A 71,565-nucleotide genomic window follows, 5' to 3' on the forward strand; every position below is an offset into this window, starting at 1 on the left:
TTGTGACATTGATTTCTAGAATAAGATACAAACAATCATATAGGAAACTTAGTGGATTGATAGCCTCATAGCTATCAGCGGTTTTTTACCTTATTCCTGGGTTTTCCGCGTCAACACTTCTCTGTGTCGTGTCTCTTTTTGTCTTCCCTTATTTGATTATCGCTTAGTTAGTGTCGACCTAAGCCAAAGATCGCCCCTAGACGAAATTTGGCATAAACAGTGACAACGCTTGATAACCACACATATCCTGTCAACTAAATGTAGACGTTCAACTGATGGCTTCTGATTTTAGCACGGCACCATGATGACTTGCAGGTGACTTCAGATAGTATACAGACACAGTCAAGTTAGGGATGTCAACGGGCCGGGGCGGATGTAGGTCCCTTTATTGGGCCCATCCCCACCTAGAATTCATCCTCATCCCCGCCCCAACACAAACTAAAATCCATTCCCGCCACGCCACACCACCTGCCTGGGTATCCATCCGTCTCACCCCCGCCCGATACCTGCGCCAATACACACCCCTACTTTTTCTTATTTAACAAACATTTGCCATATATACTAAGTACTGAAAAAATTAACTTTAGAAAAAATACTTTAAGACTAAAAGTACCATATATAATCGGAAAAAAAGTACCCGCCATAATAAATAAAAAATCCAAATAAAAAACTTAAATGGTCAACTAAAGTCCTATTATCACCTACAAATCTACAAACAAATAAATCCACACCTGCCCTATCACCCAATCACCCATGGCGGGTATGAAGCGGGGCAAGCGGGGATTGAGCGGAGCGGATGGGGATGGGGCGGGGCGGGTTCAACACAAAATCCATACTCGCCCAATCACCCATGATGGACACGATTTTTATACCCATCCCTGCCTCATCACCGGCCAAACCTACCCCATCCTCACAAAACCCGCCCCACTAACATCCCTAATTCAAGTATAAATGTGACATAAGGTATCAAGTCTTTCACATACTATGAGGGGGTCGAAAAAGCACGAGGCTAATGCGTGACCTCGTCCCTCGTGGGTGTGACGATTCTTTTTATTCAATCAAGTGTAATTGGATTTCCTGTGAGTTTACACCCAATTAACTAGTAATATAGGAGTCGCCATTCAGTTTTTAACGACAATGAGAAAAACTGACAAAACCCGGTTATCGTGACATAAAGGGAGTGCAATTATGTTTGACCACGGCGGCCGTAGGTTCCCTTGTGATCCCTGGTGGTGGGGATCGCTCAACGTACACCCGCAGGGTAGAGATTGAGGGTTCGGGGGACTGTAACTACCGAGAGGAGTACTCGCTCTTTGATAACTCGAGAGGCAGGATATCCTTACTAGCTCAGCATAAATAATTGAAGGGACATGCGTTAACTATTAAACTAATCTGAGTTGATTTTAGCAATATGCAACATATAATACTAGATCGATCGCGATTATCTGATTTAAATAGCATTAAGGGACCTAGCATGATAATCCGATTTCCCAAAAATATTATATTTGTTAGGCGTGGTAGAACAATCAGATTTAGTTAGTTTAACAGTTCATAAAAAGGGCGAGGAAAGCAATTAAATCATCGAAAAGGGACACATTACGACGCACCCTTGAGAGGTGCGTCACGGTTCTCAGAAAACTAACCACTTTGACTTTGCTATTTCTCCTTTTTATTTAACGAATCTCAAATTATGGGACAGGATACGTTCTGTTCGATTTATGGATCGATTGCGACAGAACGCGTGAACAATTTCGCAGCGTGAGGCTTAGGCTAGGGGTCGGAGTCAATACTCAGGATATGAATTGTGTGTTGTTATTTCACGTCGAACTTGGGCTATATTTATAGAAAAGAGTTTGTGGAAAGATAGAATTGCAGAGCTCTAATCCACAAAGAATTAGGAAAAAACACGTACCCAGGTAATTCCAGCGCCCAGGCCTGGGCGCCGAAGATTTCGGCGCCCAGAGCCAGGCGTTGAAAATAGGGTCTGGGCTGTTTTCTTAGTCAGATTCGGATTCCTGAAATCCATAGTGTTTGAGACTTAATCGAGACTTTTAGTGCGTATCAATTTCATGATGGAATGCGTCTGGGCCCGTTACGAACTCTAGGCTCGTTAGGATTTTAATTAATACGTAACTCTTATTTCCGAATCATATTAGGAATAGGATTCTCGCAGTTTTCTATCTCATTTAGGATTTATGTTGGAGTGCAACACCTAATTCTGACAGGTTTCTATCTTTTATGACTTGCCACTTTTAGAAGCTACCCTTTACGGCAGTTACTATTTTTAGCATGTTTCCATAAATAGCAGGTTTCTATAAATAGCAGGTTCCGGGTGAAACGAGAAGGGTGATTGAGATTCGTTATTTTATAGGAGATGCGTTGTCAAGTGGAGATTTATGTTTTCATCATCGAACCTTCCCTTTCGGGAATGGGGACAAAAGTAGGTGTCTACAGTTAGCCCCCACTTTGACTGAGTCTTTGAGTAAGACGATGGTCAAAGTATTAGACGGAGTGCGTCACACAAGCCATGGAGACCTGTTTTTGCGAGGGTCTCACGAGCCCCGAGTGATAACATTTGACTTAAGGGTCATCACTTTGAAGTGTCGACATATCCCTCACGTGTCATTGGGATTTGTCAACTGATAGTATAGAAACTTCCTCACTTTGTCATTGGAAGGATCTAAAGGTGCGTAGAAACTCCCTCACTTTGTCATTGGGAGTAGCTACAGATGTTTTCGAAATCAAAGCTGTAAAGTGTAATTGGGCCTGGCCAAGCCCAATCACGAGGTAAAAATGTTTTTAAAGATTCTCATTTTTAGGGTTAGCTAAACGAGAAAACCCCCTTGTTTTTATGGGACGTAAAACGAAGGAAAATCTAGCACATCGTTCTTTTTTGGAAAAAACGGAAAACCAATACTTAAATTTTTGGAAAAAAGGAAAAACTACTCACATCGCTCTTTTTTGGAAAAAACGGAAAACCAAAAGCTACTCACATCGTTTTTGGAAAAAACGGAAAACCAAAGGCTACTCACATCGTTTTTGGGAAAAACGGAAAACCAAAGGCTACTCACATCGTTTTTGGGAAAAACGGAAAACCAAAGAAAGTTATTGCTGCAGCGACTAAGGACCTGCGCGGTTAGTGACGCAGACCCCGAAGGCTAAAGATGGCGAGCCTGTCCGCTAAGGGTGGACACCCCGTCCGATAGAAGTGGACGAATCTGTTTTGAAATTTGTTTGGGTTTATTTTTTGAAAATAAGGACCTACGTGGTTTGCGCCGTAGACCCCGCCGGCTGAAGATGGCGAGCCTATTTCATTTTGTTTTTGAAGATTCTATTTTTCGAAAACTGAGGACCTGCGCGGCTAGTGACGCAGACCCCGCCCGCTGCGGGTGGGCGAGCCCTGTCCGCTGAGGGTGGACGCCCCTGAACTCGTTTTTCAATTTGGGACTCGCGTGGTTCGTGACGCGATCCTGCCCACTAAGGTGGGCAAGTTTCCTACTTTTTTCATCGTGATTTCTTTTTGAGAATGTCTTTTATTCATTCTTGCAAGAGCGAATTCTTTCGAGGGATGCTCGGATTTAGTTGTAACCTGAACGTGGGTTGACAACGGGTTTAGACAGACCTTTGTCTTGCGACCGTCTGCTTTCGTGGTTTTGAGCTAGTCTTTACGGCTCGATTTTTGCCACTACTTGGTCTTTGATCAGAGGACCATGCACAAGTGTCAATGACGACCTTTCTCTGAGGTCCAACCTGTTTTTTTTTTTGAGATATCCAAACATGAGATGGTGTATGGCGTAGTCCGGGAATGTGATTTTGATTGTGCGCTACTTGTTGGAGTATATTTTTTCGCGAGCCCCCAAGCACTGGGGCTCGTCGGTCGTTTTTCGTATCTTGTAATCATGTTTGGGGTCATGCTCGTATGTGCGAGCGACCTTTTATAGTAGTGTGCTACTTTAGCGAAGCCGTGGAGTGCGACTTCAGTTTTCAGGCGACATCCGCTTTTAGCTTGGCCCGGATTAATCCTTTGACAGACAAACATTTTTTATTTGGGAAACCAACGACTTAACGACACACATTTTTGGTGTTTCGAAGAATGACCATGATATTTATTTTGATTTGAAAAGTGTACATAAGCATTTTCTGAGACAAGTCTAAGTTTCGACCAAGTTTTAATGCTTATTTTTGCTTATTTGGGAGCTAAAGGTGCTTTTGGGCTTGATCCTACTTGCAATAGGGCCTCGTGTTTAGCAACACGGTTTTAAGTCCTTTCCTGTTCCGCGTTTTGTGAAGTCTGGGCCTTGGGCTGCATTTCCGGCGCCCAAGGCTAGGCGTTAAACATTTCGGCGCCCAGCCATGGGCGCTGGAAGTCTTTTCCTGGTGATATTTGACTTTCGGATTTCCTAACACGTTTCCGAATGGGATCAGGATGTCACTGGGTGCGTTCAGCTATATATAGGGGCTAGATACGTCCCTATTTTCCACCACTCTCAATTTCTTTCTCTCTTTTTTGCTGTGTTTTAATTACTCATTGCTTTTGCCATGTCGATCCCTACTTTCTCACTCCAACGGACTGTTAGGCGTTGGCTACGGGCCCTTACTCCTACAGAAAAGGCTTTGTTAAAAGAATACCACTTAGAGGCACTTTTAGGCTTACAATAAATTAACATTGATTATAACTTTCTGCATGCTGCCCTAAGCTTTTGGGACTCCGATCATCATGTTTTTGCCCTTCGGGGCAACGAAATATGTCCTTTGCCGGATGAATTTGCTGCGATCCTTGGTTATCCTACTAATGCTACTCCTGTTACCCCTGGCACTATTGAAGAGGGTAAAACAACCATAGTGGATTTCCTAGGGCTAGATGATAACATGTTTGCTCAAATTGTTGTAGGTGACAAGGTTAACTTGGCAAAACTTGTAAAACATCACTTTAGGCCTAGTAAGAATATGACCGAACAGAAATTGAATATTCGAGCCCTTGTGTTTTGCTTGTTGAATCACTATTTGCTGTCGAATAACAATGGCGCGTTCGGTGACATAAGGTTGATCCCCTTGATTAGCCAGATGGAAAGCTGCTATTCTATTATGCCGTTGGTTGTTGCCGAGACTTTGCTGAGTGCGGATGAGCTGAAGAAGGATGCCAAATCTGAACATTTTAAGGGGAGCCCCCTATTACTGCAGGTAATCGATTTTTCCTTGCGCCCGTATACACGTTTTTTTTTGCGTACACAATGAGTTTCATCGCCCAGGGCTGGGCGCTGGAATTTTCGGCGCCTGGTCCTGGGCGTTGAAACTGCGCACCAGGAACCGTTTTCTTTTATTATTTTTTGATCGTGCCCGCTTTTTGCAGATTTGGCTCGTGGAACGGCTTAGACTTTTGGAAGCTCCTGCAGATCCTAAACATTATCGCCCTATAGCCTTGGGTAACCGAAAATACTTGCACCAAGGCCAGGACGAGGCCGAATGGACCTTCTTTTTTACTTATGGCATTTGTTCTATTAAGTGGGTGGTACCATGGTGGGGTTTGACTACTATGACAAGGGGTTCTGATGTATCGATTTATGTTTCTTTGTTGGGGCTATCTCGTCCCATTTATATTTTCCCTTACCGAGTCATGCGTCAATATGGTTTAAGGCAGACTATCCCTTTTTCTGATACGGTACCACCTAAGGTAGCGGCCTTTTCACAAGCACGGGTTCTAGCGTGGGCTAAGTATTATGATGGTCTCCCGCGTTGGGCCGTAGCTACAAATGGCTTTGTGGGTCTTTCTGAAAACTACAAGTTGTGGATGAGCTCCGATGATAAAGATGTGAGGACCGAGGCTCGAAATGGGGAGCCGGCTGAGCTTTTGATACCTCGTATTCGTGTTAAGTATGAGGGTCCTGATTCTGCCAAACCTCGTACCTATAGTATTAAGACTGTGAAAGCTCGTCCTGATCGAAAGCGAAAGGAAGTTCCTCCCCGTTCCAGTTTCATGCCTAAAAAGATGCCTAACATGAAGGGGCCTGCTGTTGTTAAAAGAAATGCAAGCTCTCGCGGAGATCGTCGCCGGAACAATGTATGCGTTAGGAAGGCTCAGCCGCCTGTAGAAACAGTGGCTAGTCTAGTTGATGATAATAATCCGTCTCCCACCATTGTCTGTGCCCTTGAGGCTGAGCGGGCTATAACTGAGAATGTTTCTGAAGCCTTGGCATCTTTGGAAGTTAGTGTCCAGAAGCCGGTTCTTATGGAGATTGATATTGGGGCAGCGCAGAAGACTGCGGGGGTGGATCCTGCGAACATTGCCCTCTACAAGACTTTATTTGATGATCCGGAAGAACTAGAATAGTGTAGTTCTTGCTAGGGTGTAAGTGCCCTTTATTTATTTGAGTTGTGTTTGTTTTTATTCTTAGCACTTTGTTTTCTTTCTTATTATTTTTTCAATAAAGGCGTATTTTTATTTTTCATTTTCATTTATTTTTGTTTCTCCTCTTTTTTATGTTTTTATATGTCTAACACTTTTTGCACAAAGAATATGTGTTTTTTTTATTGGACCGAATCCTTGGTAAGGATTGCCTACGTATCTTGTCAGAATCAGGTCGCGCGTAGTTCTAGCTTTAGAATAAGTTCTAGTATGCCGGATTTCGGTAGATATGCCCTGAGGTGGAAGCGTATTACTTAATCGGTCAAATGAGTGAAGTATTATCATTATTTTCATCTGCCGTTTTTTTCCATAAGTCGCGTAAAAATGAAATTCGACTAATTTGTATGGCTATATTTTTGGTAAGCATATTTGGATACGTACTGTACCCCCCAAGTGTTCGTTATTTTTCCGTTGTGTGCGGATAAAATGAAGAGCACTTCTGAAAAGAAAATTTTTGGCAGGCAGAGAGTTTCAACGCCCAGGCTGGGGCGTTGGAAATTTCGGCGCCCAGCCCTGGGCGCTGAAAATGATTTCTGGCGGTCGTTTTTGACGCTTTGCTTCACATGTTCTTGCATTTATTTCTTTTTTGTGCCTTGATTTTTGCTCGTATTTAAAGTCAACTTTGAGGCTATTTTGTAGGCTTTTTTGACTGTTAGCGTGAAATGCATTTTTGTCCGGATTAATTTTTTCTATTCGTGACTCGAAACAATTTTGAAAATGGAGTTAGGGTGCGGAAGTTATGAAGATCTTTGTGTAGGCTTTTGAGGTGGGTTGAGGTGCGTGTCGTTTTTGAAGGATTGGTGGGGGTTATATTTTATTAATTCCCCTTTTAAGCAACATTTGCTTTCGTTTTGGATTTTGATTTCCTTTGACTTCACTGGTTGACTTTTATGTTTTGGGGATGGTGCGGTTTATTTTGTGGGTTTCGGGAATTGGTTCCCATGACACTATTTCAAAACCGAGTGGGCTTTGTTTGTTGGGCCTAGAGTGGGCCGCCTCTTTATTTTTGTATTTTGCAAGTACATTTGGTGCTTATTTAGTGTTAGAATAAAATTTTTAGGAGAAATATTACGCCTTTATTGATTCGGAAAGTAAGGAAAACACACTGAAATAAAACTGGCCTATATTCTAAGGGGCCTTAGGACCATCTAAAGTCTCTATTATTTTTTTCTACCAATCTAAAGAACTACTAGGCGCTTTTTACTAATGGTGCTCTATGTGGCTCAAGCCTGGGGTTTAGTCTCATAAAACTTCGGTCCTTCACCGATACTCGTCTTGAATTCTATTCCTTTTGCATTGACCCACTGATATGTCTTCACCCATCCGTTCTCGATCTCTTCTAGTGTTGATGCAGGAGAGATTAACCGGGTTGGATCGAAACCTTCATCTTGTGAAGCTAGGGTAGTCATCACAGTCTTGTCCTCCATAGGCCTCGATTCGTTAAACAATGTCCATAGAGCCTGGTTGTCCAATATTTCAGCTGTATTAGTCTTGGTGAGGTGGGGTGCCTCATCCAAAGGGTAGCAGTCATGGAAAATTTCAAATCCGGGTTTTAGCAAGCCATCCTGAACGAAGGGTTCAGGGAAATCGCAGCATGGGTGTTCTTCTCCTTCCCGAACGAACATCCCGTTAAGGGTTCTTTGATACGAGGGAAGGAGGGTGGTTTGTTTGGCTTTGTTAAGGCGTAGCCCAGACAGGCGGTCAGCAATATCTTCCTCCGTTGGTTCATAGCCTAAGCCAAAGGGAGTAGATTTGTTGGGTAAAGGATGGAATGTGCATTCCTTCTTCCTTATGCCCAGTGGGGTTCCTGGGAAATAACCTTGAGCTAGCAGCATTCTAGGGATGACCCGGGATGCATGCGGGTCTAGGAATGCTGGATCATAGTCTTCAATGAACTGGATTGCTTCTTCCATTTGAAACCCATAAAGGTCGTCTGCAGTTTCGGCCGTTCCAACCATAGTACAACTGATGTCGAGAGGAGGGGCGCGGATTCCTAGTATTACCCCGTTATGGTTAAGTTTAACCATTTGGTGCAGGGTAGAAGCCACACCTCCTAAGTCATGGAGCCAAGGTCGCCCCAATAGGAGGTTGAAAGTGGGCTTGATGTCGATTATTTGAAACTCCGTGGTGCGTGCCACAGGCCCGGTTTGTATGGTAAGGTTGATTTTTCCCAACACAGGCCTTCGGGAGTTATCATAGGCTCGTACCCCTTGTGTGGAGGTTTGGAAGTCATCGCTTCCTAGTCCCAAGCAATAGGCGGTTCGCAACGGGCAAACGTTAACCGCCGAACCGTTATCTACGAGCGCTAGGGGGATGTTTTGCCCTTTGCATCCAACTACTAGATAGAGGGCTTTGTTATGGGCACCCCCCTTCCTGGGTAAATCTTTGTCAGTGAAAACTATGGCCTTTTCTCCAACATCTCTCGTGACGTGGTTAACCAATGAGTCAGGTGTGATATCTGTAGGCACTGAGATGAGGTCAAGTGAGCGAATAAGCTTTTCGCGATGTTCTTTTGAGGTACACATGAGATCCCAGATGGTAATTTCGGCCTTGGTTCTTTTCAATTGTTTCAAAAGAGGATTTTCAATGACTTCTGCGACGGTGGTGTGCCGTCCATTCTCAGGAGCTTGCCTGACTGGGATATCGTCCATAGGAGGTGGGCGAATGTCAGGCTGGTATATTCTTCCTGATCTGGTGAGGTTGTCGACTTCGGGTTCTTGAGTGGTGGTGTCGATGAGAGCATACCCGGGCCAAGTTTCAGTAAAGAGGTCCTGGCCCGACACTTGAGATAGGTAGATATCTTCAGCATCATCATCCCACACACCACACACTTCTCTCTCGATTCGATCCATAAGGACCACAGCGAGTGGTGCACCTTGAGGTGTAATGTACACCGTAGGGTCGAAGTTTTCATTTTCTGGTTGGTCGAGAGAGATGTGACAAGAGCCGAGTGGGCTCTTGTTGTTGTTGGGTTTGCCAACATTAGGGAGGGGTATCACTTCATCCTCTATCATGTCCTGGATGGTATTCTTTAGGTTCCAGCAGTTTTCAGTGTCATGCCCATTTCCTTGATGGAATTTGCAGTAAGTACCTTCGACCCAATATTTGCTTTTAACAGGAGGATCACGGGTGGGGCCTATTGGTCTCAACTTTCCTTGATTGGTTAATCTTTCAAAGGCTTGTACCAAAGTCGACCCGAGTGGGGCAAACTTTCGGTCTCGGACCCATCTTTCAGGGCTTCTTCGGGCGGGAATCTCTTCTACAGCATGGACTTCTTGGGCTTGGGATGTGTTACCCCGATTATAGGCGTTGTTTTTATATGTGGGTTTGCTTTGTATGGTTTTGGCGAGGTCGTCCACGATCTTTATTCCCACATCATAAACTCTTTTGAAAGTGTCAAGTCCCAGGTACCTAAGGTGTTGTCTGTAAGCCGGGTCCAGGTTGTCAATGAATTTTTGGACCAATTCTGTTTCGGGAGGCCTATTGATTAGCTGGGCTGCCTGGTCCCTCCATCTAGCAAAGTAGGTTGTGAAACCCTCATTTTTCTTTTGGAAGAGAACTTCCAGCTCGCGCATGGTGACTTGGAAATCCATGTTCGATGAGTACTGCTTGATGAAGACATTGACAAAGTCTTCCCAAGTGGGGAAGAGCTTAGGGTCCTGGTGATGGTACCATTTGAGTGGCACAGGTTCCAAGGACAAAGGAAAGGCAGGTAAATACATGGACTTGTCCACGCCTTTCAAGTTCATGGCATTCACAAAGCTCAGTAGATGATCACGGGGATTGTCCGTGGCCTTGAACTTTGGTAAGTCAGATGAACTGAACTTTTCTGGTAGTTTGCCAGGAAAAGGTTCAGGATCGAGGGAGAAGTATTTGCTCCCCATGGTTTTCTGTAGGACCATTTTTTCAATCCTCTTCTCGTTATCGAGGTCATTTTTGGCTTGTGCAGCCGCTAAAGCTTCATTTTCCATTTTCAATTGGCCCATAAGTTGGGTCATTTGGACCATCTGGTCTCGCAAATCTTCGATGGACATGTTTGAAGGTGCGAATCGAGGTTGGGGAAGCGGAGATCCTTGAAATGAGGGATGACGGACGGAGCTTGGAGTCACTAAACCTGATGTTGGCGGTGTATCTTCGAGACGCACTAACCGTTGATTCCCCGATCGGCACCAAGTGGCAGGACCAGTCCTAGGCATAAGATAAGCTAAAGTTTAGGTTCCCAAAGTTTCAAGCATTACTTAGTCTAGACTTCGACTCTCTCTATTGGTTTTTTTTTCTCTTTCTTTTATTGGTACACTTTTTGGTTTTTTTGGTCATTCTTTGAATTTTCGAAACACTTGCCCGTGTGACATTCATAGTTATTAGCGTGTTCGGTTTTGGTGCCGAACATTGTCGCCGTAGGAGGCCGATCAACGACACAAAGAGTTATTTGTTATTTGTTTATTTTGAGTCGCCTTCGTAGCAATTCCTTTTTTACGAACGTTTTTTGGTGCTACGTGTTTTTTCTTTTGCGCGGGCACCGAGGTTGCTGCGCCTGACCAGAAGGCCAAGCAGCAACTTCGGCGCCCAGCGTCGGGCGTGAGAAATTCTGGCGCCCAGCCAGGGGCGTTGAAAATGCGTCCCTGGCTGATTCTCGTTTTCTGTTTGCGTCTACTTTTGTTTATGCGACTTCGATTTGCGTGCTTGCCTAATAACGTCATTTACGCGTTGTGCAGCGTTTGTGGGATTCGTTACAGGCCATCCCGAGCGTCGCTTGTTTTTGTGGCGATCATTCGGGTTTGCGGAACACGTATTTCGGTATAACTCTTTGGCAAATTAGTCTATGAATGTTTGGGCAATTTTTAAGGTCGTTGGTTTTCTAGGATAGTTTGTCACACACAATCACATATTTCGCTACACATAACTAACATTCATCATGAGGCGATAATAACATGTCACGTAGTTTATGATAGGCTTCTATGGGTAGTTATTTGCGCCTGGCTTGGTACCGCTTCTATCGTAGATCCAACACATGCCCCGGTCGAGGTAGTGTCTTCAACAGACGAATTTCGCTCAAGAGGCCAACCCGCAAGTGCAAGCCAAGGGGGAATGCAGGCGAGAGGGACCTAATGAGCGAGCGATTGGGTTCGGGATAGGTGTACTACCTGCACAAGTACCGAGTGGGAAACATGCGCGGCGTATGCACCCCCCTATTGGCGAAAAAAGGTATCCTTAGTCCCAACTCCCGAGGGAGCCGAGATTCGTTATGCTGTTCTGCCCGTTCACATTAATACGCTGATTTTCAGGTCGTCCCAACTTGATGGAGAAATAAACGCGGGGTAGGATCGTTTCACCCTTCGGCTATTTTGATTACCTACAAGCACGAGTATTTCCTTCACTATCCCCAGCGGAGTCGCCACTGTGAGGGGGTCGAAAAAGCACGAGGCTATGCGTGACCTCGTCCCTCGTGGGTGTGACGATTCTTTTTATTCAATCAAGTGTAATTGGATTTCCTGTGAGTTTACACCCAATTGACTAGTAATATAGGAGTCGCCATTCAGTTTTTAACGACAATGAGAAAAACTGACAAAACCCGGTTATCGTGACATAAAGGGAGTGCAATTATGTTTGACCACGACGGCCGTAGGTTCCCTTGTGATCCCTGGTGGTGGGGATCGCTCAACGTACACCCGCAGGGTAGAGATTGAGGGTTCGGGGGACTGTAACTACCGAGAGGAGTACTCTCTCTTCGATAACTCCAGAGGCAGGATATCCTTACTAGCTCAGCATAAATAATTGAAGGGACATGCGTTAACTATTAAACTAATCTGAGTTGATTTTAGCAATATGCAACATATAATACTAGATCGATCGCGATTATCTGATTTAAATAGCATTAAGGGACCTAGCATGATAATCCGGTTTCCCAAAAATATTATATTTGTTAGGCGTGGTAGAACAATCAGATTTAGTTAGTTTAACACTTCATAAAAAGGGCGAGGAAAGCAATTAAATCATCGAAAAGGGACACATTACGACGCACCCTTGAGAGATGCGTCACGGTTCTCAGAAAACTAACCACTTTGACTTTGTTATTTCTCCTTTTTATTTAACGAATCTCAAATTATGGGACAGGATACGTTCTGTTCGATTTATGGATCGATTGCGACAGAACGCGTGACCAATTTCGCAGCGTGAGGCTTAGGCTAGGGGTCGGAGTCAATACTCAGGATATGAATTGTGTGTTGTTATTTCACGTCGAACTTGGGCTATATTTATAGAAAAGAGTTTGTGGAAAGATAGAATTGCAGAGCTCTAATCCACAAAGAATTAGGAAAAAACACGTACCCAGGTTATTCCAGCGCCCAGGCCTGTGCGCCGAAGATTTCGGCGCCCAGGCCTGTGCGCCGAAGATTTCGGCGCCCAGAGTCAGGCGTTGAAAATAGGGTCTGGACTGTTTTCTTAGTCAGATTCGGATTCCTGAAATCCGTAGTGTTTGAGACTTAATCGACTCTTTTAGTGCGTATCAATTTCATGACGGAATGCGTCTGGGCCCGTTACGAACTCTAGGCTCGTTAAGATTTTAATTAATACGTAACTCTTATTTCCGAATCATATTAGGAATAGGATTCTCGCAGTTTTCTATCTCATTTAGGATTTATGTTGGAGTGCAACACCTAATTCTGACAGGTTTCTATCTTTTATGACTTGCCACTTTTAGAAGCTACCCTTTACGGCAGTTACTATTTTTAGCAGGTTTCCATAAATAGCAGGTTTCTATAAATAGCAGGTTTCGGGTGAAACGAGAAGGGTGATTGAGATTCGTTATTTTATAGGAGATGCGTTGTCAAGTGGAGATTTATGTTTTCATCATCGAACCTTCCCTTTCGGGAATGGGGACAAAAGTAGGTGTCTACGCATACATTTGTACACCACAGGTATCAAGTCACTTCAGATATAGTTCTGACCATTGGAGATATAGTTTTCGAAGGAAGATCAGCGAAAATTCGACCATTAAACAGAACTATTGATTAATGCAACTGATTGTTTGGAAGCAGATTAATAAATAAAAAAAACGACGACAAAACTATCACTTAAAAAATTTAGGAAAACAAGAACCAGATTGAAGCAGTAAAGATAAACCAAGATCTGGGACAAATGAAGAGTAACAAATACAAAGAAAAAGGTAGAAAATCTAAAGTTGAAGATTGAACTACTTTGTTTACTTAATCCCCTTCTGTCTTGTACGGTGGAGAAATATTTTCCAAGATATTATATATATACATATAAAGCCTCCTCTTTCTTGACTCTTTTGACCAGTTCCAACCATGGTGTAAAAACTAGCCCGAGTTAACTCGTATCGCCCGAGTTAACAAGGTTTTGGAGGCTGGCGATATGAGATATCCCGAGTTTTAAAGGTGTTTTTGAAAACGGCGAGATCTCGGCCGGTTCAACCGATCCGAACAAATTTTGTCCGCATTAAACGTTATAAACCTCACATCTACTCGGTTTTCAGCCGAATTCCCCATGTTTTCGACAAAAAGAAAGGGAAAAAGGAAAGAAATGGAGAAACTCCATTGAAATAGGGTAGAGGAAAGAGAAAGTAGACAAAGAAATTCATTTTAATTATGTCACGTGTACGGTTTAGGGGAGGGGGACTAGGGTAGGTAGTGAATGGGGCTGACATGGGGCTTCTTTTTAAATTTCAAATTCCTACGCGACAACCGCGACACGGTCCGCGACTAACGCATCATTTCCATTACCGAGACTCCGCGACCGATCCCGCGACCATGACACCGCATTTTTTATCTATGGTTCCAACTTATAAGTTATACCTATAACCACTCTTCTTGTTCTTGTGTGTCATATCTTTCTCATCTCTAAAGTCTCAACATCCATCTTTACAATTGCGATCCCTGAAGATTCTGTTGTTAGTTCTAGCTTGCTAGGCCACTCTGGTTTTAAACTAGGGCTTTGTTAAGATATGTTAAGATATTAGATATTATTCTGTGAATATTCTGTAGAGTCCTAACTATGGTAAGTTACCTAATGTGTACCTAGGGTTTAGGTAACTGAGTTGTACCATATATACGTGTGTTATTAATGAGAATGATACGAGATTACACAATATTTGACATGGTATCATGAGCCTAGGTTAAAAACCCTAGATTTTTTTTTTCCGCAAGAAATTTGAGAGAGTGTAGCCGAGTATTGAGAACAGCGACTTTCTTCGCTTGTTGAGTATTGAGATCAGGAGTTAACAATTCCTTAAGTATCACCATGAGTTCCGATGAGGAGGCACCACCAAAGGTCATCGCCGCCGCCGTCGACCTAGACTACTATCTCGGGTCAGGCGACGGCCCCGGTATTGTTATGACCCCTGTGAAACTAAGAGGAGCATCGAACTACGATGAATGGGCCAAAGCCGTTCGTCGCTCGATGATTTCAAAATTCAAATTTGGATTTCTTGACGGTTCTGTGAAGGAACCCATTATGGACGAGACGAAGATGAAACATTGGATTGCGGTCAATTCGATGGTGGTGTCTTGGATCACAAACACCATTGACGAGAGTTTGCGTTCGAATCTGGAGGACTTTGATATTGCTCACGAGTTGTGGAGTCATTTGAGGACGCGGTACTGCGTCGTGTCGGGCACCAGGGTCTGCCATATTAAGATGGCTCTGAGTGGTTGCAAGCAGGGCACGTCTGAGGGCGTCATGGAGTACTATGACCGCTTGTCGAAGGTATGGAAGGAGTACGTACAGTATGCACGAGTTCCCAGGTGTGTATGTGCGGGTTGTACGTGTAATATAGCGAAGCAGGTGGGGGACATTCACGATGAAGATCGTCTGCACTATTTCCTAATTGGCCTGGATGATTACTATGAAGCCATTCGTGCACAACTGTTAGCACGATCGCCGTTGCCAGGACTCGACGAGGCGTACCAGACGGTTATGAATACCGAGACCATGCGCGCCAAGGCTGCGAGAGGTCCGGAGAGTGTCATGGCGTTCAAGGTCGAGACTAAGGCTCGGTCGAGGTCGGGAGATGTCAGTGGCAGATTTTGTGGTCATTGCAATCGTGAGGGTCATGAGGAAGAAACTTGTTATCAGCTGATTGGATTTCCTGAATGGTGGGATGAGAAGAAACGAGGTGGACGAGGGCCTGGTCGAGGAGGCAGGACGTCGATTAGAGGAGGCAGAGTAGCTCGTGGGGCAGCGTCGTCGACCAGTGGTGTCGCTCGTGCCAATGCCGTGAGCAATGCCACAGGAGGGGCGACAACCACTGTGACGAGTGGAGACGGATCGCAGGGTGCAGTGACGACAACCAATCATGAGCTTGTTGGGGTGACGAAGGAGCAAGTCCAGCAAATAGTTGACATCTTGTCACGACCTTCAAACAAGTTGCAAGGTAATCTTGATTTACGATGGATTGTTGACAGTGGGGCATCACGTCATGTGACGGGTGATATTTCAATCCTGAGAAATATCAAGACATCAAGAAATCAACAGGTTGTGTTGCCGAACGGTCAACCTGCAAATTCAAACCAATATGGTTCGGTGGTCTTGGAGGATGGTTTCGTGCTTGATAATGTTCTATTTGTGCCAAAATTGAACTGCAATTTAATTTCTGTAACTCAATTAAGTGACGAATTACATTGTGCTGCTCAATTTACTAACAAAATGTGTGTTCTTCAGGACCGCTCGACGAGGATGGTGATTGGCGTAGGTGATCGACAGGAAGGACTATATTTTTTCCGTGGGGCTCCAAAGGTTCGTGTGCTAGCAGTGGAGTGTGTGGTCGACTTGTGGCATCAACGAATGGGGCATCCGTCGGAAAAAGTGTTGCAGTTACTTCCTCAAGTGAGTCATAAGATTAGGAAGAATAAAACAATTTGTGATGTATGTCCGCGGGCGAGACAATGTAGGGAGAGTTTTCCAGTTAGTGTTAGTCGTGCTAGTCGCACATTTGAATTGGTTCATCTTGATTTATGGGGACCCTACAAGACTCCCTCGTCTTGTGGGGCAAAGTATTTTTTTACCATTGTTGACGATTATTCTAGAGGTGTGTGGATTTATTTACTGAGTAATAAAATGGAAGTTGCATCGACATTTCTTAATTTTGTTGCCATGATTAAGTGTCAGTTTAATAGATCCCTTCGAGTAGTACGCAGTGATAATGGTACTGAATTCAATTGCTTACAAAATTATTTTCGTCAACATGGGATTCTGTTTGAGTCGTCGTGTGTTGGGACGCCTCAACAAAATGGGAGAGTCGAGAGAAAACACCAACATATTTTGAATGTTGGGAGGGCGTTACGTTTTCAAGGAAATCTTCCAATAAAATTTTGGGGGGAATGTATTTTGGCCGCCTGTTACTTGATAAACCGTACACCTACCCCGATCCTTGACAATAAAACACCTTATGAGATGTTGTTTGGTAAACCACCATCGTATGTGCCTATCCGCGTGTTTGGGTGTCTGTGTTATGCATATAATCTCCGGTGTAAAGGGGATAAGTTTGAGTCTCGGAGTCGCCGATGTGTGTTTTTGGGTTATCCGTTTGGCAGGAAGGGATGGCAACTCTATGATCTAGAGACACATGAGTTCTTCGTCTCACGGGATGTCAAGTTTCATGAAGGGACGTTTCCTTTTGTAGATGAATCGGATGTGTTGCCACTGGTGCATGATGGTCATGGGGGGCTTGACCATTGGAGTTTGGATGAGAGTGGGACTACGGGTCCTGAGACCGTGTCGTCGCGTGCAGGTGATACTGCTGGGGTGTCGCCGCCTACAGGTGATACTGAGGGAGTATTGTCGCATCCGGGAGCTGATGAGGGGGTGTCATTGACCAGTGGCGACGACAGGGGAGTGTCGTCGCCTGGGAGGGAGGAACAACAACATGAAACTCCTAGTCGAGTGGATTCAGACGTCGTCTCCTCACAGACAGGTGTAGAGGAGACGACGGGTAGTGACGAGAGTGAGACAAGGCAGTGTGTGGAGGATACGGAGTTAGGAAGGGGGAAGCGTGCGAAGTTTCCGTCGACAAAGCTGAAAGACTGTGTGATACATACAATACGGGAAAAATATAGTACTTCCGACAAAACACCTACGGCGTCATCACTCTCAGGTACTCCTTATCCTATCACATATTTTGTTAATTATGAGCGTTTTTCGTCAAAGCACAGGCATTATATAGCAGCATTGCAAGAAGGGCAAGTTCCTAAGAGTTTTAAACAAGCGATGCAGCATGAGGGGTGGCGTCAGGCAATGGCTGCTGAAATCGACGCGTTGGAGGAACAGGGGACATGGACGTTGGAAAATTTACCGGAAGGGAAGAAAGCACTGGGGAGTAAATGGGTGTATACTGAGAAGCGTGATGAGGATGGGAATTTGTTGAGACTGAAGGCTCGATTGGTATGTTTAGGGAATCATCAGGAGGAAGGGTTGGATTATAATGAGACATTTGCTCCCGTCGCGAAGATGGCGACAATTCGAACTTTCCTAGCTGTCGCAGCTGTCAAACAGTGGGACGTGCATCAGATGGACGTCCACAATGCGTTCTTGCACGGTGACTTGGAGGAAGAGATCTATATGAAGATTCCTCCTGGATTCCAGAAGAATCACTTTGACAAAGTGTGTCGAATGAGAAAGTCGTTGTATGGGTTGAAACAAGCACCTAGATGTTGGTTCCAGAAGTTGTCGACGGCATTGACGCACTATGGATTTCGACAGTCGCTGTCCGATTATTCTCTCTTTACTCTGTCTAAAGGTACGTTGCAGCTGAGTGTGCTCATTTATGTGGACGACATGATTATCGCAGGCAATAACAAGTTTGCGCTTGAGAGTTTTAAGGCATACTTGAAGGAGTGTTTTAAAATGAAAGACCTCGGGGCTCTGAAGTACTTCCTTGGGTTAGAGGTGGCACGAAGTAGTCAAGGGTTCTATGTATGTCAGAGAAAATATGCCCTCGACATCATCTCCGAGGCCGGATTGTTGGGAGAAAAGCCTGTGGACTTTCCCATGGAACAGAATCATAGGTTGGCATTGGCAGACGGGCCAGACCTGTCGGACGGTGAGCAGTATAGGCGTCTGATCGGACGTCTGGTTTATTTGGCTGTCACGCGACCAGACGTTGCCTACTCTGTACATGTCCTATCTCAATTTATGCAAGCACCAAAGGAGGCACATTGGGAAGCAGCTTTGCGAGTAGTGAGATATTTGAAGAAGTGTCCGGGTCAAGGTATACTACTTCGGTCGGACAGTGCGTTGCAGTTGGAGGGGTGGTGCGACTCGGATTGGGCAGGGTGTCCAATGACGCGTCGGTCGGTGACTGGATGGTTTGTGTCACTTGGTATGTCGCCAGTTTCTTGGAAGACCAAGAAACAGCATACTGTTTCTCGATCGTCTGCTGAGGCAGAATATCGATCGATGGCAGCTCTGACGTGTGAGTTGAAGTGGTTGAAACAACTACTACGCGACTTGGGGGTGACACACGACCAAGGCATGAGGATGTATTGCGACAGTCAGTCTGCGTTACATATTGCACAGAATCCGGTGTTCCATGAAAGGACAAAACACATCGAGTCAGATTGTCATTTCATTCGAGATGCAATCAAGGAAGGGATCATCAGTCCGTCGTACGTGTCGACGAAGGTTCAGTTAGCAGATATCTTCACCAAAGCGTTGGGGAAGGCGCAATTTGAGTTTTTTTTGAACAAGATGGGCATTCGAGATCTACATGCTCCTCTTTGAGGGGGATGTTAAGATATGTTAAGATATTAGATATTATTCTGTGAATATTCTGTAGAGTCCTAACTATGGTAAGTTACCTAATGTGTACCTAGGGTTTAGGTAACTGAGTTGTACTATATATACGTGTGTTATTAATGAGAATGATACGAGATTTCACAATATTTGACAGGCTTTTAAATGTAAATCCTAAATTTGGAAAAGTCGGACCATTCTAGCAACAAAGAGATATGAGTTCACTTTTCAATGTATACCATATGCCGTACTCGTAGTTGGGTACAACAGGGTTATCTGGCAAGTCCTAGTATCACAGGTTATACAATTATCCTTTCCTGGTCTGTATAAATGCTCTTACAAAAGCATACTAGTATATAATTGTCAAACTTCCTACAACTGGTAAATTTTGGAGTTAAAGTACAGATGTTCACCAACAAGCCAACAACTTTCTGTATTTCCCCCCTAAATTAAGTACATACTTCGTAGATCATAGAAAAGGCTAAAACATAACCAGTCAAAACTTAAGTTAGCAAAAGAGGAACTTTGGTATTTTGCAAGAAAAACTGAAAAAGAATGTACGAAGAAGTATATGATCTTAGTCTCAGTCACTGTTTGTTTCTTTTGCAGGTAATATATCATTTTATAATGTTAGAAAATCGGACATAATCAGAATACACAAACTAATGTACTCAGCAGAATGACCATAACAGTTGTCACCTTTCTTCACCTACTCTATTCCCCAGTACCAAATAAAGGGTGGAAAGGGAAGGAAAAAAGATGAAACTGATACAAGAAGACTGATTTGCACCTTGTTCTGTACAGCAAGTTCCGAACTGCTGGTGTTCTCCCAAGATTCTGAAGAAGAAAACAGAAACCATTTTTCAGCAACCCAACATGAAACAAGTAGGTTGTCAATTTCCAGTAAATTCAACATGAATTTTAATTGAAAGACAGAATACTAGGGATACAAGGACATTACTTTCCTGAAAATGGAGATACTAAATACTAACTTCAGCTCAAGAACATGGTAGTACTCAATGTCAAATCTAGTTTCCAATTAAAGTGATCATCTTACCTTAATGGCTCAATCTACAGGTTCTGCTTGAGAATGTTGTTCCTCGATCAACTTCTGAACTCTCTGATTAAACAGCAAACAGAAACACCCATTTGGGCAATCAAAATCATGCCAACGAGTTCAATTCAAAAACAAGAAAAGTCCTCATATATCCTACCGTGATAGAACTCCCAACCTCCTCTAGCTTTTGTAGAAGTACCAATTCATCAGGTGGAATAGCATCATGTTTAACGAATTTTGAAGGAGACATCTGCAACCAGTTCCAGAAATAAAATTTTCTAAACTCAAAACATGCAGAAAGGTAGGGGATTATAAGAAAACAGGGAAGTAACTTATATAGAAATAGATCATTAAATGGCTTAAAAAGTTAAAATAATAGCGAGGTCCCAAACAAAGGTTTAATCATAGGTAATGTATAGAAGTTCCTAAAAACAGGGACAAAGCAGTGACCGACCACCTTCTATCCTAGGATATCGCCATATTTGAAACAAGTTGAAGGAGACATCTGCAACCAGATTTAGAAAACCAATTTCTGGATTTGTTACGGTTGAAATTAGATAGTTGGGAAAGGCAACATTGTGAAGGGGAAAGTGCTATGAATTACCATAACTTGTTCTCCGAAAACAAAACAAAAAAATGCTGATCCTCTCTAGAAAATCCAAGTAAAAAAAATATACTGTAAAGGCTTAACTAGAGGCTAAGGCTCGACATGTTGCAAATCTTCTAGAAACTGTGAAATCCTAAAAATAAACATCATATATACTTAGTTGAGTACTTTGAGATGAAATTAAACAAAACAAAATTGCTAAGAGGATGGAGCAATGACCAACCACCTTCCATCCAATGTTGTATATACCTAATTACATAGAAATTGCAATTTGCAAACCTGAAGTCTAGATTCTGGAACATAAACCTTTATGGAATTATGGGAAGCAGTCATAGAACCATTCGAAGGAGCCAGAACTCCCATAACTTTGGTTGGGCTTTCATTCTGTGACTGCAGAGTTGGACTGGGTATCAAGCTCGATGGTGGATCCAAAAGTCTAGTGAAGTAGTGAGGAAAATGTTTAATGTAAAAATAACATGACCTATTACAAAGAGTTTAGATGAAAGATATTGACATAACATAAAAATTTTAAAATAAACCAACCACTATTTTAAAAACATTATTTTATATAATAAATAAAAATTTCAAACAGACCTCAACAGCACCTGAAATAGGAAGTAAGAGAGATGGGGACGCAGTGTTAAAAGAAAGGAAGTGGTTTAGGGACAGGGATTTGTGGTTTGGGGGTCGGTTTCTGGGGTTGTCGGTGGGTGTTTTTTATGTCACCCTAGAAACTAATTTTCTTTACAAGCCAATCCTACATCAGAAAAGTTAACCAGTGACCCCTCAATTTATAACTTCACTTGAAGCATTCCTAGAGTTAAAATTTCTAAATTTGTTAATCTCCAAGGACAATAAGGGAGCAATAGACCAGAGCTTTGCAAAGTGCGAGTAAGCATAGTTCACACATCATCATTTTGACATTAATACCTCAGAAATTTGTGGATGGCCACCCATCAAAGTTGGAGCATCTCTAATTGCAGCTACTTGTCTAGAGAAAGCCTCGGTCCTCAGATTTGAAAGGTGACTTAAAACAGCCTGGAAAAATGTATTGATTAGACTAAAGGAAATCAACTATTGAGCTTAGTATTAACTGGGACAACATTCACCTTTCGGAAGGCACTGGGATTTGTAATACCTTGAATCTGAAGATCATCACTTGACGGTCTTCTCACACCAGCGTTTTCAATTCGGACAGAGTAAACACCAAAAAAGGACTGCAAGTACCCTGATTTCATCAGGCAAGAATTTAAATGAGACAAGAATATAGATGCAGAACCACCAAAAAAAGATAAAAATATAAAAGGGACCAATCCTTTCACATATATCAAACTAAGTTGAGCAAAGCAATATTATTTTCCTAAGGTGGCCAAAGGTTAATAACAATCAAACCAAATTTTAATCGTATAAACTAATTTTGGGATGTTTGCTAACAACTCTTAAATCCTCGTAAATGAATCATGACAGAAACACTATTTCAATGCCTCCAAACAGATTCCTGTCCGTGTCAAGGGAATTGGATTTTGGATGTATGCAACCTGACACCTTAGAGTGTTAGAAAGTAAGTTTACCACTGACTCATGCTCCAGAATGTCTGCTGCTCCACAAGAAGAAAGAGGCTCAAACAATTCTACGAGCCTTTGTAATTTAATCCATCTAAATCCTAGCAAAGAAGGATAGTAAACAAAGATTTGAAAAAAATGACATAACTTAGGAAAAAGGAAGATGTTGTCAGATTAACATCAATCACAAGTTCACAACTTCACAAAATAGCATTCCGGATCTAGAGCCAATTGTGGACACCTATCTCACCAAAAGAAGCAATCTAAATCTTAGCGAAGAAGGATAGTAAACAATTATTTGAAAACAATGACAAAACATAGGAAAAAAGAACAAGTTGTCAGATTTACATCAATCACAACTTCACAAAACAGCATTCTGGATCTAGAGCCAATTGTTGACAACTCTCTCACCAAAAGGAGCAAGGCTGTGCGGCAAAAGAAAATTAGGAAAACTGCATAGCAAGTAGTAGTAGCAACCTTGGTGGGGGAAGCAATGCACTATAGATGACAATATCAAGTGAAAAAGAAAAGGGCCTATAAAATAAACGGATATTTCATGAAATACCCCCGAGTTTTGCCTTAATTCACCAAATGCCCATCAAGTTCCAATAATTCACCAAATACCCCCCACAAATGACTTAATACCCCAAATACCCCTCCATGACGTCATCATCCTTATGATCAACCAATTACGATCTAATTACTCACTTAATCCTTAATTAACCCCCTAATCTCTAATTACCCACCCATAACCATTAACCCACCCATTTCTTTTTCTTTTCTCACATCCCTTTCTTCTTCTATTAACCCACCACCCACCTCAAGGATTTCCATGGCAGCCCCCCTTCTTCACTCTCTCTCTTACTCCATTTCCGCCACCACAACTACACCTCAATCAAAACTCGGCATATAGCTCATATTTACTGCAGTTCCATCAAGATCCAATTGAGCCACCAATTACCAGAAAGAAGAACGGAGCTTTGCATCAAATTGTGCCACCAATTCTCAAAAAATCACAAATCCAAAATAAGGGTTTCTGGGGATATTAGTAAATTAGATCAAAAAGCAAATAAATGATTAAATCAAAGAACCCCAGTTCACAAAACAAGGCAAATAAATTATTAAATCAAAAAGCAAACTCCAGATTTTGCAAATATCAGCTGGATTAATCGAGCTGGTCAAATTGAAAACTATGGGAAATGAATTATTTAGGGAAAAACTAAATAAAAAAATGGAGAGTGAGAGGAGATTGGCGTCGTTTAATTAGCGAGAAAGATCTGGGAAGGTCAGGGAAGAAGAAAGGTGGTGGTAATGGAGTAGGAGAGAGAGTTAAGAAGGGGGGCTGCCATGGAAATCCTTGAGGTGGGGGGTGGGTTAATGGAACAAGGAAGGGATTTGAGAAAAGAAAAAGAAATGGGTGGGTTAATTGGTATGGGTGGGTTAATGGGTGGGTAATTAGGGATTAGGGGGTTAATTAAGGATTAAGTGAGTAATTAGATCGTAATTGGTTGATTATAAGGATGATGACATCATGGAGGGGTATCTGGGGTATTAAGTCATTTGTGAGGGGTATTTGGTGAATTATTGGAACTTGATGGGCATTTGGTGAATTAAGGCAAAACTCGGGGGTATTTCATGAAATATCCGTAAAATAAAAGGACAAAGGGGGGGAAATCTACCACAGAAGCAGCAATTCCTCGCCAACATTGAGTTCTCCCAGGGGACATATTGTCTCTCATTTGTGAAACTAGGCCTTTCAAATACAATTAAGAATTAAAAAAGGCTGCAGTTTTAGTATTTTCTCATGGAAAGAATGACAAGTGAAACTCCAGAAGAATCAATCTGCCTGTCGAGGAAACAAACTCAAACATGTCCATATTCATCCTAAAGCGGCTGTTCAAAGAAGAATAACTCACACCAACCCTCAAAAAAGAAAAAGCAGGTGCAAGATGAATAGACGAAGAACGATAAGAGGTTCAAATACAACATATAAAAAGGGTGTTAGACTTCCCTTCTAAAAGTGAAACAGTCCCATTACCTAACTTTCACTTGATGATGGTAGAAAAGATTGAAAGATCTTGTGAGATAGACTTTCCTGGGCTTTAGTTGGAAATGTGAGCCTCCACTAGCATTTCAATTTTTCAATAACACATCTACTACTCTGCACTGTATTTACGGAGACCCAAGGTCTCGTAGAAATCACCAAAGTCATTATTCCAGCAAAGATAATACTTCGTATCATAAAAGCTACCAAAACAAACCTACCTCATACAAATGCTCTCCAAAGAATCCCAACTTACTAGATGATTTATTTTCTTCTCTTCCACCCTAAAAAAGAAGAAATTCCTCTTCACCTACCACATTTTAGTTAACTACCGGAAATTTTAAAAAGGAAACATTCAACAATTAGTCAAGTACATATGAATACTAGAGAATTAGAGATAGAAAATAAGTCATCCTCAGAAAGATATAGCTTCTCTTCCTTCTAAACTCTTAATCACATCCTCGACAACTGCGCCTCAAAAGGAATTTTCCTAGACTGTCCCCCAAAATAAGCCAATTGAAAGTGTAGGAAAGACTTTAGATAACATATGATACGAAAGCAGGAAACCCATCAAAAACTGGATTTACCTTAAACCTCTCCAAATCATCATAACAAAAAAAATTAAAAAATAACACATGGGTAACTTGAGATAGTGGAATATTATTGGATACTTTAATATTGAAATTCTATTAGTCTTGACATTGAATATTCTATTTTATAAAAAAATTAAACATCTATAATAAAATTGGAAAATAAAAAAAAATATACAAACGTATTGTAAATACGGTGTAAAATAAAACAATCTTCAAGGAACATACGTAGTACAAAGGTATTGAGGATCATAATTCATACTTAACTTTTTTGCTTAGGATCGAAGGGTTTGCTTCCAGTTGTTATTAAATTGTTTCTATGATAAGAAATTCCTTTAATACACATTACCAGACAATTCCTTTTATTTAACATTTGATTAAATAAACCGTTCAGAATATTTTTAATTTCCAAGTCTTTTTTACACAATTTAGATTAAAATTAAGTTAGTACTCTGTAATCAAATTTATAAGCATAATATAATACTCCGTAGTGTTTAATGATTCTTTTAATTTATCACTTATCGCGATAGTTTACTTTGTATTTTCAAAGAAAAGGACGATAAATTGTTTGTCAATCTAAATGATATTTTCAAAGGCTTCTTTTGTATTCAAAGTTTAATTTTAAAAAATATTTAAACTTCAATTCTTCGTGTTCAAATTCGGACTATTGGTAGGAAGGGTTGACTTATAGAAATCAAATCATCATTTCTATTATTAAAGTGATAAACTGATAATTAAGCTAATGTATCTATAAAAATTAAAATAAGACAAATTAAATCAATTTTCAAATTTAAGGAGAAGGATAATTGATAACATTACGGCATACCTAAAAGTATACATATGGAAATCTTTCAAAAACTGTAAACATTAGTTAACTTTTAATGTGACACCAACATCAACTTCTCTCAATCCACCAAGAGCCTTCCAAGCTTTCAGCCGACACCTTCTTTGTAACCCTATCTCCTCCCCAAGTAATCATCTTCTATTTCTCCTAAATACATGCACCCCTGAGTAAACAATAAAAGGAGAGAAATAGTATCCTCGATTCCTCGCTCAAACCAAAAAAGGATCATTAGCAGTTTAGCACAGAGCCCTAATTGTCCAAGCTCCTATTCTACATACAGGACTACAGGCTCCATACTTCAAAGATCAGATCGCTAAAATAGATCGTCCCTTCCTTCTAAAGTTCCATATCCTGGAACTTATTTCTTAAAGTTGTGAGTTCCCTTAAAGTCAAGAACTTCAAGCCAAGGTATATGAATTATGTAACAGTTCATCTCATCTAATTACCCTCCCTTTTCCGGTTTTCCTTGAACATGGAGAATATCACTAAAATCATTTTGAAAAAAAAAGGTTGAAGATCGAATAATTAAAAGGGGACTAAGATTCCTTTTATGGAAAAAGTTTCATGTAATTCACGGGTTAGAAAAACCAAAGACGGTACCGGCAGCCCATAGAATAGCACCAAACTGAAAATAATTCGTAAGTTTTTCTCACTCTTAAAGAACCACAACACAGAGACTTATTAAAATAATTCATTCACTTCCGACAACAGAACCCAGTACATGGACAAATCAGTAAAGTAACTTCTATCCTTTTCCGATTTCCTATCAAAGCTAGCATCATTTACCCATAACGCAATACAATAGATTTCAAATGAGTCCACTCGACCCTAATGATCACGACAATTTGTCTAAAAGATACTGAAAGTAACCGTCTAAGTTTTATTCCTTTGGTAATTTGGAAAGTTATTTCAATGACAAGCTAGTTCATACTTCATTCTACTTGGATTGCCATTAAATCACTCGAAACCAATGCATCGAAGTAATTTACCAATACTGTGATAGGGTGCAGACATATGTCCTACATCAATCAATACCCTTGGCCCCTCTCATCCAACCTCTTGAGCTTTGATAAGTTGAGTCAACCTCATGAGTTAAAGTTCAGCTCACTATTTTCCCAAGAGATCAACTAAAAGAGAACAGACTAAGTGTTTAAGACTACGTTACTACAAATCCTATTTTTATCTAACATACGCATGTCCAAGAAAAATTGCATTCTCGCTTCCCTCGGTAGCAGAAAGGGATCAAGGGAATACAAAAGCCTTTCTCATAAGCAAGAAAAATTGCAAAAGAAAATATCGAAAATGAGGGTAATGAAAGCAGTTTACAACTCATCAAACCATATTGGAAATCCTTGTACCTTGCTCAATCACGATATCTGCTACCGAGGGTAATAACACATATTTCTCCTTTTTCAGTACACCGAAACAAGGGAATGGTACTGGCCTTGTGACCTGCACTAAAAGAATGAAACTTATGAACACAATCTTTAAAATGTGAAATTTCATGATCTATGAACTATATGAAATTGTTTGCTAATCAACTAATAATTCTATGATTAAATAATTTCTAAATTCTAATCCCACTTTTCACTCCAGGTATCAGGAGGAGATATTTACTATGGCATTCAACATTCTACTTCTATCATACTAGATTACTAGTGCGGTATATACGAACGAGTTTCACTTCATGCCATGCCAAAGCATAGAAAAATAAAAGCTAGTCGGAGCAACAACACATTATTTGATTGCAATCAGCCAAATATCAAAGGCATCTACAAAAACTAGAGGTAAGTAGGAAACATGACCTCGTTAGAACTAGAAAGATCAACAACAGAAAATGAAGATACTAGGTTTAGGATTATCAGTAGCTCGTAAACAATGATAATCCATAATAAGTACATGTACTAAAAGTTACAGTACTTGTGAATTTAAAAAAGAACATTCGTGGTTTAAATAATTAAATGACATCCCTAGGCACAAACCGCACAATTTACTTTCCTTTAACAGATTGAGATATTTGTAGAGTTTGGACTATTAATTGTAACCAACATTCACATTTTTCTACTTTTTCATCAAATATCTCCTTACTTCCAGATTCACGGAACACATATACAACACGGCCAAATACTTCAAGTTGCTGAACAGATTTCTTCTACTCCATGCTTTATGTGGTGCCTTATTACGAACTGATCTTGAAGGGAAGCGGTTAAGGATGTCTAGCTGGGTGAATACTTCAGCCAAAAGCCCTAAGCTACCTGGAAGGCCCTTACCCCTATCCATTTTTTGCTTGCTATCTCAGTAATTGTTCTTAATGAGATTATATTGAAGTGTAACTTGCCGCTGAATACCTTCCTTTTTTTTGACAAATTTTCATGAAGGGCTTGAATTAAATCTCAATAAGTAGCCACTCTGTCTTTCCATAAGTCCTTTCCAATTTTCCATAAGCCTGCTTAAAAAATGACACTAAATCATCCGTAAGTGAATCCATAAACTTAAAAATTTAAAGTCTTTTGATTCTTCTATACCAACAGACCATGAAATGCTCAATCCTAGGGCATTAATAACATACAATAAAAACGTGTGCACTACTTGTTGATCCTGCATGAGTGCATGGTGTCTCCATAGCTTTTAATTGGAGTCACCAACTATATTACTCTGAAGAAAAGTAAAGGATAGTTTCAAACTCCACCAATTGTTTTAACAAGTTTCTTCTACGCATCAGAGGCTCAATGAAAATTATCTAGTTATGGCCTTTAATTCCGTTTAAGAATCTCCAATGTTTCTTTGGATCTAGAATTATGTTGGTTAACCACTAGTTCACATTTTCTCTGAGTTCCAATTTTGTCCAAACAGCTTTAAATGCACCAAGAGGTGGCTCTTCATGCATCGTAACATCTCCTAACGAAATCCTAAGTTCAATTCATTTAAAACTCACTTCGACAACATAGCATAATGAAGCCTAAACACTACAGAGAACAAGAGAATAATCTACCATCATAACTAATATAACTCAACAAACCAATGTATAAAAAAGCACGAGGCGCACCAAAGCAATAAGAGTCCTAAAACCCAAGTGTAAGGCGCAAGCGTAACTGCGTAAGGTGCGTGCCTCATCAAAGAGTAAGGCGCAAGCTCAAGGTGATTTTTAAAATTACAGCTTTCTTTACTATTATTTTTATATATCTGACTAAAATAGAGTATTTAAAATTTTAAACCACAAACACATATAAACATCAGATTTGCTTCAAAATTACTCTTTGTTTTGACAAAAATAGAGCATATAACATAGTGTTTATCATGCACTATATAGGGTCGGCTGATTATTTATTTACGTCTTTTTCTTTGTGACAGCAAGCAAACCTCAAATTTGTGACTTAGAAAATGATTCTAATGGTCAGCAAAACTACTTCTGATTCAGTAATTCAAATATGCAAAGAGGGGTGTCCACTGTCCAGTACAAATTCATATCTAGACACCTAGTCCTCCAAAAAAAACACCAGAAAAGCTACTTAAGGGTTGAATTTGCAAACTCAATCTCCTTCACTGTCTCCCCAAAGAGTACAAAACTCAAAATCACTGGGGAAATTTTAGATCATATGATTCATGAATAACAAACTAACAACTTTAAGCTTCTGGTTTGCTATTTTCAAAGATAGCTACATATAGAAGTGGCAGCAAAACTAATATTTACATTTAGCAATAAAAAATGATATTGCATTGACCAATATATGAAACCTAGAAGTTGTAGGACCTTCAAAAAGGCAAGAAAGTGATTGGTTGAAATTGCATTTAAAGGAGGTACATCGAATATAAAAGGCATGCATCATGTTTTGTTGAAAAAGATTATGCTCGGTGCAATAGTTAGTTTACCAGGGAGTTTGAAATGAAGATATGATGTTCATTGTTCACAATCACCTCCAAAACCATTGTCAACATGTCATACTTTCTTTCTTAGGTAAGAATGACTTCCTAAACTAAGTCATTATTGGGGCTTGTACTCGGACTAGTGCGAAGAAAGAATGTAATTGTGAACAAGAGACGTTGAGGGTACTCTATAAGCATGAGTACTAAGTGAGGGAGCTATCACAAGAACATAATTTCAACGACATTTTAGAAACAATGAGTAAATCAACACAATTAAGTACAATGAACACAAAAGCCTAACCAAATCTTCTTGTACTCGAGTATGTTTCATTGAACAGTCATTTCTCAAGAACAAGACACAAAATTTCATATGCTTCCTCACTAACAACTAACCAAAAATAAATTACCAGCACGTAAACATTTGTTCCTCAATTTGTAATGTTAAATCGAATTCCGTCTACATCACTTCTTTCAACAACAGTTTAGCAACAATGAGAGCTCAGCAAAATTGAGTACAATGAACCCAAAAGCCTAACAAAATCTTCTTGTACTCAGAGTATGTTTCATTGAACAGTCAATTCTCAAGAACAACACACAAAAATTTATATGCTTCCTCAATTACATCTAACCAAAAATTAATTATCAGCACATAAACATTTATTCCTCAATTCGTGATGTTAAATCGAACTTCGTCGAAATAATTAAGAGACTTACTTTGTAAACAATGGCATCAGGGGTGACATAAAGCTTTCGAGACCGAATATCTTTGCGCAAAATGAACCTTCGAACAGGCACATACAGCAACATCAACAACCCAATTCCCCACGCCAATATCAACAGCAACGAATACAACACCCATTGTGTTGTTTGATACTTGACGAAATTCTCCTCCATTTCATCAAACGACGCCGTGTAAATCACCGTCGAATCTTCTTGTTCCTCTACCTTATCGCCATTTTCGATACTCTCAGCCGATAGTAATCCCTTCCCCAAGCTCCCGATTTCCGCTACCTCATCGCTCGTCTCCATGATAAACAATTAAGGGCAGGAGTTTGAAGCTAAACCCCTAACTGAATTGTGAAAATCAAATTTGGGGATGAATTTGGAGGGAAATAGTGCAATAATCGACAGCTTTTTTGTTGGTCAATAGGAAATTGAGGGGTTTTGGAGTTGAAAATGAAGATTCTACGGAATTCTTGAGGGAAAAGATTGTGGAATGCGTTGAACCAAATTGCGTGAGAAGAGGCCTTAACCAGTTGCGTTAATCGGGGGGTAAAATTGGAAAGAAAAAGGGAAATAAAAGGAGAAAGCAGGAAAAGTTCTAATAGAAAATGTGGACTTGACATCCGTTTGTAAACGGTAATTGATGGTGTAAACGGCCGTGTTGTCAGTTGTCACGGTTCAATCAGAGTTTGTCAGACGTTATTCAACCGTCAACATTTGAATTTCAAAAGTTAAGTGTTTCAGTTTCAAAATTTTAATTGCAAAATTCATGAAAAATATTGGACATATTTGGTGATTAGCGGTTAGCGGTTAGTTGTAGCGGATTGAATTAGCAGTTTTGACTAGCTGATTGAATTAGCAGTTTTGACTAGCGGATTAGATTAGCAGTTTGTATAAAAGTGTTTGGTAAATAGCGGTTAGCGGCTAGCTGTTTGCGTATGTAAAATGACAAAAAAGGACATTGTTATATTGAATTGTTTAATTTAAAAATACAAATTGTTAATATGATATATACATGTAATAACGTGTATATTGGTATATATATCATGAAAATAATTTTAAAAAAATTGAGATAAACTTTGGGTTGGATGTTGTTTTAAAAGCATTATAAGCAAATTTTGGATAATACTGACCCTTTTCATCCTTTTCATCAATATGTCCGCCTCTCTCATTCATATTTCATCCCAAATCTCCAATTCACCCCACCTATTGCCATCACCAATTCACCATCCCAAATCTCCTGAACCCCATCTTCATAAACAAAAACAAAAAAAAAAAAAACAATGAACTTTTAATATTCAAATCAAAGCTAATGGATCTAATCTCCTACTCTAGACTTTAGACAAGATTTGAAGAAATCAATTTCAAAATTTGCTCTTCAATTCATGAGCAAGTATTGGATTTCTCATATGGTGACATGCATATTTTGATATGAAATTATTGATCCCATTTTGCGAATAAAGCTTTGATGTACTTGTTCATGGGGGAAAAAGTTTGAGAAATATGCTTTCATATTTTTTTCTTATGAAGGTTGGATTGCAGATGGATCCACGGAGCCATCAGCCATGGAGGGGAAGTTAGCAGAATATCAGGGAAGGAGAAGACACAAATACTTGGGGGCAAAGTCGTCTTTTTAGTCTCAAATATCAAACCACTAGATGAAAACGCTGGTATATTCAGCATTTTCATAATTAGCGTTTTAAGTACAAACCTCTAATTGAAACCGCTAACAACCAAACACCTTAATTAGCGGTTTCAACTGGTCAAACCTCTAACAATACAGAATCCTCTAAAAATTCATCAATCCGTTGTTTACCAAACACCCCCATTATCTCTCATTGTTCACTTTTAATTTCACTGTATAGTAAAACCCTAACCTTCAATCCAATCTGTAATTCCGCCGCTATTGTTCTTCTCTCATAGTAAAAGCTGATTTAGAAGATCAGCGTATGGTTTAAATGGCAAATCTAGACTATGCAGAGGTAATATTTTCTCGATAATTAGATGTTTATGGTATGTTGATGCTATGGTGTTCAGATGTCTGTGGGTTAGGTTGGTGGTTATGGAACTTTTGTTATATATGTTTATTGTGTAAAGCTGCGGTGTATTAATGGGGGGCCTCGTTGAGAAGATGATGAATAGTAATGGGACCCAATTGAATTTTTTTTTATAATAACTTTGTAGTGATTCCGATTTAATTTACATAATTCGTAATTAATATTAAAATATTAAATTTGAGGGGCCTCTATAATGATGAGTATATGGTTGAATAATGTTTATTTTACAATTGACTAAATTTGATTCTCCGAGAAAGATTTACATTTTGTAAATATATGGGTATTCCTCTGTAAATTGCCGAAATATAGATTTATTAAAGAAATACTACCTCTGTAAATTATCTGGAAATATTTAAATATAACATATTGTAAATATGTGTTTCATATTAGAATAAAATAAGAGTAGATAACACTCCCTTCGTTCCTAAATACGTGTCCAGTTCCCATTTATGGCGTTCCCTTTTATGTGTCCACTTTCCGTTTTTGGACATACACCTTTCCCACTTTTCCATACACTTTCCCCACTTTTCCATACACTTTTCCCACTTTTCTATACATCATTATTACCTTTTCTTACACATTCTCCACTTTTCCCACTTTTCAATCACCACCTCCACTTTTATTTATACTTTATCAATAAACAATTATCTACTTTTTCCTTTCCCAAAAAAAAACATTCTCAATCATTACCTCTTACACACCATTCAATTTTATTAATTACCGTGTACATGTCCAAAGTGGACACGTATTTAGGAACGGAGGCAGTATTATTTATGTTTCACATTTTAGTAATCTAGTAATGTGAAATTAATTTATTGCAGGTTAATAACCAAGGTGTTAAGTGTGTCCTAAATGATAATGATCATGTACAAGAACTTCAACAAAGGCATGTTGGATTGGGTGATGGTGGTGTTACCTCAAATGAATTTCCATTCGATAGTGGTGTTCTTCATGGATCTCCTAGTGGAATGGGGGTTGTTGAAAGTAACGATCTTCAATCTCCATTTGGATCCTGTGTCGGGAGTTCAGATATATCCTTTTTCACCCCAAACAGTATTACCCATAATGGAAACCTAGATGGAAATTTATCCTTTGTCACCCCAATCCGTACTAAACATAACAACATAGATGAAAATCTATTTTGTGTTAGCCCTCAGAGTTGTTCAACAACGTTAATTGGTGGTTCGTCTATACAATCCTCCAATGTAACCCTTGTAAGGAATAATAGGACCATTTAAGAGGAAGACGAAATATTTTTCACTCCTGAGCATGTGAAAAGTGGAGGTAGCCTATGTACTACCACTAACGAGGAACTTGTCCCCCCCCCCAGTGTAGGGCTCATATTTGGAAGTTGGCAGGATGTTGAGGACTATTACAAGAGATATGGTAAACATTAGGGATTTGGTGTTTGCAGGCCCCAAGGTACAATGAATAAAATCAAGCAACTGACCGGTGCGACATGAAGGTGTGAATGTTATGGTGCGCCTGATATGAGGGAGAGGAGGGAGGCGAAGAAGAGATCAAAGAACATGCAGTTGGGTACTAGTGCAATACCTGAGCCTCCGACAAAGAAGACAAGGAAGTCAAAGAAGTGTGAGTGTCTTGCAATGTTAAGAGCTAGTATGAATGGGGAAGGTGAGTGTGTAGTAAGGAATGTCGTATTAGAACACTCTAACCACCAGCCCATTCCCAGAAATTGGAGGGGAGTGAAAGAGTATAGAATGGCCCATGTCACAGAGCATTTTAAGGAAGGATTAATAACAAGATTTGATTCGGGTGCGCCGGTGTCACAGGTAAGGGCAAATCTTGCGGAACGATTGGGTGGAATTGAAAATGTTATCCTAACTGAAAAAGACATGTCACACATAGTACACAAAGAACGAAAATTGAAAATGGAAGGTGGGGATGCGAGTGCAATGATGTCCTATTTCGAGGGGTTACAAAGGGACAACGATAAATTCTTCCACGCCCACAGACTAGACGCGGAAGGTCATCTAAAGGATATTATGTGGGTTGATGCAAGGAGTCGTGTTGCCTTTAAGGGCTTCGGGGAGGTCGTATGCTTTGATGCTACCTACCTCACCAACTCCTATGAGCTCCCCTTTGCTAATTTTGTCGGAGTGAATCATCATGGTCACTCATTGTTGCTTGGTTGTGCGTGTCCTATGAAAATTCAGAAAGCTTTACGTGGTTGTTTAGGCAGTGGCGCATATGCATGGGAGGGAGATGTCCTAATGAAATTTTAACTGATCAGGCTCCGGCTATGAGACATCCTTTGTCAGAAGTAATGCCTAGAGCTCGACATCGTTGGTGCCTATGGCACATAATGAACAAAATCCTGACTAAGCTCGGTACTCATACTAGGTATCTATAACCTCTCCACATAAGTCTGACATGCTATAATTTATGTATATGAGATTGTTAATTTTAACTTCCTTGTGGTTGGTACGGGTGTTTAATTAGTTATTTTCATGAAATTCTAATTAAATAAGGAACACGGAAGAGGAGAGTTGAAATATACGCTCCTTGAAATCTAATCGTACGACAAGTAACCTTGAGTGTTAGTATATGAACGTAAATTCCTATATTTTAAGAAATGTATGTGGTCAGATAGTAAAATAAATACTATAAGATAGTACTACAAAACAAAACAATGTTTTGTAGAGAAAATAGTAGTTACATAGTCCCTAATTAATTTCATATAGTACTATTACACTTTGCATCATGTTATGTTTAATTAAATAATGACAAATAGTTTCAAATCCAAATGGACGGAGTGTGTTTTTCTCGTGCATATATGAACAATTAATAGAATTATTCACGAGAAAAGCACCCCGTCAATTTGGATTTGGGACCTCTTTTAATTTGTATTCGACGTAGAGCATCAATTTTTATTGTACACACTGAGATATGATGCTGACTCTATATATTTATCGTTTAGGTATGCAGAGTTTAAAGATGTGATGAAAGAGGTTGTGTATGAGAGTCTATGTGTAGAGGAGTTTGAGAGCAGATGGTTGAGTATGTTAGTTGAATATGAGGTTAAAGAGCATGCTAAGAGTCATGAGTGGCTGAGAGACATGTATAAGGAGAGAAATATGTGGGTGCCTGCATATATGAACAACTATTTTTGGGCTGGCATGAAGATCACGCAGCGGGTAGAGTCGATAAACTCTTTTTTCGATGGTTTTTTGGAGAGAAGCACTAAGTTGTTTGAGTTTCCAAAAAAATATTGTGATGCTATGAATAAAAGGTGTAGCGATGAAAAAGATGCGGACGATAATTGTGCGAAATATATCCGTAAACTTGTTACTGGTTTCCACATTGAGAAGGTCTTCCAGAAGCTATACACAGACAACAAGTTTAGAGATGTCCAAAGAGAATGTGAAAGGCTTTTGTATTGTGTTGTGAAGGTGGAGAAACAGATATCAGAGAAAGACTTAGAATATATGATGGAAGATCGTGTATGGATCATTGTCAAAAGGTAAGAGTGAAGAGGTTTTGACGAAATATAAGAAATTCTACGTAGTGAAGTTTTGTGCAGAACCAATGGAAATATCATGTGTGTGTAAGATTTTTGAGACGAGGGGTATTCTATGTAGGAACTGTATTCGTGTGTTAGATACAAACTCTGTGGTCGATATTCATGAGAAATACATCCTTCGGCGTTGGCGGAAGGATGTATGTCGGAAGAATATGCATGTTACGGTTGCTTCTTATGATCCCACAAAGACGGAGGTTGCTAAACGGTTTGATAAGATGATGCTAGAATTTGAGCCTATTTGTGAGGAAGCAACTATAGAGGATCAAACTATGCAATTTGTTGTGAATGAATTGCATAGCCTAGAAACAATTGTAAGGGATAGGGTTAAGTTGGTGACACAGAGACAAATTTTATTCCCATTGGAATCACTTAAAATCCAAGATCAGATGGACACCACAGAGGGAAATGTTAAGAATCCCATAAATAGGAGCAAGAAGAAATGAGGGAGGCCCTTTACCTTAAGATACAAGGCCTTAGAGAGAACAACAATTGGAAACCAAAGAGAAAGGAAACCAACAAGGTATGTATGTAATTGCACCTCTTATTACCACATTAATCGAATTACATGTTTTGATCCTATAAACATATAATATACCCGTGAAAACTTAACACTAAAAAAGGTATGTACATACCAAATGATAGACTTATGGTAACTTTTAATCTACTACACTAAACAGACATTGGAAAATGTATATTTGATCATAATACTACGTAATGGTGCATGTATAATTTATTGTGGCATATGTATATGTTTAATGTAGGTGAATACTGAGGAGGATGGACCTTCAACACAGGGATTAGATGGACCTTCAACAGTCGGGTCACATAGCGTGGGAAAATTAAAGGTATATGAATGTCGTGTGTATGTGATTATGTTGAAATTATATTCCTTATTAGGACTGCTGTAAAAATACCCATCCAATGAGGTGACAAGGAAGATCAAAACTATATACATTGCAGGTGACAAGGAAGTACAAAAACCCATCCAATGAGGTGTCTAGCATTGCACAACAGTTGCCGTTATCTCCCGTTGTTCCTGATGATGATATACTAGTAAGCCACAATAACATGGGATGGGACCAAGGCCAACATCGCAGTTAGACATGTTTACATGTTCGATATGTACTACTACTAAAGGATGTATTCCACTTTGGTAAACCATGATTGTAAAAGGTTGTGCGTAAAAACCTTGTTATGACTTGGGCAGATTTCATTGAAGTGATTGCAAAAATTGTATACAGGGATTCTTTGGAGTAAAAAAGAGTCATAATTGTGATAGTCGTTTGTTGGTTTTGTTGGGTTTTTCAAGCATTTGTATTTGATGTCAAGATTTGTTTCATTCAAGCGATTTTGGGCTGTAATATGTGGGTTTTAAAATGGGCTTAAATATGTGGGCCGATTATTTAGATATTCATATTTCCAAACTAAAATAATACGAAAACATTCAATAATTTTTTTCTAAATCACACTACACAGTTAAGGGTAAAATTATACTTAAATGTTCCCACACCATAATACATATGTAAATGTCCAGTACACAATTAAGGGTAAACTCATACTTAAATGTTCCCAAACCATAATACATAGGTGAATGTCCGAACTCAAATTACATAAACATACAAGCAACACCAACACAGATACATAATCGATAAAACACAATACATATTCCTGAAAACATAATACAACTTTCCGAAAAACATTAAAATAGCACTTAATGCAACACCCATATTTTATAAGGTCATTGCTATAATAACATTATAAGCAAAACCCAACACATAAACCAATTTCTTAAACATAATACATATGCCTGATAACATCCATGAAACACCAACATCACACATTTTAGAAGGTCACTGCTTTAATAACAGAATGGTTGGTGATACCTGCACCTTCGATTGTTTGTAAACGTGAAATGAGCACCGGGTCACCGAATTCATCATGGGTGAACAACATAACCCTACCCTCCGGAACCATAATTTGGTTTTCCCATTCCTTGTACACAATTTCCATCTTGGTAGTCACTCTGTGGCGCATTGCATACGATCGTAACCCAGCCCTTTCATCTTGCATAACGTCGAACCTTACGATTGAAGTGTCCACATTTATATCATCATATTGTCAACGAGTTAACAAGTCAAGTAGTGTTTATTTAAGGGATGAATTGTCTAAGTGAATTTGACTAATTGATTTGGGAAACGTATTATGGGTATAAAGGGCTGAATTTCTATGAGGGCTTTGATTGGGCCTCACGAAGCCCAAAAAAAATACCTTTGTAATGAAGCCCAAAAGGCAGCGCAGATCATATCTATTTAACGTTTTTGGATTGTTTTGGATCTTAACATTTGGGTCAGTTAGGTAACCTCGAATATTTAACTCGATCAGAACAATATCGAGGCTCGTTTATGTATTACCTCGTGCTATAATAAATGAATAAAATTATAATACTGTACACATTTATGATCAAGTTAAATAATCTGATTTCAATGTTGGGTGATAAATTTTTTTAAAAAAAATTAATATGGCAGATATTAAAAATAAAATTAGATGGGAAAAAAAGGCAGATAAATAAAATTAAATACAAAATTATTGTTGACGGTGAAGATTTTTTAAAGTAAATTGAAAAATATTATTAATTAAAGGGCAAAAAACAGCAAAGCAAACCACTAGGCCCAGGAAATGTTGGGCTATTATCCCTAGGGCCCAGGCAAATGGCCGCTTATGGCTATCTACATAGGTCGGCCCTGGTTGTTCTTCAATATTTTGGAGTACTTTTAGTTTTTAGGTATAAGATATCAATTGTGTAAAAACTATAATTATCAAGAATGGTTCATAGAAAAACGCAAATGTTACGATTCCAATTTTATCATCGAATATTAACAAAAAGTCCCAGATCCGTCACTGTGTCCTTTACAAAGAGCCCATCACGAGTAATAACTTAAGTAACAATGTAATATAATAATAAGAGTTGAGGCGTTTCTTACCACAAGAAGAACAATTATTAGCTCTCCGTCCTCGATCTCGTTAGCTGCCGCGGATTTTTCCTCGTCCAGACTTTTCGCATATTCCCGGTACAAACAAATTGCCACCTGGTCTGGTCCGTATCCCAATCGGGCCTGGTAGTCCTTCTTTATCCACACTAGGGTTTGGGATGCCAGAAGAATATACTGCACACCAGGGTCTGCATGATCCGCACTCCGAAGCTTGATGGGTAGCAGCCTACTTTCTGGAGGTGCCGAGAACTCAACTGGTAAATCAACCACGTCGGACGAGTTCGGATCCGAGCTTGAGTAGGCGGCCATTTTAAGAGTGAGAAGTGGATTAGTTTGAGTACTAATGAGTGTGTGGTAGTGTAGACACCTACTTTTGTCCCCATTCCCGCAAGGGAAAGGTTCGATGATGAAAGCATAAAAACTCCACTTGACAACGCATCTCCTTTAAAATAAACGAATCTCGATTCCCCATTTCATTTCACCCGAAACCTGCTATTTATGGAAGCCTGCTAAAAATAGTAGCTGCCGTAAAAGGTAGCTTCTAAAAGTGGCAAATCATAAAAGATAGAAACCTGTCAGAATTAGGTGTTGCATTCCAACATAAATCCTAAATGAGATAGAAAACTGCGAGAATCCTATTCCTAATAGGACTCGGAAATAAGAGTTACGTATTAATTAAAATCCTAACGAGCCTAGAGTTCGTAACGGGCCCAGACGCATTCCGTCACAAAATTGATACGCGCTAAAAGACTCGAATTAATCTAAAACTCTACGGATTTTAGGAATCCGAATCTGACTAAACAAAACTGCCCAGACCCTATTTTCAACGCCTGGCTCTGGGCGCCGAAATCTTCGGCGCCCAGGCCTGGGCGCTGAAAATACCTAGGTACGTCTCTTTTCCTAACTCTTTGCGGATTAGAACTCTGCAATTCTATCTTTCCACGAACTCTTCCCTATAAATAGGCCCCTAGTTTCGATGTGAAAGGACACACAACAACACATAATATACTCTGAGTATTGACTCTAAACCCCTTAGCCTAAGCCTCTCGCTGCGAAACTGTTCACGCGTTCTGTCGCAATCGATCCATAAATCGAACAGAACGTATCCTGTACCATAATCGAGATTCGTTAAATAAAAAGGAGAAATAGCAAAGTCAAAGTGGTTAGTTTTCTGAGAACCGTGACGCACCTCTCAAGGGTGCGCCGTAATGTGTCCCTTTTCGATGATTTAACTGCTTTCCTCGCCCTTTTTATGAACTGTTAAACTAACCTAATATGATTGTTCTATCACGCCTAACAAACATAATATTTTTGGGAAATCGGATTATCATGCTAGGTCCCTTAATGTTATTTAAATCAGATAATCACGATCGAATTAGTATTATATGTTGCATATTGCTAAAATCAACTCAGATTAGTTTAATAGTTAACGCATGTCCCTTCAATTATTTATGCTGAGCTAGTAAGGATATCCTGCCTCTGGAGTTATCGACGAGCGAATTACTCCTCTCGGTAGTTACAGTCCCCCGAACCCTCAATCTCTACCTTGCGGGTGTATATTGAGAGATCCCCACACCAGGGATCACAAGGGAACCTACGGCCGTCGTGGTCAAACATAATTGCACTCCCTTTATGTCACGATAACCGAGTTTTGTCAGTTTTTCTCATTGTCGTTAAAAACTGAATGGAGACTCCTATATTACTAGTCAATTGGGTGTATACTCACAGGAAATCCAATTACACTTGATTGAATAAAAAGAATCGTCACACCCACGAGGGACAAGGTCACGCATTAGCCTCGCGCTTTTTCGACCCCCTCACAGTGGCGACTCCAATGGGATAGTGAAGGAAATACTCGTGCTTGTAGGTAATCAAAATAGCCGAAGGGTGAAACGATCCTACGCCGCGTTTATTTCCCCATCAAGTTGGGACGACCTGAAAATCAGCATATTAATGTGAACGGGCAGAACATCATAACGAATCTCGGCTCCCTCGGGAGTTGGGACTAAGGATACCTTTTTTCGCCAATAGGGGGGTGCATACGCCGCGCATGTTTCCCACTCGGTACTTGTGCAGGTAGTACACCTATCCCGAACCCAATCGGTCGCCCACACTAGTGGAAAAAGGCTTATTTGCATCCCCGCATTTGCCACGCCATTCTGAACATGTGACGCAAATGACAAATTTTAGCATAAAATTTAGTCATTTGCGTCGCAGCTTTATTAAACTGCGACGCAAATGACTCTAGGATGCCCCCCAGAGTCATTTGCGTCGCAGATTAGTAAAACTGCGACGCAATTAACTCAATCAAGTGCGTCGCAGATTTACTAATCTGCGACGCAAATGACTCTGGGGGGCATCCTAGAGTCATTTGCGTCGCAGTTTAATAAAGCTGCGACGCAAATGTGTTTTGATTTTTTTTTTCCGAATTCGCGCTCACGCTTAATTGCTTTCAAGATTCATTCTGACTTAGGTTTTGCTCGACAAACAACCAACACTGCTTCACTCCCAAACGAAACCAAGCACCAACACTGCTAGAGTCTCACCGGCGGCTTCACCCTGCCGTCGTTGCTTCACTGCCGCCTTCCGTGCCTTCCGCCGTTTCTTCACTGCGCTGCCCCTTCACTACGCTGCACTTCACTGCTTCACTCCTTCTTGCTGTACTCCCTTTTTAGAGCCGCCGCCCACGGCCAAGGAAGTCGTCCACGCTGCCGCCCACTCACTCCTTCACGCCGCCGCCCACTCACTCCTTCACGCCGCCGCCCACTCAGCCGCCCTTGTTCATTGTAGTCTCTCCTCTCTTAGGTATTGAATTTTAATTTTGATATTTATTGAATTTTAATTGTGCATTTTAATTTTAATTGTGGACATTATAATTGAATTTTAATTATGCATTATAATTGAATTTTAATGGTTGATATTATTTGTTGAATTTTAATTGGGTACATTTTAGGATTTAGGTTTTGTTGAATTTTAGTTGTAGGTTTTGTTGAATTTTAGTTGAATTTTAATTGGGTACATTTTAGGATTTAGGTTTTGTTGAATTTTAGTTGTAGGTTTTGTTGAATTTTAGTTGAATTTTAATTGGGTACATTTTAGGATTTAGGTTTTGTTGAATTTTAGTTGTTAGGTTTTGTTGAATTAAAAGTTATGAAATGAAGTTTTGGGTATGAAATGAATTTAGGTGATATATGAAATCATGTTTTGGGTTTGCTACAAAATTTTGGATTTATAATGATATGAATAGCCTAGTTTATATTCTAACCTTTGACAAAATTTGGTCTAGTGGTTGAAAATGGATCGGAGTTGGATGTATGGTAGTAAACGATTTTCTACAAGGTTCTTACAAGGGATTCAAGAGTTCATTAAGGTTGCCTTGAAATATCAATCAGAACATGAATCAAGTTTAATTCTGTGTCCTTGTTGTGATTGCAATAATTCAAGGGGGTATCGGGATATTGATGATATTGTTGATCACATAGTTCGTCGCGGTTTTAAGGGTAACTACACGACGTGGACATGGCATGGTGAGAGCATAGATCATGGGGCAAGTTCTAGTATGCCGAGCTCGAGTCAGCATAATCATTGTGATAATGGTGATGATAATGAAATTGAGGATGATATTGGTGTTGAAAGTGAGGAAGAAGAGGAGAAAGATAGGATAGATGATATGATGCATGATGTGGAAGACCATCATTTCGTTGAGCGTCCCCATATGTATGATAGTATAATCAAAGCTTCCGCAACACCATTATATCCTGGTTCTACACAAACTGTACTTGGTGCCGTCATCGAATATTTCAACTTAAAGGTGGAAAACGGTTGGACCAACAAGAGTTTTTCACAGTTTTTGGAGGCCACGTCTGGTAATCTTCCTGAAGGAAACAAACTTCCAAGGTCTAACTATGAGGCCCAGAAGCTTATGTGTCCTTTGGGTATGGATTATGAGAAGATACACGCGTGTCCAAATGATTGCGTGTTGTATCGAAAGCAGTATGCAAATCTGCATGAGTGTCCAAGATGCGGATTGTCCCGTTACAAGATCGTGGAGAATGATGCAACATCAACTAAGAAGAAACCTTCTCCGGCTAAGGTGCTTTGGTATCTTCCAATTATACCAAGATTTAAGCGCCTTTTCTCAGAAGAGAAAACTGCAAAACTCTTGAGGTGGCATGCCGAGGGGAGGAAGAAAGATGGGTTAATGAGGCATCCTGCTGATTCTCCACAATGGAGGAACATTGATCGAAAGTACAAGGTCTTTAGGGAAGAAGTTCGGAATCTCAGGCTTGGTCTTTGCACGGATGGAATGAACCCATTTGGGACACTTAGTACCCAATATAGCACTTGGCCGGTTCTTCTCACCATATACAATTTGCCTCCTTGGTTATGCATGAAGCGTAGATACATCATGTTGTCGCTCTTAATCTCTGGGCCTAAACAACCCGGAAATGACATAGATGTGTATCTAGAGCCACTCATTGAAGATTTGAAATTGTTGTGGGATGAAGGGGTGTTGATGTTTGATGCATACACCAAAACCAATTTCACTTTACGTGCCATGATTTTTTGTACGATAAATGATTTCCCGGCTTATGGAAATTTGTCAGGGTATTCTGTAAAGGGAAAGAAGGCATGTCCAGTTTGTCATGATGATTTGGTCTCGAGGCGCCTAAAATTTTGTGGGAAAGATGTGTACATGGATTACCGGATGTATCTTCCTGAAGATCATCCATTTCGAAAAGAGAAGGAAGCTTTTAATGGAGAATTGGAGATGAGAGAAGCTCCTGCCCCCTTATGTGCGTGTGAGGTTTATGAACGGGTTAAAGACATTGAGACAGAGTTTGGTAAGCCTTATAAAGGTCAGCCAAGTGGTGGTTACAAGAAGAGGTCTATCTTTTGGGATCTCCCATATTGGAGAGATTTGGAAGTTAGGCATTGTTTGGATGTAATGCATATTGAGAAAAATGTTTGTGATGCCATTGTTGGGACATTGTTGAATATGCAAGGGAAAACGAAGGATGGGCCTAAAGTTAGACAAGATATGGCTGATATGGGTCGCTCCGAGTTGGCACCTCAAGAAAGGGGAAAACGCTGGTACCTTCCCCCAGCTTGTTTCACCTTGTCTAAAAAGGAGAAAGTTAGCTTTTGTGAGTCTTTGCATGGCTTAAAGGTCCCTGCCGGTTACTCTTCAAATTTTCGTAGACTTGTGTCCATGTCTGACTTGAAATTAGTTGGAATGAAATCTCATGATTGTCACGTGTTGATGCAACAATTGCTGCCGGTTGCAATTCGAGGGATATTGCCGCCACAAGTGAGGTATACCATTACAAGATTGTGTTTCTTTTTCAACACAATTTGTAGCAAGGTGATCAATCCAACAATACTGGATGATTTGCAGGCTGATGTACTTGAGACCATGTGTCGGTTTGAAAAGTATTTTCCGCCATCATTCTTTGACATGATGCCTCATTTGATTATTCATCTTGTTCGTGAAATTAAGCTTTGTGGGCCAGTTTGTATGAGGTACATGTATCCCTTTGAACGGGAAATGGGTACCTTGAAAAATAGAGTGATGAATCCGGCCAAACCTGAAGCTAGTATTGTCCAACGAACCGTCGCGGAGGAAGTTGCTGCATGGGTTTCTCAATATATGGCACGTTTGAAAGAAGTCGGAGTACCAAAGTCTAGACATGATGGGAGACTTGGGGGTCAAGGTACAATTGGCAAGAAAAGGATATCAATCAGTTCTGAAATGATGTGTAAGGTTGAGCTGTTTGTGGTGCAAAGTCCTAGTGAAGTCCATCCATACGTGGCTGAGCACATGAACTTTCTTAGAGAGCAATATCCTTCAAAAAATGGTCCTCAACTGATAAAAGAGCATAATCGTTCATTCCTCACATGGTTCAAGCGTCGAGTGATGGATCAATTTTCCGACACGCCTAATGAGGTATCTGACATGGTGAGATGGTTGGCATATGGTCCTAAATGTCAAGTCATATCTTATGAGGGGTACGACATCAATGGCTATTCTTTTTACACGAAGCGACAAGATGACAAAACGACGATGCAAAATAGTGGTGTTACGGCAATATGTTTGTCTTCAGAGTATGCTAGTGTAAAAGATAGAACACTTGTAGATAAGACGAACTCTTACTATGGAGTCATTGAAGAAATATTAGAGTTGGAATATAAGTATTTTAAGATTCCTCTATTCCGGTGCAAGTGGGTTGATATTAGTCGCGGTGTCAAAAAGGATGAACATGGGTACCTGACACTTGTAAACTTTAGTCGAGTTGGGCATCTTGCAGATCCTTTCATATTAGCATCACAGGCAAAACAAATCTTTTACATGGTTGACCCTGCCGATCGTAGTTGGTCAGTTGTTCTGGAAGGCAAAAGAAGAATACTTGGCGTTGAGGATGTAGATGATGAAGAAGAGTATGATGAGCAGTTTAATGAGATTCCACCTTCCTCCTGGCATATCCCTCAAATGATTGACGATGTTGACATGAGTTATACACGCCGAGATCATGATGAAGGATTTTATGTTGAAAAAGAGAAATAGTGAGATAGGTACAATTTTGGCAACTATTTTTTCACCAAGTTAATTTGTAGATTAGTTAAAAGTTGGGTTCGAAAATGTCATTTTTGCCTAAATATGTACTATAACGACCCAATTACCCTTAAATGTGGAATAATAGATTAGTACGAGGCTTAGAAAGTTATAACTATGCATATGAGACATGTAATAAGTTTGAAAACATTCCTTAGGTTCTTTGGTTCAAAGTTGGGTTCGAAAATGTCATTTTTGCCTAAATATGTACTATAACGACCCAATTACCCTTAAATGTGGAATAATAGATTAGTACGAGGCTTAGAAAGTTATAACTATGCATATGAGACATGTAATAAGTTTGAAAACATTCCTTAGGTTCTTTGGTTCAAAGTTGGGTTCGAAAATGTCATTTTTGCCTAAATATGTACTATAACGACCCAATTACCCTTAAATGTGGAATAATAGATTATTACGAGGCTTAGAAAGTTATAACTATGCATATGAGACATGTAATAAGTTTGAAAACATTCCTTAGGTTCTTTGGTTCAAAGTTGGGTTCGAAAATGTCATTTTTGCCTAAATATGTACTATAACGACCCAATTACCCTTAAATGTGGAATAATAGATTAGTACGAGGCTTAGAAAGTTATAACTATGCATATGAGACATGTAATAAGTTTGAAAACATTCCTTAGGTTCTTTGGTTCAAAGTTGGGTTCGAAAATGTCATTTTTGCCTAAATATGTACTATAACGACCCAATTACCCTTAAATGTGGAATAATAGATTATTACGAGGCTTAGAAAGTTATAACTATGCATATGAGACATGTAATAAGTTTGAAAACATTCCTTAGGTTCTTTGGTTCAAAGTTGGGTTCGAAAACGTCATTTTTGCCTAAATATGTACTATAACGACCCAATTACCCTTAAATGTGGAATAATAGATTAGTACGAGGCTTTAGGAAAGTGGTGGTTGTTCAAAGGATGATGGATGGTTACACCTGATACTTCTTTATTCAGGGAATTTCCATACTCCTTGAATTCTTATGCAACTGGTCTCTATATTATGCTCATGGAGCTGGATATTATGTCATCCATGTTTGCACTCCCAAACTACCTCCCAACCCGGAAAAAAAACATCTTATTTGGATTTAAGTGTCTGCTAAGTTCCTGTGTACCATCTAATTGCTGGTTGTTAGTATCTGAAGGTTATTTCAGGAGCTTGGTTGTGCTTTCTTTGTTGCTTAATCTTTAAAGAACAGTCTGTTTTTGGGTGGGTTTGTGGACCAAAATTTTGCATATTCAAATTCATTCCCCAGCATTTGTACAGAACTGATCAGAACTGACCAGTTCTATGCACTGATCTGCACAGCTCAGATCAGAACTGTGCAGATCAGTGCACAGAACTGGTCAGAACTGATCAGTTCTGTGCACTGATCTGCATAGTTCTGATCTGAGCTGTGCAGATCAGTGCACAGAACTGGTCAGCTCTGATCAGTTCTGTGCACTGATCTGCACAGCTCAGATCAGAACTGTGCAGATCAGTGCACAGAACTGGTCAGTTCTGATCAGTTCTGTGCACTGATCTGCACAGTTCTGATCTGAGCTGTGCAGATCAGTGCACAGAACTGATCAGCTCTGATCAGTTCTGTGCACTGATCTGCACAGTTCTGATCTGAGCTGTGCAGATCAGTGCACAGAACTGGTCAGCTCTGATCAGTTCTGTGCACTGATCTGCACAGTTCTGATCTAAGCTGTGCAGATCAGTGCACAGAACTGATCAGTTCTGACCAGTTCTGTGCACTGATCTGCACAGTTCTGATCTGAGCTGTGCAGATCAGTGCACAGAACTGGTCAGCTCTGATCAGTTCTGTGCACTGATCTGCACAGTTCTGATCTGAGCTGTGCTGATCAGTGCACAGAACTGGTCAGCTCTGATCAGTTCTGTGCACTGATCTGCACAGTTCTGATCTGAGCTGTGCAGATCAGTGCACATAACTGATCAGTTCTGACCAGTTCTGTGCACTGATCTGCACAGTTCTGATCTGAGCTGTGCAGATCAGTGCACAGAACTGATCAGAACTTTATTTTTATTTTAAAATCCTGCTTTTGAAGGTATGTAATTTTGATGATTTTCCAATGCAGTAGCGTCAGGCATGGATGAAGATCAACACGCAAATTCAGGTCCTTCTAACAAATCACCAAATCAAGTGCCCCAAAAGCAAAAAAAGAAGCCAAGAGGCCCTACAAAAGGAATAAAATCCATGCCCGGGGTTCCAAGAAAAATTGAATGGGATCACTTGGACCGACCCACAGGGAAATGGGCAACGGATTACAAGAATCACATTGGCGAGATAAGTCGCGCAAAGGTTTCAATATTGATCAGAACCTGGGAAGATGTTTCACAAGGAATAAAAGACACTTTGTGGGAAGACGTCAAGGTAACCGGTTTTATTTTGGAAATTCAGTTGTACATATCTACGTGTCTTTTTCATGTGCTAAAAGACTTTCTTGTTCCTTTTCTTTTTCTTTCATTTAGAGAGAATTTCATATCACAGATGAAACTAAGAAAGAAGTTGTCTTAAAGAGTTGTGATAAGCGTTGGAGGGAATTCAAATCAAGATTGACGACTGGTTGGATTCGGGGTACAAGGAAAAGGCCAAAAGATGAAAAGATGCCATATGATTTGTATAGTTATATAACTAAGGATATATGGAAGGAATTTGTGAAGATACGTACCTCCGAAGAAGCTGAGGTATAAAAATTATTCTTATTTAAAGTCTTGTTATAATCTAAGTTTTATTTTGTTGTAATAATTTCTTTTACCCCCCTAAAATTAGGAAATAAGTGAGAAAGCATGACAAAGTCAATCTTTCAACATATATCCTCATCATATGGGACAGAAATCATATGCTGAAATGACAAGTGAATGGCAGAGAAAAGGGTACATTCCCTCAGTTTCTTCGTCATCTGAAGGTTCCTCTGCGTCTACAATTTCTTCAAGTTTGCCGAGTAGGACATGTTTATGGCTTCTTGCAAGATCGAAACCAGATGAGAAAGGAAATCCTTACTTGCCGGATGAGGGCACACAAAAGGTCAAAGAAAATATTGTAAGTTCATTTAACAATTTTGCGTAATGTTGTGATTCCTCTAATTTCATATATGTTCTTAAATATGAAACCAAGTGTTGAACTTTTCTCAAAACCATTTGATTTCATGTAGGATGAATGGAAAAGGAAACAAGATGAAGGGGAATTTGTTCCCAAAAGTGCACGAGATGATGTCTTATCTCGTGCACTTGGTAAGACTAAAGAAGGGAGACCACTAACATTTGGTGGTGGAGTAGGCATCAAAGCTGTGTGGGGGACCGGAGAGCGGCGTAGCTTTCGACGGTATGGAGATGCGGAGATGGAGGAAATGGAAGCAAGAGTGACCAAAAGGGTCAAAGATGAGACAATACAAGAGATGAACTCCAAGATGGATGCCATGGTCATGGAGAAATTTATCACATTTGCTAAAGAACTTGGTGTCCAAATACCAAGCCATATGAGGATAGACGCAAATGTTCATAGTAGTTGTCGTTCCGGGGGTTTAGATCCATTTGCCGACATTACGGTATGATAATTTGTGTTTTTCAAGTACTTTGTTTCTAGTTAATTCTATTGAACTTTTCTAACATGTTACATTGTATTTGCGTTATTGTTCAAAATAAATAATAAGGAACCTGTCCCGTGCCATCTATACCTGAACATAGGCTCGGAGAAAGTCTTTGTTGCCTATGGTACCATATGTCCAGAGTTGCTCCTTGATCACCACAACGACGTCACGTCCGATAACGTGAAAGTGAGCGTTGATGATTTTGAGCCCGCGTACAAAGAAGCTCCCGTCCCCGTGCCTTCTCAATATATTAAGAAACTTGCTCAAGCTCATGGTACCTTCACTCAGTGGCCAAAACATTTGGTGTCGCTTACGAATGAGGAGGTAACTAACATATGCATGATAATTTGAAGTAGAACTATTATACCATGTATGCTCACTAATATGTATATCGTTATTTGAAAATCATACCTCAGGTAAACAAGCCTACAAGTAAAGAGCCTAAAGGGAAAGGGAACAAAGGGAAAGAGATAGTGGTTGGGGGAAGTGGAACAAAAGCGTCCAACACTAAATCAAAAACCTATTTCCTTGAAAATTATAAAGTGCAAAATTTGAGTGGTAAGTGCAATGTGATGAAAACTATGATGTTGGGATTAAAAGAAGGGGAGCACGTTAAGGTACATTGCACTAAAAGGACATTCAATATGGAAAAGGACTTTGAAATTAGTGTCACCGTTGAAGACACCGATCAACTTCTCTCGGGAGCATGGCTCAATATATCAATAATACAAGTTTTTGCTACGTGAGTTACCTAAATTCATATTTTGCCCCTAAATTTGATTTTTATGATTGTCTTAACGTTCTTACACTCTATATTATAGGGCTTTGAGTGAGTTGTGTTTTCACGATGATTGTCACCCCAATAGTATTGGATTCATGTGCCCGGAGATGATCTCGGCCACCATGTTAAAGTCCGATGCAGATCGAATTCTATTGTACATGACGAGGTCCATGAGTGCACTTAGTTCTAAGACATTCATCTTATGTCCATACTACGAAAAGTATGAAAATTACTTTGAACTTCGTTTTTAATTGATTGTTATAAATTTAACTTTTTTTTTTCTAACTACATACGTTTATTGTTTGTATGTAGGAGTCACTGGATGCTTTTAGTTCTTTGCTTGTCTAAACGTGAGGTCTACATATTTGATTCTCAACAGAAGAAGAGAAATTTGATGATTAAGGAGCCACTAAACAAGTAAGTAAAGTATGCATATGAAAATGCCATTTTTGCCAAAATTTTTGCCTTAGGTTCTTTAGTTCAAAGTTGGGTTCGAAAACATCATTTTTGCCTAAAAATGACCTAGGACGACCCAATTAGCCTTAAATGTGAAATAATAGATTGTAAAGGGACTTAGAAAGTTATAACTATGCATATGAGACGTGTAATAAGTTTGAAAACATTCCTTAGGTTCTTTGGTTCAAAGTTGGGTTCGAAAACATCATTTTTGCCTAAAAATGACCTAGGACGACCCAAATAGCCTTAAATGTGAAATAATAGATTGTAAAGGGCCTTAGAAAGTTATAACTATGCATATGAGACGTGTAATAAGTTTGAAAACATTCCTTAGGTTCTTTGGTTCAAAGTTGGGTTCGAAAACATCATTTTTGCCTAAAAATGACCTAGGACGACCCAAATAGCCTTAAATGTGAAATAATAGATTGTAAAGGGCCTTAGAAAGTTATAACTATGCATATGAGACGTGTAATAAGTTTGAAAACATTCCTTAGGTTCTTTTGTTCAAAGTTGGGTTCGAAAACATCATTTTTGCCTAAAAATGACCTAGGACGACCCAAATAGCCTTAAATGTGAAATAATAGATTGTAAAGGGCCTTACAAAGTTATAACTATGCATATGAGACGTGTAATAAGTTTGAAAACATTCCTTAGGTTCTTTGGTTCAAAGTTGGGTTCGAAAACATCATTTTTGCCTAAAAATGACCTAGGACGACCCAAATAGCCTTAAATGTGAAATAATAGATTGTAAAGGGCCTTAGAAAGTTATAACTATGCATATGAGACGTGTAATAAGTTTGAAAACATTCCTTAGGTTCTTTGGTTCAAAGTTGGGTTCGAAAACATCATTTTTGCCTAAAAATGACCTAGGACGACCCAAATAGCCTTAAATGTGAAATAATAGATTGTAAAGGGCCTTACAAAGTTATAACTATTCATATGAGACGTGTAATAAGTTTGAAAACATTCCTTAGGTTCTTTGGTTCAAAGTTGGGTTCGAAAACATCATTTTTGCCTAAAAATGACCTAGGACGACCCAAATAGCCTTAAATGTGAAATAATAGATTGTAAAGGGCCTTACAAAGTTATAACTATGCATATGAGACGTGTAATAAGTTTGAAAACATTCCTTAGGTTCTTTGGTTCAAAGTTGGGTTCGAAAACATCATTTTTGCCTAAAAATGACCTAGGACGACCCAAATAGCCTTAAATGTGAAATAATAGATTGTAAAGGGCCTTAGAAAGTTATAACTATGCATATGAGACGTGTAATAAGTTTGAAAACATTCCTTAGGTTCTTTGGTTCAAAGTTGGGTTCGAAAACATCATTTTTGCCTAAAAATGACCTAGAACGTACGACCCAATTAGCCTTAAATGTGACTACTACGTATATAATTGCATTTACATGTGTAAACAAAGTATATAATTGCACTTACATGTAAAATATTCTTTGCATTTACATGTGTAAACAAAGTATATATAATTGCATATTTTATCGAATGTGTAGTGCTTTTCGGAGTTACAAGAGACTAGGTGGACAATCTAAGGGAACTAAATTAACATGGATTCCAGCACAGGTATATATATATATAATTAGTTTATTATTTACCTAAGAAATAAGTTTTTCAAAATTATAACATACAATGTGATAGAAATTTTACTTGTGTTATTTATTTTTAATGCATTTAGTGTGCTCAACAACCGGGATCACTAGATTGTGGCTACTACGTCATGCGTTTTATGTACGACATAATAATGAATCATGGTAATAGTCAAGATCTTACTAAGGTATGTTCTCATAAACTACGTACTTTATATAATAAATTGAAGTACACAAAACTATTATATTGATCAATCGTTGATAAATTGAATTATTTACACTTTTTTAGGATTTTTCAAGAACATTGCCTTATTCAGCGGAGGAGATTAATGAGGTGAAAGATTTTTGGGCAGATTACTTCATGAACAATGTCGAATTTTTAGCTTAATTTGTAATATGAACTTGATCTCTAGCTAGCTACGTACCTTTGTTGTAATAATTTTATGTTTGTTGTAACATGTTGGTTGATCGATCTATGACGAATTTAATTGCCTTTTATTGGGAACGTTAATTACGTTGTAAACTTTTGTGACAGGTATTAATTATAAATGTATTCCCGGTATTGGGAATGAACCGTCTAATTTCAAAGACGATCATGTCGGAATTTCCAACTAATATTAAAAAACGAATATTTTTTTTAAAAAAAATAAGTCATTTGCAACGCACGTTAGCTCAATGTGCGAGGCAAATGACTTAATTTTTTGGCGCTAAAATTGTCATTTGCGTCGCACATTAAGCTATTGTGCGTGGCAAATGACTTTTTTTTTTTGCGCCTTAAAGTCATTTGCGTCGCACAATTAGCAAAAGTGTGTTGCAAATAACTTTTCAACATGGTGCCTGAAAAGTCATTTGCAACGCACATTAGCTAAATGTGCGACGCAAATGAACCTTATTTGCGTCGCACATTTAGCTAATGTGCGTTGCAAATGACTTTTCAGGCACCATGTTGAAAAGTTATTTGCAACGCACTTTTGCTAATTGTGCGACGCAAATAAGGTTATTTGCGTCGCACAAATGTGCGACGCAAATGACTTTTAGTCATTTGCGTCGAGAGCTTTTGCCACGCACGATGTGCGACGCAAATATGCTTAAAAGTGCGATGCAAATGACCCTTTTTCCACTAGTGCCATTAGGTCCCTCTCGCCTGCATGCCCCCTTGACTTGCACTTGCGGGTTGGCCTCTTAGGCGAAATTCGTCTGTTGAAGACACTACCTCGACCGGGGCATGTGTTGGATCTACGATAGAAGCGGTACCAAGCCAGGCGTAAATAAACTACCCATAGAAGCCTACCATAAACTACGTGGCATATTTAATTTTCAAATCCATGTTTGTAATGTAGTTATGTGTAGCGAAATATGTGATTGTGTGTGACAAACTATCCTAGAAAACCAATGACCTTAAAAATTGCCCAAACTGTTAGGTTATGATACATATGACAATTCATAAATCATGCGGAAAAACCATTTAGCCAGGAATACATATTATTTACACATAATCATATAGCATAGTTTAGATGCATACTCTTTGTTGCGTGCCTTCCCTAGCTGCGCCCGAACCGAACAAGAACAAGTCTTTAGGGCTCCAAATGTCGTCCCTCCGTAGATAGTCCACAGCACGTCCGGATCCGCCTTAAGATTGACCAACTAGAATCGCCCTTAAGGTACTAAAGATTTTCGGCACTTTTAGGCAAGGAATGGGTCTGAATTTTTCTCTCAAAAACTCACTTTGAATACTTGAATAATCTATGTAAATATGTGACCCTAGGCACCTATTTATAGAGTTATGGAAAAGGTTTTGGAATCCTATTAGGATACTAATTTATTTAATTATAACCCTACTAGGACTCTAATTAAATAATCATTATCTAATAGTTTTAGGATTTAATCATACTTCGAATCCCGATTGCTTCAGGATTCCCGCACAAGCATTGCACGAGCACTATTTCCTTGGACCAAGGGCATTATTTCCCGCACAACCGCATTTATTAGACTCAACATAGAATGCATACTTGGACCAAGGGCATTATTTCCTTCAGTCTCCCACTTGTCCTTAGGGACAAGTGTGCATTTCCTAATTCCTTTGTCGCTCGATGCTCGCTCTTGAACATAAGGTAAGAGTTGTCATCCTTATTATGTCCAGAGGTGTTCCTCGGTTTCAGAGTTCAACTGATCAAATAAACAGATAATCATAGCCTATGATTCATCCGAGCACGGCCATGCATTTCACAGTTTCTAGCTCTCCGAGTGGCCTTGTACAACTTTTAAGCATCTCATCCCGATTTATGGGAGGACAATCCCAATCTTGCGATCTTGAGATTAGACTTCGTTTGATAGGTGATTACCTGAGCGTTGCTTTTATAGCCTCCTTTTACGGTGCGACGGTTGGTCAACGTCAAAGCAATCAGTTCTCAAACAAGTAATCTCAAATCACTCAAGTATTGAGGATTTAGTGTCTAATAATTTTAATGAAATTTACTTATGACAGATTTTCATCTCTTACAGTAAAGTTTCATAGGTCTTGTCCGATACTAGTCTTCCCAAAGTAAGTATCTATGCAAATGATTATGACATTGCCATGTCCACATAGTTCAAGAAACAGAACTACTAGTCATCTTGCATTCTAATCGTCTAACGTTTTCTATGCGTCCAATTTTATAGAAAACTCCGACTAGGGACCATTTTCAACCTTTGACATTCAAGTTCACTTGATAGACATTTCTTAGTCACAAGACTGGTCCTGACAGTCTATCTTGAATATATCGTCAAATTGAAGGGACTCATCATTTAATAAACCACAAATTAAATGGAAAAATGAATTCTTTTCATTTATTGTGAATGATTAACCAATAATGTTTTACAAAGATTTAAACTCTAAAACTTTAAAACATTAAACAGAGACATCAAAGCCATTCTCCAATATGCTTGATTCCCATGGCTGCAGTGTGCGAGTTGTGCTTCGCCTGCGGCAGAGGTTTAGTTAATGGATCTGATATGTTGTCATCAGTACCAATTTTGCTTATCTCGACTTCTTTTCTTTCAACGAACTCTCGTAGAAGGTGAAATCTACGAAGTACATGCTTGACTCTCTGGTGGTGTCTAGGCTCTTTTGCCTGTGCAATAGCTCCGTTATTATCACAATACAGGGCTATTGGTCCTTTAATGGAGGGGACTACACCGAGTTCACCTATGAACTTCCTTAGCCATATAGCTTCCTTTGCTGCTTCATGTGCAGCAATGTACTCCGCTTCAGTTGTAGAATCCGCAATGGTGCTTTGCTTAGCACTTTTCCAGCTTACTGCTCCTCCGTTGAGGCAGAAGACAAACCCAGACTGTGATCTGAAATCATCTTTGTCGGTTTGGAAACTTGCGTCCGTATAGCCTTTAACAATTAATTCATCATCTCCACCATAGACCAGGAAGTCATCTTTGTGCCTTTTCAGGTACTTCAGAATGTTCTTGGCAGCAGTCCAATGCGCCTCTCCTGGGTCTGACTGGTATCTGCTCGTAGCACTGAGTGCGTACGCAACATCCGGGCGTGTACATATCATAGCATACATTATTGAACCAATCAATGATACATATGGAATCCCATTCATTCGTCTACGCTCATCAAGTGTTTTTGGGCACTGAGTCTTGCTTAGAGTCATTCCATGAGACATGGGTAGGTAGCCTTGCTTGGAGTCCGCCATCTTGAACCTATCAAGCACCTTATTGATATAAGTGCTTTGACTAAGTCCAATCATCTTTTTAGATCTATCTCTGTAAATCTTGATGCCCAATATGTACTGTGCTTCTCCTAGATCTTTCATCGAAAAACATTTCCCAAGCCAAATCTTGACAGAGTTCAACATAGGAATGTCATTTCCGATAAGTAATATGTCGTCGACATATAATACTAGGAAAGCAATTTTGCTCCCACTGACCTTCTTGTATACACAAGATTTGTCCGCGTTCTTGATGAAACCAAAGTCTGACTGCTTCATCAAAACGTATATTCCAGCTCCTGGATGCCTGCTTCAATCCGTAGATTGAGTTCTTTAGCTTGCATACCTTTTTAGCATTCTTTGGATCCTCAAAACCTTCAGGCTGTGTCATAAACACAGTTTCTGTTAAAACGCCGTTTAAGAAAGCAGTTTTGACATCCATCTGCCATATTTCGTAATCGTAATATGCAGCGATTGCTAACATTATCCGAATAGACTTTAGCATTGCAACTGGTGAAAAGGTTTCATCGTAATCCACACCGTGGACTTGCCTGTAACCTTTTGCAACCAATCTAGCTTTGAAAACTTCAAGTTTCCCATCCTTGTCCTTTTTCAGTTTGAAAACCCATTTGCTTCCAATGGCTTGGTAGCCATCTGGCAAATCGACCAAATCCCATACTTGGTTTTCAGACATGGAGTCTAATTCAGATTGCATGGCTTCTTGCCATTGCTTGGAGCTAGGGCTCGTCATAGCTTGTTTGTAAGTCGCAGGTTCATCACTTTCAAGTAATAGAACGTCATAGCTCTCGTTCGTCAAAATACCTAAGTACCTTTCCGGTTGAGATCTATATCTTTGCGATCTACGCGGGGTAACATTTCTAGATTGACCATGATTCTCACCAGATTCTTCTAAAGATCTCTGAGTTTCATCCTGAATGTCATCTTGAGCATTCTCTAGAGTTTGTTGTTCGACTCGAATTTCTTCGAGGTCTACTTTTCTCCCACTTGTCATTTTGGAAATGTGATCTTTCTCCAAAAAGACACCATCTCGAGCAACAAACACCTTGTTCTCAGATGTATTGTAGAAGTAATACCCCTTTATTTCCTTTGGATAGCCCACAAGGATACATTTGTCAGATTTTGGATGAAGTTTGTTTGAAATTAATCGTTTGACGTATACTTCACATCCCCAAATCTTAAGAAAAGACACATTTGGAGGCTTTCCAAACCATACTTCGTATGGAGTCTTTTCGATAGCTTTAGACGGAGCTCTATTTATAGTGAGTGCAGCTGTATTTAGTGCATGTCCCCAAAATTCTAATGGAAGTTCGGCCTGACCCATCATTGACCTGACCATGTCTAGCAAGGTTCTGTTCCTCCGTTCCGACACACCGTTCCATTGTGGTGTTCCAGGAGGAGTCAATTCTGATAGAATTCCACATTCTTTCAGATGGTCATCAAATTCATAGCTCAGATATTCACCGCCTCTATCAGACCGCAGTGCCTTAATCTTCTTGCCTAATTGATTCTCTACTTCACTCTGAAATTCCTTGAATTTGTCAAAGGATTCAGACTTATGCTTCATTAGGTAGACATAACCATATCTACTGAAGTCATCAGTGAAAGTGATAAAGTAGCTGAAACCACCTCTAGCATTTGTACTCATTGGTCCACATACATCTGTATGGATTAAACCCAATAGTTCATTTGCTCTTTCTCCAACTTTAGAGAAAGGTTGCTTTGTCATTTTGCCAAGTAAACATGATTCGCATTTACCATAATCCTCTAAGTCAAATGGTTCTAGAATTCCTTCATTTTGAAGTCTTTCTAAGCGTTTCAAGTTTATATGGCCTAATCGACAATGCCACAGATAGGTGAGATCTGAATCATCCTTTTTGGCCTTTTTGGTATTTATGTTATATACTTGTTTGTCGTGATCTAATAAATAAAGTCCATTGACTAATCTAGCAGATCCATAAAACATCTCTTTAAAATAAAACGAACAACTATTGTCTTTTATTAAAAAGGAAAATCCCTTAGCATCTAAGCAAGAAACTGAAATGATGTTTTTTGTAAGACTTGGAACATGGAAACATTCTTCCAGTTCCAAAACTAGCCCGGAGGGCAACGACAAAAAGTAAGTTCCTACAGCTAATGCAGCAATCCGTGCTCCATTTCCCACTCATAGGTCGACTTCACCCTTGCTTAACTTTCTACTTCTTCTTAGTCCCTGTGGATTGGAACATAAGTGTGAGCCACAACCTGTATCTAATACCCAAGAAGTTGAATTAGCAAGTATACAGTCTATAACGAAAATACCTGAAGATGGAACGACTGTTCCGTTCTTCTGATCTTCCTTTAGCTTCAAGCAATCTCTCTTCCAATGCCCCTTCTTCTTGCAGTAGAAGCATTCGGATTCAGAAGTGGGTTGACTGACCTTCCTCTTTACAGATTTGGCGCCAGTTTGCTTAGCTGGGCTGGCCTTGTTGCCACCTTTCTTAGCATTCCTCTTCTTTCCAGATTTCTTGAACTTGCCCCCACGCACCATAAGCACATCCTGCTTATTACTTTTGAGCGTCTTTTCAGCGGTCTTCAGCATACCGTGAAGCTCAGTGAGCGTTTTGTCCAGACTATTCATACTGTAGTTCAGTTTGAACTGATCATACCCGCTATGAAGAGAATGGAGGATGGTGTCTATAGCCATTTCCTGAGAAAATTGCTGATCCAACCGACTCATATTCTCAATGAGTCCAATCATTTTGAGAACATGTGGACTTACGGGCTCGCCTTTCTTAAGCTTGGTCTCAAGAATTTGCCTATGAGTCTCGAATCTTTCGACTCGAGCCAGATCTTGGAACATGTTCTTCAACTCACTGATGATTGTGAAAGCATCTGAGTTGATGAACGTTTTCTGCAGATCCGCACTCATGGTGGCGAGCATTAGACATTTCACATCCTTGTTGGCATCAATCCAACGATTGAGGGCTGCCTGAGTGACCCCGTCGCCTGCGGCTTCGGGCATCGCCTCATCTAGGACATACTCCTTTTCTTCCTGCATAAGAACTATTTGCAAGTTCCTTTGCCAGTCAAGGAAGTTTTTCCCGTTCAACTTCTCCTTTTCGAGAATTGATCGAATGTTGAATGAATTGTTGTTTGCCATATTAAAAACTACAATTGAAAAGAATAAACAAATAAATAACCATTCACAGTTTCTCTTAATAAACTTAAATTCTAGCATACATGCATAATTCAATGTTTATTAAGCATTTTATTCAAGTTATGTGTTCCGGCAGGTGTGAATAAAATGATTCCAAGATCCTAAAATCATTGAAGAACTAAGCACAGTTTGTCGACTTAATCCTAAAACATCTTAGGTAAGCAAAAGCCTTTTGCTAATAGTCTAGAAACTATTCTTGGTTGATAGGTACGTCTAAGAACTTATTAGGTAAACCTATCGATTTTGCCACGACATAAAAGGACTCCTTACTTATATCGTTGAGTTTCACCAAAACTAACATGTACTCACAATTATTTGTGTACCTTGCTCCTTTAGGACCAATAAGTAACACCTCGCTGAGCGAAAACTATTACTAGATTGATGTAAAGGATATCCAAGCAAGTGTATATTTTGGCATGGCACTTTTTAACTCAATTTTTAAGTTTGGAACTTAAGGCTCTTACTATGTTGGTTAGATTTTAAGTGAACTAAAATCCTTAATCATGCAACATAATCAAGCCACAATCTTATGCATAATTAAGACATATTTAAAGCAATTAATAACTTAAAGCATGCATAAGATAAATGTGATCTAGTATGGCCCGACTTCATCTTGAAGCTTTGACTTCAAAGTCCGTCTGAAAATCTTCGTGGGAGGCACCATTTTCTTCAAATAGGATAAGCTATAATTAAAACTAATTACAACTATTTGATGGTACGCAGACCATATTTGAATTGAAAAACAACTTTGGTACTTTAGACCAATTACATTCAAATTAATGGTACGCAGACCATATTTTCTATCCTATTTGGGCCATACTAGTCACTTCATAACCTGCAAAACAGTACATATACAATATATACCATTCACCCATTCATTATCATGAATGGCCCACATAGCTGGTTAGTAAAACACATTATGCATCACGTAAACATTTGCAGCAATTAATCAAGGGCACCAATAATCTACCAATTATTCAGTCCTTAATAATTCTAATCAAGTTGTTTTAACCTTAAGGATTCGTAGACCTAATCAAGAGTTTATGACTAAAAAGCGCTCCCACTTAAACCAATAAATTCATATGCTTTACTAATTTTAAACATAAAAATGTATTTCAAGTCTAACCGGAAACATACAAATTTAATTAAAATTTAAAGCTCATATAAATTTATAATTGAATCCAAAAAGTTTAATTTAATTTCATTCGTATTTAAATTAATTCATGATTTTAATTTTAGTAAAATAATTAGAATAAATAAAATTTATTATAATTACAATATTCAAAATTAAAATCCAAGAAAATAATTTAAATTATTAATTTTAAAATTAATTAAAATTACGTAAACTGAAAATTTCAAATTAAACATTCAAAACGATCTAATCGTAATGCAAACACCCTACGCATCGCACGCCCATGGGCCACACGCACACAGCCATTGCTGGCCATGTGCGCGCAGCCCATGCGCTCGTCGCATAGCTGCTGCATCTACCCATCGCAAGCCATCGCACAAGTTGGTGCTCGCTGCGCGCGCTCCAGCGCTCGATGCACGCGAGCCATCGCTCGCTGTGCGCGCTCGCCAGCGCTTGCTGCGCGCGCTCCAGCGCTCGATGCACGCGAGCCATCGCTCGCTGTGCGCGAGCCATCGCTAGCTGTGCGCGAGCCATCGCTCGCTGTGCGCGAGCAATTGCTCGCTGCGCGCGATCGACGCTGGGCGCAGCGCTCGTGGCATGCGAGCTTGAGCTCGCTGCGCGCGAGGCTGCGCGCGCTTGCGCGAGGCAGTGCGCATTGTGGCGCAGCTCGCTTGCTGCCCACACGCGACTGCCGTTCCTTGCCTTCGCCCATGCCCATTCGTCCATAGCTCGTGGCCCACGACATAAGGCAGGGCTGCTGCCTTGTGCTCGTGCACCATGCCCTTGCTCATTGCATTCGTGCCGCACGGGCGACGAGCTCCCTTGCTCGTCGTCGCATGCCCGCACTATACAACACCCCTTAAGGGTAACACGAAGCGTCCATTGCTTTGTGCGTGCAAGTTATATGAACGAATCGCATAAAGTTTTAAATTTATATTTAAAATTAATGACAAATTAATAAATTTATATTAATTTCATAATTTTAGGGCGAAAAAATCGAAAATTTATTATTCAATTGATTTCCGATTATCATGGATTCAAGCCTAGGTCATAAAAATTTAAAATTTATCATAAATTTACAATTTTTATGGTGGTTTTTAATCATAGGTTTCTAATTAAATTATAACTAATTATGAAAATCAAATTAATTCTAAATTATTCTAATTTTCAACTAATTAATCATAATTACAAATTAGATTGCATAATTAACAAGGCTAGGCATTCAAACTTGTTAAACATATACAGTAGGTCAATCAAAAATTCAAGATTTATCAACAAGAATCGCAAATATTTAATTTAACATCTTAAATTTACGAAATTTTGCATTCGAAAAACTAAAACCTTCGAAAAGTCATAGTTAGGCTTCGAATTTGAGAATTCTGGGTTCGGCAGAAAAAAACGATTTTTGTCAAAATTTTAGAATGCCTTTTACATGCGGAATTGACACAAAAATCACTCGATTTGGATGAGTAACGAAGAAACTGCCGAAAAACTGCGTACGTATAATTAAATAAACGCAATTTGCAATTAATTAACAATTACGAAAATTAATCACCCCTTTTAATTCTTGCAAATTTGTAATATTTAACCATGTTCATGCAATTTAGATTATGAAAATAATAAGAGGCTCGTGATACCACTGTTAGGTTATGATACATATGACAATTCATAAATCATGCGGAAACAACCATTAAGCCAGGAATACATATTATTTACACATAATCATTTAGCATAGTTTAGATGCATACTCTTTGTTGCGTGCCTTCCCTAGCTGCGCCCGAACCGAACAAGAACAAGTCTTTAGGACTCCAAGTGTCGTCCCTCCGTAGATAGTCCACAGCACGTCCGGATCCGCCTTAAGATTGACCAACTAGAATCGCCCCTAAGGTACTATAAATTTTCGGCACTTTTGAGCAAGATGTGTGACTGAATTTTTCTCTCAAAAACTCACTTTGAATACTTGAATAACTCGTTGTAAATTGTGAACCCAGGCCACATATTTATAGGGGTATGGAAAGAGAATTGGAATCCTATTAGGATACGAATTAATTAAATTAGAATTATAATAAAACTCTTATTTAATTAATTTATCAAATAGAATTAGGAATTTAATCATTAAACGAATCCTGCAAGTTTTAGGTTTCGTATGTGAACACAAACACTTACGCGAGCATGACCCGCAAGCGTGCAGGCCATGCCCGCGCACAGCCCACTGCTCGTAGCTGTGCGCGCTGCCACGGCCTGCTGGGCCTGGCCTTGCGCTGGGCCTGGCGTGGCCTTGGCTGTTCGTGTGGCGCGCTTGGCTTGCTGGGCGATGGCCTGGCTTCGTGCTGGGCCCTCGTCCGGCAGGCCTCGTCCGATGCTTATTCGTACGATACGCTTCCGATTAAATTCCCGATTCCGGAATATATTTCCGATACGAACAATATTTAATATTTTCGATTCCGGAATTAATTTCCGTTTCGAACAAATATTTAATATTTCCGTTTCCGGAATTATTTTCCGATTCCGATAATATTTCCGATTCTGACAATATTTCCGTTTCCGGCAATATTTCCGATTCCGGCAATATTACCATTTCCGATAATATTTCCCGATACGTACCATGTTTCCGTTTCCGGCAACATCTACGACTTGGATAATATTTATATTTCCGATACGATCCATATTTCCGTTTCCGGCAATATCATCGTTTCCGGAGTATTCATTTCTTGCCTGTGACGATCTCAGCTCCCACTGAAACCAAGATCCGTCGATTCCGAATATCCATAGATGGAGTATTTAATGCCATTAAATACTTGATCCGTTTACGTACTATTTGTGTGACCCTACGGGTTCAGTCAAGAGTAAGCTGTGGATTAATATCATTAATTCCACTTGAACTGAAGCGGCCTCTAGCTAGGCATTCAGCTCACTTGATCTCACTGAATTATTAACTTGTTAATTAATACTGAACCGCATTTATTAGACTTATCATTGAATGCATACTTGGACCAAGGGCATTATTTCCTTCACTCTCTCGACCAACCAGAGAATTTCGACCCCACGGTGTATATTACACCTCAAGGTGCACCACTCGCTGTGGTACCTATGGATCGAATTGAGGGGGAAGTGTGCGGTGTGTGGAACGATGATGCTGAAGATATTTACCTATCTCAAGTCTCGGGCCAGGACCTCTTCACTGAAACTTGGCCCGGGTATGCTCTCATTGACACCACCTCTCAGGAGCCCGAGGTCGACAACCTCACCCGATCCGGAAGGATATACCAACCGGATATTCACCCACCTCCTATGGACGACATCCCGGTTAGGCAAACTCCTGAGAACGGGCGGCACGCCACCGTCGCGGAAGTCATTGAAAATCCTCTCCTGAAACAACTGAAAAGAACCAAGGCTGAGATTACCATCTGGGATCTTATGTGTACTTCAAAGGAACATCGCGAAAAGCTTATTCGCTCACTTGACCTCATCTCAGTACCCACAGATATCACACCTGACTCATTGGTTAGCCATGTCACGATAGATGCAGGAGAAAAGGCCATAGTTTTCACTGATAAAGACTTACCCAAAGAGGGGGGTGCTCACAATAAAGCCCTTTACCTAGTGGTTGGATGCAAAGGACAAAACATCCCCCTAGCGCTCGTAGATAATGGTTCGGCGGTTAATGTCTGCCCATTGCGAACCGCCCATTGCTTGGGGCTAGGAAGCGATGACTTCCAAACCTCCTCACAAGGGGTACGAGCTTATGATAACTCCCGAAGGCCTGTGTTGGGAAAAATCAACCTTACCATACAAACTGGGCCTGTGGCACGCACCACGGAGTTTCAAATAATCGACATCAAGCCCACTTTCAACCTGCTCTTGGGGCGACCTTGGCTCCATGACTTAGGAGGTGTGGCTTCAACCTTGCACCAAATGGTTAAACTTAACCATAACGGGGTAATACTAGAAATCCGCGCCCCTCCTCTCGACGTCAGTTGTACTATTGTTGGAACGGCCGAAATTGCAGATGACCTTTATGGGTTTCAAATGGAAGAAGCAATCCAGTTCATCGAAGATTATGATCCAGCATTCCTAGACCCGCATGCATCCCGAGTCATCCCTAGAATGCTGTTGGCTCAAGGTTATTTCCCAGGAACCCCATTGGGCATAAGGAAGAAGGAATGCACATTCCATCCTTTTCCCGACAAATCTACTCCCTTTGGCTTAGGTTATGAACCAACGGAGGAAGATATTGCTGACCGCCTATCTAGTCTACGCCTTAACAAAGCCAAACAAACCACCCTCCTTCCCCCATATCAAAGGACCCTTAACGAGATGTTTGTTCGGGAGGGAGAAGAACACCCATGCTGTGATTTCCCTGAACCCTTCGTTCAGGATGGCTTGCTAAAACCCGGATTTGAAATTGTCCATGACTGCCACACCTTGGATGAGGCACCCCACCTCACCAAGACTAAAACAGCTGAAATATTGGACAACCAGGCTCTATGGACATTGTTTAACGAATCGAGGCCTATGGAGAACGAGACTGTGATGACTACCCTAGCTTTACAAGATGAAGGTTTCGATCCAACCCGGTTAATCTTGAAGGAAATAATGCCCTTGGTCCAAGTATGCATTCTATGTTAAGTCTAATAAATGCGGTTCAGTATTAATTAACAAGTTAATAATTCAGTGAGATCAAGTGAGCTGAATGCCTAGCTAGAGGCCGCTTCAGTTCAAGTGGAATTAATGATATTAATCCACAGCTTACTCTTGACTGAACCCGTAGGGTCACACAAATAGTACGTAAACGGATCAAGTATTTAATGGCATTAGATACTCCATCTATGGATATTCGGAATCGACGGATCTTGGTTTCAGTGGGAGCTGAGATCGTCACAGGCAAGAAATGAATACTCCGGAAACGATGATATTGCCGGAAACGGAAATATGGATCGTATCGGAAATATAAATATTATCCAAGTCGTAGATGTTGCCGGAAACGGAAACATGGTACGTATCGGAAAATATTATCGGAAATGGAAATATTGCCAGAATCGGAAATATTGCCGGAAACGGAAATATTGTCAGAATCGGAAATATTATCGGAATCGGAAAATAATTCCGGAAACGGAAATATTAAATATTTGTTCGAAACGGAAATTGATTCCGGAATCGGAAATATTAAATATTGTTCGTATCGGAAATGAATTCCGGAATCGGGAATTTAATCGGAAGCGTATCGTACGAATTAGCATCGGACGAGGCCCGCTAGACGAAGGCCCAGCACGAAGCCAGGCCGTCGCCCAGCGAGCCAACGCACACCAGCGCACGTCAAGCCTCGACCAGGCCCAGCGCAAGGACAGGCCCAGCCAAGGCCTTGGGCGCGCGCGCGCGGAGCGCAGCAATGGGCCGAGCGCTGTGCGCCTAGCGTGGGCGGCAAGGCTTGCGCGGGTGTACGGTGCTCGTGCATTGCTTGTGCCGGAATCCTGAAGCAATCAGGATTTGAAGTGTGATTAAATCCTAAAACTATTAGATAATGATTATTTAATTAGAGTCCTAGTAGGGTTATAATTAAATAAATTTGTATCCTAATAGGATTCCAAAACCCTTTCCATAACTCTATAAATACGTGCCTAGGGTCACATATTTTAACAGATTATTCAAGTATTCAAAGTGAGTTTTTGAGAGAAAATTCAGACACATTTCTTACCTAAGAGTGCCGAAAATCTTTAGTACCTTAAGGGCGATTCTAGTTGGTCAATCTTAAGGCGGATCCGGACGTGCTGTGGACTATCTACGGAGGGACGACACTTGGAGTCCTAAAGACTTGTTCTTGTTCGGTTCGGGCGCAGCTAGGGAAGGCACGCAACAAAGAGTATGCATCTAAACTATGCTATATGATTATGTGTAAATAATATGTATTCCTGGCTAAATGGTTTTTCCGCATGATTTATGAATTGTCATATGTATCATAACCTAACAGTGGTATCACGAGCCTCTTATTATTTTCATAATCTAAATTCCATGAACATGGTTAAATATTACAAATTTGCAAGAATTAAAAGGGGTGATTAATTTTCGTAATTGTTAATTAATTGCAAATTGCGTTTATTTAATTATACGTACGCAGTTTTTCGGCAGTTTCTTCGTTACTCATCCAAATCGAGTGATTTTTGTGTCAATTCCGCATGTAAAAGGCATTCTAAAATTTTGACAAAAATCGTCTTTTTCTGCCGAACCCAGAATTCTCAAATTCGAAGCCTAACTATGACTTTTCGAAGGTTTTAGTTTTTCGAATGCAAAATTTCGTAAATTTAAGATGTTAAATTAAATATTTGCGATTCTTGTTGATAAATCTTGAATTTTTGATTGACCTACTGTATATGTTTAACAAGTTTGAATGCCTAGCCTTGTTAATTATGCAATCTAATTTGTAATTATGATTAATTTGTTGAAAATTAGAATAATTTAGAATTAATTTGATTTTCATAATTAATTATAATTTAATTAGAAACCTATGATTAAAAACCACCATAAAAATTGTAAATTTATGATAAATTTTAAATTTTTATGACCTAGGCTTGAATCCATGATAATCGGAAATCAATTGAATAATAAATTTTCGATTTTTCGCCCTAAAATTATGAAATTAATATTAATTTATTAATTTGTCATTAATTTTAAATATAAATTTTAAATTTTTATGCGATTCGTTCATATAACTTGCACGCACAAAGCAATGGACGCTTCGTGTTACCCTTAAGGGGTGTTGTATAGTGCGGGCATGCGACGACGAGCAAGGGAGCTCGTCGCCCGTGCGGCACGAATGCAATGAGCAGGGGCATGGTGCACGAGCACAAGGCAGCAGCCCTGCCTTGTGTCGTGGGCCACGAGCTATGGATGAATGGGCATGGGCGAAGGCAAGGCATGGCAGTCGCGTGTGGGCGACAAGCGAGCTGCGCCACAACGCGCACTGCCTCGCGCAAGCGCGCGCAGCCTCTCGCGCAACGAGCGCAAGCTCGCGTGCCACGAGCGCTGCGCCCAGCGTTGATCGCGCGCAATTACTCGCGCACAGCGAGCGATGGCTCGCGTGCATCAGGCGCTGGAGCGCGCGCAGCAAGCGCTGGCGAGCGCGCACAGCGAGCGATGGCTCGCGTGCGTCGAGCGCTGGCGCGCGCGCAGCGAGCACCACTTGTGCGATGGCTTGCGATGGGAAGATGCAGCAGCTATGCGACGAGCGCATGGGCTGCGCGCACATGGCCAGCGATGGCTGTGTGCGTGTGGCCCATGGGCGTGCGATGCGTAGAGTGTTTGCGTTGCGATTAGATCGTTTTGAATGTTTAATTTGAAATTTTCAGTTCACGTAATTTTAATTAATTTTAAAATTAATAAATTAAATTATTTTCTTGGATTTTAATTTTGAATATTGTAATTATAATAAATTTTATTTATTCTAATTATTTTACTAAAATTAAAATCATGAATTAATTTAAATACGACTGAAATTAAATTAAACTTTTTGGATTCAATTATAAATTTATATGAGCTTTAAATTTTAATTAAATTTGTATGTTTCCGGTTACACTAGAAATACATTTTTATGTTTAAAATTAGTAAAGCATATGAATTTATTGGTTTAAGTGGGAGCCCTTTTAGTCATAAACTCTTGATTAGGTCTACAAATCCTTAAGGTTAAAACAACTTGATTAGAATTAATAAGGACTGAATAATTGGTAGATTATTGGTGCCCTTGATTAATTGCTGCAAATGTTTACGTGATGCATAATGTGTTTTACTAACCAGCTATGTGGGCCATTCATGATAATGAATGGGTGAATGGTATATATTGTATATGTACTGTTTTGCAGGTTTTGAAGTGACTAGTATGGCCCAAATAGGATAGAAAATATGGTCTGCGCACCATTAATTTGAATGTAATTGGTCTAAAGTACCAAAGTTATTTTTCAATTCAAATATGGTCTGCGTACCATCAAATAGTTGTAATTAGTTTTAATTATAGCTTATCCTATTTGAAGAAAATGGTGCCTCCCACGGAGATTTTCAAGACGGACTTTGAAGTCAAAGCTTCAAGATGAAGTCGGGCCATACTAGATCACATTTATCTTATGCATGCTTTAAGTTATTTATTGCTTTAAATATGTCTTAATTATGCATGAGACTGTGGCTTGATTATGTTGCATGATTAAGGATTTTAGTTCACTTAAAATCTAATCAACATAGTAAGAGCCTTAAGTTCCAAACTTAAAAATTGAGTTAAAAGGTGCCATGCCAAAATATATACTTGCTTGGATATCCTTTACATCAATCTAGTAATAGTTTTCGCTCAGCGAGGTGTTACTTATTGGTCCTAAAGGGGCAAGGTACACAAATAATTGTGAGTACATGTTAGTTTTGGTGAAACTCAACGATATAAGTAAGGAGTCCTTTTATGTCGTGGCAAAATCGATAGGTTTACCTAATAAGTTCTTAGACGTACCTATCAACCAAGAATAGTTTCTAGACTATTAGCAAAAGGCTTTTGCTTACCTAAGATGTTTTAGGATTAAGTCGACAAACTGTGCTTAGTTCTTCAATGATTTTAGGATCTTGGAATCATTTTATTCACACCTGCCGGAACAATAAAATCGAATAAAATGCTAATAACTTGTTTGAATTGCATGGTTGCTTTAATTTCAAGTTATTATTCATGATAAATGTTTAGACTTTGCATGCTTCAATGTATGTTTTAATTATTGTTTATAATTAAACATCTTGCACTGCAATAAATCCTTTTAGAAAGGTAACAGTAAATTTCCTCGATTGGTAGTGAATCCAAGAACGATTCACGGAAAAGAGAGAAAGTGAGCAATTTAAAATGTACGTTTCTTATATCGACTTTTATGGTTGTTTTCGAATATCAAAGTGGAATGGCAAACCAATTGGTGCTTGTGAATTCAAAATACAATGTAGTTTTGAGATCATAAAGCATTGAGTTTAAACGCTCAGCCTTACCAATGGTTAACAACCTAATATCTTTGTCCATTTATTTCTCGAATGAGTCTAGTCCCTAGACATTCGAATAGATCGATACTTAGAGAACTTTAGAAGCTTCTGGTAAGATCATCTAGTTGAAACAAAAAAAAAATTCAACATAAATTAAAATGGTAAAGAACCTTGTTGGTGACATTGGACATGTCTAACAAAGTATAAAAGTCAACACTAAAGAATTCAATTCTTAAGACTATAAGAAAGGGTACAAGAAATAGGAAAACAAAGGAACATATGAAAGGAATTTACGATTCCGTTTCTACCTATAAGTTTATGTTTAAAGAGAAGTGACCTAGCAATCAAACTTCCTTGGTATCATATACCGCTTGAGGTTCTTACTTCGGTAATAACTCAAATAATGGAAGCTAGGATACACTAATGACCTACAAGTGGGAAATGAAGCATGGCAATGCTACATTAGTTGTAGAGTCATCTAGTTTATTTTAAGTCCTTTCAAAGGCTGGAACTTAATGGCTATTTTGTTCCATAATCAGCATACCTAAATTTCTGCTTCAAACACAGAAAGACTCACATTCAGAAGAACGAAAACAATGCTTGTTTGTTTGTTTATTTGAATAAAATGGTCATTTACGGTTTAAGTCAATATGCTTGATTAAAACAAACAACTCTTTAACTGAAAACTTTACTAGGTTCAAATCAACCCCTTGATTTGAGTTCCACTAATCTTTGGCATTGTTGCTTAGACCATATCAACAAGTTAACATTCAAAAGCTCTATTTTGATGGACTTTTGAAAGTTGATTGATTTCTAAATAAATTTAAGACAACTAGTCTTACTTGTTGAAAGTAACAAAGAATATGAACTATTGTTAGAACGCCTAGACGATAGAGTTCAAAGCTAAAGAAAGGTTTTATGACTTTATTATTTCACATGGATTTGAGTGAATATAGGTTTATTTACTCAAATGTGATACAAGTTGAATCTGTTTGGCTAGTTCAAAGATTCAGAAGTATAAAATCCACTTGGCAAGAAATCATAAAGATCTAGGTTAGATCATGTTGATGATTACTTAAGTCAAGAATGATCATCAATGATTGTGTGAAATAAAATTCACAATCTAGCTCCATAAGATATGGCATATCTAAGTTGGAATGATCGAAGTCGATTAATACCTGATTCGATCAATGATGGATCATAAAGACTTTTCCTATAATTTCTAAAACAAAATGCTCAACTACCACCAAACTAAACCAAATTCGTCAAAGCTATTGAAAAGTAATTTCAGGATATCTTTTCAATTATATATATCTAAATAGTTGCTAAACTCAGTGGGAGCTTAGTGTTTGTTATTCAACAAACTAAGGCCCAAGTCTAGATATATGTTTCATTGTGATTTATTCAAATGAGACACAAGGGTATTGTTTCTACCACGATTTTTTGAGAACATAATGTTTGTTTGCTCGAAATAATGTCCTTTTGGAGATTCGTTTCCAAAATGACAAGTGGGAGAAAATAGACCTCGAAAGTCTTCGAGGCGAACAACAAACATAAACGGACATTCCGGAGGTTTTTCGAAGTGCTTCAGAAAATCCGAACTTATTCTTTAAGGGCTTTAGAAGTGGCTTTAAAGAATAGACATCTCTTAGAGGACTTTACAAGTGCTTCAAGGAGAACAGAATATTCAAAGGACTTTCAAGTGGCTATTGATATTCTATTGTTTGATGTTCTATACCCTTGTAGGCATAGAGTTCAAGTCACTGGAACTATGACATTCTTCTATTAGATAGTAAAGAAACATAGAGTTCTGGTCAATGAAACTATGAGATTCTTCTATTAGATAGTGAAGAAACCTACAACTTGCAGTCAAACTATTATCATATAGATTAAATGAGTTTGTGACTTGTAAGAAAGCTATGACGAAACCTAGATTCCCTAAAATGGTTAGAGGCCATATATAGACTCAAATGTTTTAAATGGTTAGAGGCCATAAAACATACTCAATGTTTTGATGACAAAATTGAAATTTTGTTGATTTGCAAGAATAGGTTCACACCTATTGGTTGCAAGTTTGTTTTAAGGATAAAAACCACCAAACATGAAATTGTGTTCACACACAAAGCTAGATTAGTTGCTAAAGGTTATAAGCAAATTCACGGCGTGGATTATGTTGAAACCTCATGCATAATCGTAATGCTCAAGTCTATAATTCAAGCAATGATTGCATATTGGTAAATATGGCAATTGGATGACAAAACATCTTCCTCAGTCAAATGTTGGAAGAAACTATGTACATGGTATGTCATAGGATTTGTGGATCCAAATAAATGCTTGAAAAGAAAAGCTAATTTATAAAATCTAAGTACAGATTTAAGCAAGCAATTGGAAATTAGAACTATATTTTAGTGAAGCTAATAAGTATTTTAGTTTCATAAAAT

At 39.5% G+C, this 71,565-nt stretch overlaps 5 protein-coding genes across 6 annotated transcripts; 4 read left to right on the top strand and 1 right to left on the bottom strand.

Annotated features, from left to right (window-relative positions):
- Positions 1-19,708: 19,708 nt before the first annotated feature.
- LOC110778971 (uncharacterized) lies at positions 19,709-31,000 on the bottom strand. 2 transcript variants are annotated; one of them, XM_021983504.2, is made up of 7 exons: positions 30,433-30,995; positions 27,213-27,306; positions 21,924-22,042; positions 21,745-21,852; positions 20,365-20,457; positions 20,208-20,270; positions 19,709-19,987 (listed from the first exon to the last, which is right to left on the bottom strand). In XM_021983504.2, the coding sequence occupies exons 1-6, from the start codon at positions 30,745-30,747 to the stop codon at positions 20,217-20,219; spliced, it is 783 nt and encodes a 260-aa protein (XP_021839196.1). In that variant the 5' UTR covers positions 30,748-30,995; the 3' UTR covers positions 19,709-19,987; positions 20,208-20,216. The 2 variants fall into 2 exon arrangements, with proteins under 2 accessions (XP_021839196.1, XP_056692491.1); XM_056836513.1 differs by lacking the exons at positions 19,709-19,987; positions 20,208-20,270; positions 20,365-20,457 and adding an exon at positions 20,504-20,712 and having other exon boundaries at positions 30,433-31,000.
- Positions 31,001-33,988: 2,988 nt separating this feature from the next.
- On the top strand, positions 33,989-34,744 carry LOC130467249 (protein FAR-RED IMPAIRED RESPONSE 1-like). The gene has a single exon (XM_056835704.1). The coding sequence runs from the start codon at positions 33,989-33,991 to the stop codon at positions 34,742-34,744; it is 756 nt and encodes a 251-aa protein (XP_056691682.1).
- A 17-nt stretch (positions 34,745-34,761) lies between these two features.
- LOC110778970 (protein FAR1-RELATED SEQUENCE 6-like) lies at positions 34,762-36,465 on the top strand. Its single transcript, XM_056835705.1, has 4 exons — positions 34,762-34,862; positions 35,440-35,982; positions 36,101-36,374; positions 36,424-36,465. Exons 1-4 carry the CDS (start codon positions 34,762-34,764, stop codon positions 36,463-36,465), a joined length of 960 nt encoding a protein of 319 aa, XP_056691683.1.
- On the top strand, positions 35,443-37,279 carry LOC130466798 (uncharacterized). Its single transcript, XM_056835388.1, has 3 exons — positions 35,443-36,562; positions 36,804-36,887; positions 37,003-37,279. Exons 1-3 carry the CDS (start codon positions 36,482-36,484, stop codon positions 37,141-37,143), a joined length of 306 nt encoding a protein of 101 aa, XP_056691366.1. The 5' UTR covers positions 35,443-36,481; the 3' UTR covers positions 37,144-37,279.
- Positions 37,280-41,667: 4,388 nt separating this feature from the next.
- Positions 41,668-52,656, top strand: LOC130466799 (uncharacterized). The gene is made up of 12 exons (XM_056835389.1): positions 41,668-41,837; positions 47,735-48,030; positions 48,129-48,344; positions 48,430-48,699; positions 48,812-49,204; positions 49,310-49,570; positions 49,663-49,988; positions 50,068-50,247; positions 50,340-50,444; positions 51,991-52,060; positions 52,173-52,271; positions 52,373-52,656. The coding sequence occupies exons 4-12, from the start codon at positions 48,484-48,486 to the stop codon at positions 52,469-52,471; spliced, it is 1,749 nt and encodes a 582-aa protein (XP_056691367.1). The 5' UTR covers positions 41,668-41,837; positions 47,735-48,030; positions 48,129-48,344; positions 48,430-48,483; the 3' UTR covers positions 52,472-52,656.
- The last annotated feature ends 18,909 nt before the right edge of the window (positions 52,657-71,565 follow it).

This window comes from Spinacia oleracea, chromosome 2, assembly GCF_020520425.1.
Source record: "Spinacia oleracea cultivar Varoflay chromosome 2, BTI_SOV_V1, whole genome shotgun sequence".
In the NCBI taxonomy this organism is placed as follows: domain Eukaryota; kingdom Viridiplantae; phylum Streptophyta; class Magnoliopsida; order Caryophyllales; family Amaranthaceae; genus Spinacia; species Spinacia oleracea.

Bases quoted from the DNA above. Each gene is read 5' to 3' on its own strand.
- LOC110778971 (XM_021983504.2), bottom strand. From the start codon at position 30,747: ATGGAGACGAGCGATGAGGTAGCGGAAATCGGGAGCTTGGGGAAGGGA. The intron at 21,853-21,923 runs GTGAATGTTGTC...ACATTTTTCCAG, and splicing joins ATCCCAGTGCCTTCCGAAAG to GCTGTTTTAAGTCACCTTTC. The intron at 20,458-21,744 runs GTATTAATGTCA...AACTGGTTGCAG, and splicing joins GCCATCCACAAATTTCTGAG to ATGTCTCCTTCAAAATTCGT.
- LOC130467249 (XM_056835704.1), top strand. From the start codon at position 33,989: ATGAGGGAGAGGAGGGAGGCGAAGAAGAGATCAAAGAACATGCAGTTG.
- LOC110778970 (XM_056835705.1), top strand. From the start codon at position 34,762: ATGAGACATCCTTTGTCAGAAGTAATGCCTAGAGCTCGACATCGTTGG. The intron at 35,983-36,100 runs GTAAGAGTGAAG...TATTCTATGTAG, and splicing joins GTATGGATCATTGTCAAAAG to GAACTGTATTCGTGTGTTAG. The intron at 36,375-36,423 runs GTGACACAGAGA...TTAAAATCCAAG, and splicing joins TAAGGGATAGGGTTAAGTTG to ATCAGATGGACACCACAGAG.
- LOC130466798 (XM_056835388.1), top strand. From the start codon at position 36,482: ATGAGGGAGGCCCTTTACCTTAAGATACAAGGCCTTAGAGAGAACAAC. The intron at 36,563-36,803 runs GTATGTATGTAA...TGTTTAATGTAG, and splicing joins AGAGAAAGGAAACCAACAAG to GTGAATACTGAGGAGGATGG. The intron at 36,888-37,002 runs GTATATGAATGT...TATACATTGCAG, and splicing joins ATAGCGTGGGAAAATTAAAG to GTGACAAGGAAGTACAAAAA.
- LOC130466799 (XM_056835389.1), top strand. From the start codon at position 48,484: ATGGGACAGAAATCATATGCTGAAATGACAAGTGAATGGCAGAGAAAA. The intron at 49,989-50,067 runs GTGAGTTACCTA...TCTATATTATAG, and splicing joins ATAATACAAGTTTTTGCTAC to GGCTTTGAGTGAGTTGTGTT. The intron at 50,248-50,339 runs GTATGAAAATTA...GTTTGTATGTAG, and splicing joins TTATGTCCATACTACGAAAA to GAGTCACTGGATGCTTTTAG.